The sequence below is a fragment of the Phragmites australis genome, chromosome 6 (assembly GCF_958298935.1).
Source record: "Phragmites australis chromosome 6, lpPhrAust1.1, whole genome shotgun sequence".
NCBI lineage: Eukaryota > Viridiplantae > Streptophyta > Magnoliopsida > Poales > Poaceae > Phragmites > Phragmites australis.
The window spans coordinates 42194833-42255780 of record NC_084926.1 but is presented as its reverse complement, the minus strand read 5'-3'; the positions used below and the strand labels follow the sequence as shown (position 1 = coordinate 42255780).

Here is a 60948-nt window from a genome sequence, read left to right as displayed (position 1 = left end):
TGAGATCCATGGTCGGATCCTCCGGATCCTGTCGTGGATCTGGTAAAAGGCAGAGTTGTTGATGGGGGAGAAGGAGGCCGGTGGGGAAGAAGGAGGCCAGTGGTAGGACTTAGAGAATCAGAGGGCATGCGACCGACTAAAGAGATGAGAGAGAGAGAGATCACTGAGCTGGATCTAAGGTCACGAGACAAAATCGGAATGCATGTAAATTTCGGGTTCCCATATTCACTACAAGTTCGAATTAACAACCGATATTAATACTTTCACTATCAGTTTTTAATACGAGCCGGCAATGATAAATTAGTATCATTGTCGGTTGTTTTCTAGAATCGACAATAATACATATTTTTTATGAACCGACAGTGGTAAGATTATCACTATTGATTTTTGATGATCCGAAAGTGGTGAGACGATAAATATGACTATTTCTATAATACTGGGTATTTGAATGATAGTTAGAAAGAGCAGGATCCGTTTCGGCAAACAAGTGGTTGACCATACTCAACATCACTCGAATTTATCTCTTGTCCTTTGTTGAGTGCAAATTAGCGTGAATATTTCGTTTAAAAAATATCATGAATATATTTGATTTACCTAGAACTCTGCGTCGTGTCCAAACTACATGCTTCAAAGGGGCACACACGCAGGTGCTGATTATAGATGAGCACACAAATTGAAGCATTTTTCTGTCCACATGCGCCATGCACATCGCCTTTGATTGGGCCGGAAGAAGAAAGAAAGACCGATGAAGGTGAAGGAGAAGACTGAGATGTGACTTTGGATTTCTGGTCGAAGCTTCGTCTTTCGTCTTTGCCTGTTTTCTTGCCTCGTCTCGTCTCGTCTCGCGTCAGTTCACATCCATGTTGTGTAAAGCGCAGACAAATGAGAACCAGGGATGCAAAAGTTCTTTGCGGCCACTCAAATGGCATTCGCTGCTTCCATTCCATGCATGCTCTTTCGAATCGTGCACAATCCATGGTTAGTACTTTTCTTTCTAAGAAACCTCAGTACTACAACACGCCAGTACATATATCAACTCTATCATCATACGTATATACTCATGCAATGTCTCTCGTGTAGTTAGTAGTACTTCAAATTATTAAAATGGAAACTCTAAATTAAGTTTACATTAGAACAAGAACTGTTGAATCCTCGGAATTTGTCCACGCGCACGTGCTTAATTGTCAGCTTGATCGGCGCGGTGGCGCGCACGGAAACGGTCGCGCGACACGCACAGACGTGGACGGCCACCGTGCGCGACGAGCCCGACAGGTAAGCACCGCGCCGGCCGCCGTGGCCGTGCCCCCGACACCGCCAGCAGCGACATGACCGCAGCCTGACTAGACGACGGCCGGTGCCACGTCGCCGCCCAAATTAACCAGACCAAAACGCTCTCGTTTTCTTTTTTTCTTTTTTTTTCTGTGAGAAAAGAACCGCGACAAGTCAACGGCGCCATCGCCTCAGCTCACCGGTGAGGGGTCCACGCCGGACCGACGGTGGGCCCCGCCGCAACCCCCGCCCCCCCCCCCCCCCCACACCCGGCGACGCTTCGCGGAACCTCCCGCGCCAGCCACCTTCCAGAAGACGTCGCGCGCATCACCACTGTCCGTGGCCCATCGGACGGTTGACGGGCTCCCGGGGCACCCTGTTTGACACTTTGACTCAGTCGCCGGGCTGCTATAAGTAGCCGCCTTCTCCGTTCGGCCCAAGAACTCTACTACCACCACCACCACCACCATCACTACCACGGGTAGCTCGCTGCTCGCCATGGGTGACACGGGCACGAACATGGCCCACTGGACCGGGCTCTACGGTGGCGGCGGCAGCAACGGTGTGCCGGCTTCGGAGGCGACGGCCGCTGCTGCGGCGGGGACGGTGTCGAGCCCGACGTCCGTGGGGTCGGGAGGGAGCCCGACGCGCCCGGCCGGCGCGCAGCCAGGCGTCGAGGGCGGGCGGGTCGGGAAACCCGCGCGGCGTCGGTCCCGGGCGTCTCGCCGGGCGCCCGTGACGATGCTCAACACGGACACCTCCAACTTCCGCGCCATGGTGCAGCAGTTCACCGGCACCCCGTCCGGCCCATACGGCCCCGGCGGAGACGGCGCGGGCGGGCCCGTGATCAGCTTCGGCGCCGGTGGTGACTATGGCGCCAGGGGCGCCGTGCCCGTGAGGCCATCGCCGACGTCGGCCGTGATGTCGTTCGACCACCTGGCGGCCTCGCTGCAGGCCCAGCTCTTCAGGCCGCAGCACCAGCAGCAGCAGTACGGCGGCGACGTCGGCTACGGAGGCAGCATGCACGGCGGCGGCGACATGTCGTCGTTCTTGCACGGGTTCGAATCCTCGGCAGAGGACAGGCTGCTGCTGCAGAGCATCCAGGCGGTGCCGCAGATGCTGCCCAGGCCAGCTTCGACTAACAACACCAATGGCTACAACTTTGGCTGATTAATCACCCGCTTAATAAAGGTAGGCGAAGGTCACTTAATCAGAGAGAGAAAAAGGCATCAGTTAAATTTGTTTACACCAGACAAACAAGCACGCATGCTTGCTTGCTTTGCTTCCCCTCGATCTGTGATCACGACGGCTATGCTTTTTCTGGTTCTTAAGCATAATTTTGTTTTCTTTTTGTTGTCCTTGCAGAGAGATCGATCAGAAGGCTAATTAAGGTTTAGCATACAGTAATTATTATGCTTTAGATGGAGTTAAGCCAGGTAGATGTGAAAAGAAATGCATGTAAATATGGTTAGTTTGGGCGTCTGTTTGGCACTCGCGATGTGTAGTGCAGCTCTTACTCCGAAGGAAAATTTTCACATATACATGCTCATATATAGTTTATCAAGACTATCTATTTATATTAAGATTCAAGACTGTATATTATTAAAGAAATAGATTAAAAATTATAAAATAAATAAGGAGAATCAATATATGAGTATTAAATGGAAGTAATAGATGGCCGACATAAGCCACTTGTGTACAAAGGAAAACGCGATTTTGCATTTTCCCTCTTGCTCCACTGATAGCGAGGAAAATCTTTCTAGATTGACTGCCTTGTCTCGGAAGCAAAGTCGGCCCTCTGCTTGTACTAATTAATCGCGCTTCCTAATTAATCACATGTCAGTTCCTCGGATAAAAGTGCTTTCGTCCTTCCTCTTTCGTTCCTCGGAAGATGCACGCATATATGCCTTTCTTTTCTTTTCGCTAGGAATCAGATAGACTCTTAATTTGATGGAAAAAAATTAGATAAATATTATTATAAAGATATTTATATTGAAAAATAACATTGATTAGGAGAATAACATGTGAGACTGAGACCCTATGTTATAGAGACATATATAATATCGTTTTAACTTAGATGATCTTTATGATAATATTTTTTAAATTCGCCCTATTTTATTGATTGTTCCAAGCTCAAAACCTTTCTAGCCATCAAAAAATTTGATAATATACATGTGATGATGCGTACCGTGCTATCATTTGCACCGAAAATTAATATCTTGCACATAAGACTTGTCAGCTCTGATTCCGAAAAATTGAGTTGCATGCCTCAACTAACAAGTTAATTAGTCGTACGGTTCCGCTGTCTAAGAAAGATGATGATACGGCTATTGATTTGACTGGCTGGCGCCCTCAGAAGAAGGCATGGGCCCCACGTGAGCACGAAGCTGAGCATGACAGAAGCAGCTGCAGGGTTTGGACTGATATCACTCCGCTCATATGTGAAGCGAGTGATTTCAGTGGATCTGAGCTATTAAATTAAAGGTGAACAGATTAAATTTGGTGTTACAGTATTTAATAAACAGTGAATTCATACTACAATATTGATGGACAGTACCCGTGCTACAGAAACCGACTGCAAAATACTGTTTTTTTTGTCTCTACTTCACACCGCTAAAGTTTCGATCCGTAGGGTTTGGCTATGCCACGCTGTCCTCTATCCTTATTTCTTATTTCTTTTTTTTTTCGAAGGAGGAGGGCTTTATTGATTATAGCATAATGTCTTTACATATAACAGAATAAAATCTAGAAAATTACCCAAAGCTACTACACTCTCCCTGTTCCATTCTACACGCACATGTTTTTTCTTTTCTTTTCTTTTCTTTTTTGCCATGTCGTGCAGCAGATCACGGTGCTAACTGATCGAGGTCAAAGATTTCACACGGGAATATAATATATATATATATGTATATATATATGTATATGTATATGTATATATATGTATATATATATATATATATATGGTGTCGATTATGAGGATAATTAGTTGGCGTACAACGTATCTGTCCAAGTAATATATTAACTGCACCTGGAGGGAGCAGTTGCAGTTTGCTTGTGGAGGGAGGAACCTGGCGTGTCAACACGTACGTGTGCTTGTTTGCTCCCGTAGACTCAAACTCCGATCGATGAAAGCGAGATGCTTGCACTGTGCACAGATGCAGTTGCTTCCAGCATGCTTTGTCGTGGAACCACTTGTCTCTGCCCGATTAGCCAGCCATACCTAGTTTTACACTGCGGACATCTCTAAGTAACGAGGTACTCCCTCGATCCATTTAAGAAGGTAAGATTTATTTTATTTTTGGGACGGAGTAAGTACATGTGTACATGGATCCATGTTTGGACAAGGCAACAGCACGGAGTCTAATCAATTAGCTTCTGAAACTTTTCTGCTAGATCCATGCAGTACTTGAAGCTGCATGCATGGTCAAAACTCAAAACACAAGCTTCTCTCACTAATATTCCAGCTCCTTTGAAGCTACATCGATCCCGGCCTGCTCATTCGAAGCTGGGAGTTGCTGAAGATCGATCGAGCTGCTCATGGGACTTGCTAGCTAGCTTCTCTAACCTCTGGCTGCAGTACATTCTGCATGCATACTTCTCTGAAGCTGTAATAGACCGACCGATCTGCAGACGGCTAATCCCGCCGGCGTCGGCCTGCAATTGCGAGAGGCCAAGGTGGGGTGAACCAGCTCAATCAGCCTGGCGCGCTAAAAAGTTGAATGGGCCAAGACCCCTACTGTTTCTCTCCATAAAAAGAAAAAGGGTTACGATTGTAGGACGAGTATCGCATGGTCATCCTCTTTCTTCTTTATGATCAGGTCATCTTCTTGGTTGAGTTCTTCTCCACTGTGATGTGCTCCCCTGTCACATATGTCTTCTCCATCTCCAACGGTGTCCCAGTTGCTAAATCTGCACCTGTCAGCCCATCATGCTAACCTGGCTTAGTCGGACCACATCCTTTCCTCTCCGCCCTAGCACTGGCCCATCCGGTGGCCCTCCATCGCCCGCAAGCGCTATCCTACATTTGCGAGTGGCCAAGGTGGGGTGAGCCAATTCAATCAGCCTTGCGCTCTAAAAAGTTGAATGGGCCAAGACCCCTACTGTTCCTCTCCATAAAAGATAAAAAGGGTGATACGATGCATAAAAAGGGTGATGCGATGCTCATCCTCTTTCTTCTTTATCAAGTCAACTTCTTTGTTGAGTTCTTCTCCACCGCGATGTGTTCCCTCGCCACATCCGCCTCCTCCGTCTCCGACAGTGTCCTAGCCGCCAGATCTGCACTTGTCGACTTGCCGCGCTAACCTGGCTTCATCGGACCACATCCTTGCCTCCCCGCCCGGCATTGTCCCATCCGGTGGCCCTCCGTTGCCCACCAGCGCCAGCATGCATTTGCGATCGGCAAAGGTGGGGTGAGCCAGTTCAATCAATCTAGCGTGCTAAAAAGTTGAATGGGCCAAGTAGCCCAGCTCAAAGAGCACCAATGGGCCAAGACCTCTACTATTTTTATACTAGGGAAAGAGGGTCGTAGCCCTCTCGGCTAAGGTCTAAAACTGAAGTTTTTTATTTTTATATTTTCTAAGATAAATAATTAAATAAATATATCTTAGATGAAAAGATTTATAGAATTGGAAAAAATGTACCACAGTGACAGGTCCAGCCCTTACCGCACTCTGATGAGGCGGATAGGCTCGGATAAACAGAAGCCACCCTTTTTTTCAATTTTTTCTACTTTCCTCTTTCTCTATTTGGGCAGTGGGGTTGCCTTGCTCCAAAATTCACAAACCTTTTTCTGTAGAGCCTATAATTCATGATGAATCTATTTTAAAAGGATTCACCTCAATACACCACGAAGGCTTCAAAATAAAAAAAAACTCCAGATAGGACTACTTTTAGAACTTCAAATAATTTTTAAGGCCTCAAAGAAGTTCCCAAAAAATTAGAAAAATTCACTAATATTCCTCTCATGTGTCTTAAATTATATCTAAAATTATTTCCAACCCTAAGTTACTTGGTGAAAAATTGAGTTCATTTGCACGTCTCCATTTATATGCATTTTTATCATTTCATGTGATATTCCCTTGTTAATTCAAATTGAATTAAACAAATTCAAACATGCAAAATTCATCCAAACTCTTTTGGAATACATAAAAATATGAATGTGCACAATTTAGAGTGTGACATCAAATAAAAAAAGAAATGTCGGCAACCGAACAAGTACCTACACAAAATCATCCAAACTCTTATATAATTTTGTGCACATTCATGAGGCTGTGAGGTGGTCGGACACCAAAATATTCTTCGGCCAAGAATATTGCCCTGATAACTTCGTACGGCCAAGCCGTTTCTTGATAGATGTCAAGCCTACGATAAATAACTGCAGGATTATCCGAGTTGACTCATGTACTTTGTATATGTACTCCATAAGAGTTTGGATGAATTTATGCATGTTTCAGAGTTTGTTTGAATTCAAATTAAATTAAAAAGAGAATATCACATGAAATGATAAAAATGCATATAAATGGAGCATTGCAACGTAACTCACTACTTTTTCACCAGGTAACCTAGGGTTGAAAATAATTTTAGATATTATTCAGACACGTGAGAGGAATATTAGTTAATTTTCCTAGATTTTTGGGAATTTTTTTAGGCATTCAAAATTACTAAAAGTTCTAAAAGTAGTCCTCTTTTGGAGTCTTTTAATTTGAAACCTACACAGGGTGTTGAGGTGAATCATTTTAAAATAGGTTCATCATGCATTATAGGCCCTACAGAAAAAGTTTCATAAATTTTAGAGCACGGCAACCCTACTGCCAAAATAGAGAAAGAGGAAAGAAGAAAAATTTAAAAAAGGGTGGGTACTATTCATCCTACCATCTCTGATCAGAGGGCGATAAGGGCTGGACCTGCCATGGTGCACCTTACCGTAGTCTAAGAGGAAGGTAGGCACCTTACTGAGGATGGTAGACGCATATTTCTACATATATTTTCATCCGGAATATATTTATTTAATTATTTATGTTAGAAAATAAAAAAATAAAAAAATTATTGTCCATGGAGTTTAGGCCAGTAGTAAAATGGGACTTTTTTTAAAAAAAAACACATATTCACACCCTCTCTATGTGACATCATTGTCCTTTCAATCCCCGACAGCTAGCCTTGCAAATAGAGGAGATCGTTACAGGACATTGATGTCATTGTGAGACCTAGGTAACCCAAAATATGCATGCTAAATCCATAAATCATGGGATGTAACAACTTCAAGAATGATGATTGGATCATGGCAAAGCCTAGTGAATTGCCCGTGCCATGACGTAGGGCAATTCTTCCACCACCAATGGACACAATCGATGCATCCAAGCATCCCTGGGAACCCTATTGATGCACCAATTGTCATAAGCCTTGCAGTGTCCTCTGCAGTCGGTGCTTGCAATTACTCCTCTCCGAAGATCTCAATCATTTGCAATGCGCAAGAATAGCCCCCTGGACATTCTGAACCGTCACCTGATGGTAGCCTCGCCATACATAGAGACATCTGCAAAGTAATCCTCCACAAGCCTAGCATAGTCTAGCTGCCTATTCCGATGAACCACCACGTGCCCCTGGCACAAGACCAACATGTTTGGGCCGCTTGTTGCTCTCAATGTCAGCAAGCAAAACTGATGCCATCTCGAAGTCATCATCATCGTCTGACCATGATTCGTCAAAAAACATCTCCATAAGTGAGCTCATCTACACAAAATCCATAAACAGTTCCATTGAACTTCACCACACATCACAATTTTGATCATACCAAAAATGAAAAAAAAATCTTCCAGGATTTTGGTGGAACACTGTTGGTGAATCAGGAACCGGGGGTCCCCGAATCCCAAGGCCAGGCCAGCAATCCGCCACGTGGCGCCATCCCGCGGAGTCTCCTCCGCGATGTAAAAAAGATTAAGTCCCGGGAGAGGGCGCTTGGGACCACAGTTAGTGGTCCCCGAGTACCCAAGTTACTCGATGATCTGTGAAGTCTAAGTGCTGGGAAGAAAGTGCTCGGGGAGGTATACGGTGACCCCCGAGCACTCGAGTCCCCCGACGATCAGGAAAGCTAAGTACCGGGAGAAGTGTGCCCGAGGCCGCGAGCGGTGGCCCCCTGGGCACCCAAGTATCCCGAGGACCCATTGAAGGAAGTTCCGGGAGAGAGTGCTCGGGGCTGCGTGCAGCGGCCCCCGCGCACTAGGTCCCCCGAAGGTCCGTACAAGTGTGCCCGGGAGAGAGTGATCGGGGAGGTGAACAGTACCCCCGAGCACTCGGTTCCCCAAGGATCAAGAAAGGGCATTCTCAGGAGAGAGTGCTCGGGGAGGTGAACAGTGACCCCCGAGCACTCAGTTCCCCGACGACTCAGAGAGCCCCCTGATAGTGGCCCCCGCAGGGGCCCACTGATGAGGTGTCAGCCAGTCAAAGGCCCAAGGTCGTATTTAAAGAGCGCACGTGGCCTGTCACCCCTAACTGCTCCCGTCACGCTCGGTGTCAGTTCCTGCCATATTCTGGTAGAAGGGCGTGGGGTCATTAAATGCACAGGTCCCATCCCGTTCCATCCGACCCGTCTTGGGATAACGTCGTAAGGGCCGAGGCGTTCTGTCTGCCGCGCTACTGTGGCAGGAGAACAAGACAGGGCGGGCACGCCGGGCTGCTCTGCGGCTGCCCGGTGGGCCCTCTCCACGGCGCCTGTTGCCAGTTCATTTATGGTGACGGATGACCGGGCGTGGGGTGCATTTTCCACCCCCGGTCACTTCGCACAAAGGCTATGATGACGAACTTTCCATTTATGATATCTTGGAACTCGTGCCCCCCCTCCCGTTCGGGGCACGCTATAGCCGGCGGGTATTTAAAGCAGCCGACAGCACGGACAAAAAAAGTTTTTAGAGGCTCCGAAGTGAATCAATCGCTCACAAGTGGAGAAAGAAGTTTTTTTGAAGCTTTGAAATCTCTGAGCAAGCTAAGTAGAGAAGAGAAGAGAAGATCGAGAGCACCCAGAGCCAACAGACACACGCAGACCGAAGAACAAGGAGCCTTCAGGCTCTAAGATAGATACACATTCTTGTAACCAGCAACATTCTTGAGGGATATTCTTAAGGTATTTATAGTATCCATACAGGAGTAGGGTGTTACGCCTCCGTGCGGCCCGAACCTGTCTAAACACCAGCGCATTTACTTCGTTCCGCACTAGATCATTCCACCCCACCGGCCATCGCATTCATACCCATTTATTTCTCCGGCGAACATATTCAGGATCATCCCCCCGGCCGAATCTCTAAAAATGGGTCCCTCAGGATCCCTGCGACAAGAGTTAACCTTCCGACAAACACCTTTCGGGTGTCAACTACACCGTCGGTCGGAGCAGCGTGAGGCGATCGTGGAGCGTGACGACGGGGTGGTGGAGGGGCAGTGGGATGCACGGGACCTCATGTCAGCCGCACCGAACCTCGAGCCGTCTGTGCTAGAGCTAGCGGCGGTCGAGCTCAGGTCACGCAGCTACAACACAACGCGGGGACAGGGCGGGGTCGTGAATGACCTCCAAAAGGCGACAGAGGGACCGTGGAGGAAGAGAGGGGGCTCAGGCTACGACGGAGGGGTTGCAGATGACCGGAGCCATTGCAGCGGTGACAACGCCATGAGCATGAGTGGTGGGAGCTCGCGAGGGCTGGAGAAATCTTCGCGGGGGGGGGGGGGGAGATGGGGGCGGTAGATGGCCGGTGGAGACAGACAGCATGGATGCGGCGGCGATGGGAGGGGTGGGAGGTCGACAGGTACGGGCTGAAATATTCTCTCGCCAAAATGTTTACGATATTAGATGAGGGGCTTTCTTTCTTTTGGAGGAGGGGACTGGCTTTTTTGTTGCCATCATTGAAGGGATATTGTTAGTTTGTTGAAGCACTAAAAAACTTAATATTAACAAAATTTTGATATTGAAAGGCTATTGATAGTCTCGATGCTCTCAGCATGAGAGCTTCGGGAGAAGTAGATAAATGCAGGTTGTGTTGCGAATCATCTATCAGGCTATCTCCAATAAATACTTTAAAAATTTATCTCTTATAACACTATTACAGTATCATCTAATACTATTACAATATTACCTAATTCTTTTACCTCCAGCAACTACCTTATTTTTTATCTATTACTCTTCTATTTTCTCGGATCCATATATCAGTCTATGTAAACTATGTTAGGAGAGAATGTAGCTACAAATTTAGAGCGGCAAAAATCCAAAATTAGACAACATATGCGACCGTATTTGCCGAAATAGACAACATGTCAGCGTATTTATAATTTTAGCATCCGTATTCGGCACACCGTGTGCCGAATATGGGCTATAGCGTTGTACGTGGGTCCGCGCTAGGGACGATGGCATGGACGCTGGACGTGTCCGCGTCATCGTCCCTGGCGCGAATAGACTTCCTCCCGGCTCCATTTCTTTTACTTTTTTCATATCGTGCTTTGCTTTTGTCGCGTCGCTGTCGTTTCGGTGTCTTCCTGTCTGTGATTATGGCCGGCGGTGCGTCATTTTGTTGCGATGCTTTCAGCGCGTCACTTGCCGCCTGCTACAAAATGAGAAGCGAGCAGCAGAGCGCAAGGCAACGAGATCATACAATATGCAAATATTACACATACTCTATTTTAGCAACTTAATATCTACATGCTATAATGTAATTACACTGACTAATTATATTCATATAATCAAACTATTCAAATAATCTAAGTACTCTAATTTATCAACTTAAAATAATTTATCAAATGTAATTGAACACATTAAACAATATATTTACTCTAATTACTATTACTAAACTAAGTATTAATTATATACATAATCTAAATACTCTAATTTATCAACTTAATCTAATTTATCAAATCTAATTGAATAGATTAAATAATCTACTTACTCTAATTATTAAAACTAATATAAGTACTAATTACCTACATAATCTAATTACTTACTATAACTCACGCTGCTGAGCCTCCTCTCCTCGCGCTGCTGAGCCTTCTCGCCTCGCGCATCTGCTCCTCGCCTCGCACAGCTGCTCCTTCTCGCCTTGCGCAGCTGCTACTTGCCTCGCACAGCTGCTCGTCACCTCACGGTGCGTCTGCTGCTCTTCGCCTAAGCTCCGCTGCTCGTCACCTCGCGGTGCGTCTGCTGCTCTTCGCCTGATCTCCGCAAGTCACCTCGCAATGCATCTGCTGCTCCTCCTCACCTCGCAATACGTCTGCTCCTCCTCCTCACCATGCTCCATATAGCAGCCATCAGACGATGCACTCATCACAAAAGACAGGAGGCAACCCACTCACTAAAAAAAACGACGCACACGATCACCGAAAGCACATACATGAGGAGACCCCGACGAGACGTGATGCGACACCGCTGCAGCTGTGCCGTGTCCGCGCCAGTCATGATGGCGCGGACACGTCCAACATCCGCGCCATCGTCCCTGGTGCGGACCCATGTACGACGCTACAACCCATATTCGGCACACCGTGTGCCGAATACGGTGACTACAGTGCCGTATTCAGTACACGGTATGTCGAATATGGGCTACAGTGCCATATTCGACATACGATGTGCCAAATACGAATGCTAAAATTATAAATACACTGACATATTATCTATTTCGATAAATACGATCATATATATTATCTAATTTTAGATTTTTACCATTTAGAGCTCGTACGGCCACATCCGTACAGCAGATGATGCTTCCCCTTTTAGAGCCGATTGCTATAGATCAAATTACTGTAGCAGCACTGGCGGAGCTGCCCTCAAGTGTCACTTCTACCTCGTTTTTTTCGAAGACCACCCCGCGGGGTCTTGGTCGCCGTCACGCATCCGGCCCCACCTGTCAGATATCAGATCGAACCCGAAACGCACATGTGTTCCCCCTTCCCACTTCGACGCGCCCTTCCCCCCTTTCCCCTTCCGAGGCTTCACCGCTTCCTCACATGGCCGACGCGAAGGCCGAGGCGGCGCGGCCGCAGTCCTCGCAGGAGGAGGAGGAGGACTGGAAGGAGGCCGAGGGGGACATCGAGGTCGAACGGTTCGCCACCAATGGCGCAGCCGGCGGGGACGTGCCGACGGACAGGCCGATCCGGGTCTACGCCGACGGCATCTACGACCTCTTCCACTTCGGCCACGCGCGGTCGCTCGAGCAGGCCAAGAGGCTGTGAGAACACCCCCGTCCTTCTGCCTGGCCCCCTCCTCCTCCTCTTGTTGGGGTCCGTCCCCGATTGAATTTGCTTTGATCTGGCCCTCGCTCTAGTGGTGTTGGCGTCGGGGGCCGTTGGGTGCGTAGCGCGCAAAGGTTGCTGCTTTGGCGGCGCTTGCGATGGGGATCGCACTTGATTAGGTGGTTCAGTGCAAGATTGGGCGAGAGAAGTTGCACCCCCCCCCCCACCCCCGAGGAGGCGGTTCTGTGAATTGTCCCACGCGATTAGCAGTTCAGGAATGGCCTTCTATGAGTACATTATATCATGTGCTATGCCCATATTTGTTCAAATATTGCAGTGAAAAGTTGAAATCCGCGTTTGTGTTGCAGATTAGTGGGTTGCTTTATGCACAATATTGTTGTAGGCGCTCTTTTTTTTGGTAATTGGATGGCTTGTTTGGAGAAATTGTGGCTCCTTTCTTGGTATGTTGCATTTGTACCTGATGTGATACGACTCTGGATGGCTTTTCTTCTTGTTGCATTTAATGGATGATTTAACGGTAAAGCACATATGCCATGCTTCTGCCTTAACGCAGACCGATCCAGAATTATTTGGGCATTTTGCTTTAGCGAGGACATTAACTTTGCTCTGTTGCCATAGACTGCTTGGGTAATTGAGTTTTTGGCTAGAGACTTTGGACTACGATATTCTTGCTCTCAGATACAAGTTGCTGCTTTTTCTTGTGTGGTGCTGAGCATCTTCTGTCATATAATCTATATTGTGGGTCTGCCCGTCCAAATCGATCTGTCATTTCTGATGTGTTCTGTGTTCCCTACACCTATCATTGTAGTCACAATTGCACTGGAGTAAGAGTAACTAATTAGTAGTTTGTGCTAATGACTTCTGTTTCTGCTGAAAGACCGTGGTCTGAAAAAATTTGTTACCACATTTTTGTTTGCTTCTGGGGACATTCATTCTTCTCCTCAAATTCGTGTATGCAACAGAAACTTGGATACTTTTGTCTTGCAGGGAGGGAAAGGAATACATTTTTTGATACTTTAATGTTGGGAACCCTGCATACATCGTCGATTTCTTAATTATAGATATTTGTTTAGATCTTTAAAAGTCATCTTGCAATGATTTAAGCAAACATTATTTTCTTAATCTTATCATATACCTGAGAGCCATTTCTTTCTTGTGTATTCCATAGATTAAGTGCATTTCGCTTCCAACTGGTATCTACCTTCATGACATTTGTCGTTAAACACTATACAGAAAGTACTTTACCGACGCTATTGTAATACGAGCATACTGAATTGATTGCCTTCAAAATTGTAGGTTTCCAAACACATATCTTCTCGTTGGATGCTGCAATAATGAGTTAACACATAAATACAAAGGCAAAACTGTTATGACTGAGGATGAACGATATGAATCACTTCGTCATTGCAAGTAAATCCTGTCTCCTGCTTTATTCTATTTAATAAGCGCTAGTATTGTATCTTTATTTGTGCTGTTTTTTAATAAAAAATATGGTAATATATTAAATATTCTTCTATATTCCTAGGTGGGTTGACGAAGTTATTCCTGATGCTCCATGGGTGGTGACAGAAGAGTTCTTGGATAAGCATAACATAGATTTTGTTGCACATGATTCTCTGCCGTAAGCACTCAGTCTGAAATGACTTTATGGTTTCATAATGCAGTGAATATTTCCTGGGAACTGCCTGTGAATACATTTTTTTCCTTGTTTCAAATATAGATGGTATTCATTTGAATTCACATAATGATGAGCGTGAGATTTTAATATATTTTTTAATACCCTATCATTCCTATTTTAACTTACGCAGGTATGCTGATGCTAGTGGGGCTGGTAAAGATGTCTATGAACATGTGAGTCTTTAAGTTCTCAATTGAGCAATCCATGTATAATTTCGATTAAAATTCTCTTGACAGTACCAGTTAATTCATATTATTGGTCTGTGGTTTTCTGACAGTAACTAATGTCAATCTTGTTTTATCAGGTTAAAAAACTTGGTAAGTTTAAGGAGACTCAGCGCACTGATGGAATATCAACGTCCGATATTATAATGCGGATTGTTAAAGATTATAATGAGTATGTTATGCGGAATCTGGCCAGGGGCTACACTAGAAAGGATCTTGGTGTCAGTTATGTGAAGGCATGTGACACAAATCCTATGCTTTAGCAAAAATTCCAACTTACAGAAAATATAAATTGTTGGATAGTAGTGCGGTAGTATTATTTAATGGGCTTGCCAACTGACCTTATATGTCTTATCAGGAAAAACGACTGCGAGTTAACATGGGACTGAAAAACCTGCGTGACAAAGTGAAGCAGCACCAAGAAAAAGTAGGGGAGAAGGTACTTCCATTCATCATCATTGTAATTTGCACCATCACAGGATTTTAACAGTGAATATATTGACTCCCATAATTTGTTAGTCTCTCTGTACTCTTTGTATACTTCTGTACGTGGAGCAATGAACCACACTTCCTTCTTATAGCTCAACCTACTCTTTTGTTGGTTATTTGACCAACAACCTTAGCCTTCTGAATGCACCTGTTCATTTCCAGTGGAGTACAGTTGCAAAACTCCAGGAAGAGTGGGTCGAAAATGCCGATCGCTGGGTTGCTGGTTTTCTAGAGAAATTTGAGGAAGGTTGCCATTCAATGGTTAGTTTCCTTTTGCCCCCTCGTATTAGTCTATGCTATTAATAGGTACTAACTTCTCATCCACACTTGTTTTCAAAACTTCCCTCAGGGAACAGCCATCAAGGAGAGGATCCAGGTGAGGCTCAAGGCACAATCCAGGGAATTCAGCCTTCTACAGTATGACAGCGACGATGCCGAGGAAGAAGATGATGGCGACGAAGAGTTTGAAGATGTGAAGGAATAGCCCCCCTGTAGATATGCGTCAAGTTATTAATACTTACCTGCACTATCTTTTGCAAATTGTCAGTCCTTCACCATGTCATGTGCCTCTCTTGGTTCGTGAACTTTTTATACTGTCAATGATAGGTCTGCTTGCCATCTCTGCTCTTGATGTTTGTTTAGACAACGTACAGTTGCAAAAGTTGCAGAGCTCTGTCCATGCTTGTCGCAAGGATACGGATTACATTTTACTTTAGAACATGACTGTAAATTTTAAGTCGAGCCTGTTAAAGTGCTCCAGTTTCGTCTGTTTTCCTTCCTGTCATGTGTTGCCTTGTACATTTCAATGGAATATCTAGATGTATGCGATCCACTGATCGCTGTGAAGTTGCCGCTTTTGAGAAATGCCACCGCGAAACATGTCGCCAAGAACCTGAAACACCGACCCAGTCACTCAAAGATTGTCAACTACGCGACCACCATGTCCCAAGTAGGTATTAAAATTTTGCTGAAATTTTGGTAAAATTTTACGAATTTTGGAACGAAATATCAAATTTTGAAAATTTCTTTCACTGACATGTAAAATCTACGAAGCAGAGAACGAAAAATAAAATTATAAAACAAAATTAAAATCTCTGGTCCAAGCTCACTGAAGAACGGTGGGGAGCGAGATTGGCCACAAACATCAACAAGATCAACGACGCGACCTAGGCGGAACCATTGTTTGCACATGGGAAGAAGAACGTTTAGGAGGAGAGCAATCGACGTATCTCCTAGCATGAGCACCTCTTTTCTACTTGACCAAGGCAGTGCTCCTTCCCCGTTTCGTCGAAAAGAAATGCAACTACTATGGAGTACAAGAAGCGAGATCCAGCATGGACTTGTTTGAACCGTTCGACCAAGCTTGTACGGACTAGATTGAGGCAGCTGGGGCAGCTCGAGAGATTATTGTCAATGGTAGCCTCGAGGCCTCGATACATGCTACTCTCCATCGAGCAATGGCCAGCCACGGCGGCGGTGTCAATGGTACCCTATCCTTCGTTTCTTTTTCCTGTTGAAATGACACTATGTATGTCCTGATACTCGATGGTGTTGGTCGTTTTAGTTTCTGACCATGTAATAGGATAATAGCTGATTGCAAATTACTCTTACATTGACTCAGTTCTGCATTGTTCAACTGTTCATGCTTGCTATTTGCCTCTTGACTTTCTATTATCCTATAATTACATTAATTGCCTATATGTGTGGCATGTGTTGAAAAATCTAGTTCATATCACCTGCACACAAGATTGCATCTTTATTACCCAGCAAAACATACATGGTAGTTCTTAAAAAGAAATGTTCTTAAAAAAACATACATGGTATACTCTTTGGCTGCCTATATTAATTGAATTTATTATGTCATGTTGACTTGGTTTATGGGAGTTCTGAAATTCTTCAAATATGTATACGACTAATACTATGCCGCTTCTTCATACGAAGGCAATTAAAACCCTGTTCTTTATCATCTGACGTTTTGACTTCTGGATGAATAAACAGATTTAATTTTGGCAGAAGCAGTATTGTGACCATCACTGCACCAGCCATGTCGCTCCTATCGAAGCTGCGCTTGATCACCGTGGACGTGACGAGTACCCTGTTATTACTAGCTTACAAAGGACAGCTTGGTGACTACCACTGTATGGCAGCCAAGTCTGCAGGGATGCCATGCCCTGACTACAAGCGCATCCAACATGCCCAACATCTATTGGTGGAGATGTGTGTCAAGGACTCGTTCATCAGGGTAAGATTGTCGATTTGTGAACATGGAATCATTTTGAGCTGCATTTGTGTAGTTTTCTGGACCCAGAACTGATGATCTTGCAGTCCTGTTTGCTCTTTGGCATGCTGTAGGCTTGCTATGACTATGACGATTATACGTTTGAGAAGATATTCAGGCGAATTTATGCCGTGTTCGGTTCCTCCGCGCCATACTCGGTGTTCCCTGATGCGCAGAACTTCTTGAGATGGCTGCGGAATAAGGGATTCATCGTCGGAATTGTCAGCAATGCAGAACACCGTTACAAAGACCTTGTCTTGCCTGTGTTGGGCTTGAATCAGGCCAGCTATCCATCCTCACCTTCATCTCACTCACCGTGCTGCTAGAACACCTTTTATTTTTTGCGGAAGTGGGACTAACTCTGCCTAATTAAATTAAGGAGAAAAAACCGACTTATAAGAGTCCAAGTTTACGGGGAGTGATCAGTCATGTCACATACAGGAATGAAAAACACAGCATGGCAGGCGAACCATATGCTAAAAACGCGGGCTACTCACTCGTCTAGAAACAACACTGGTCTCATTTGCTTGATATCGTCAATGGTGAATGCCGCTATCTTACCTGGCTATTTAGCTGAGTTTTGGAAAATACGTCGGTGGTGTTCCTTCCATACACTCCATCTGGTGTAGATGAGGGACCCATTGAGGTCATCTCACTCACCGTGCTGCTAGAACACATTTTTTAGACAAACAAACTAGTTCCAACTTTTTGCATCTTCCGATGCATACAACATACATTTATTATTACATCATCGATTAATCATATCAAAAACATGGTTTAAATAAAAAAATATCAAACATATAGTCTATGATTATACGACCACCTATTCTTAACGAAAATTTGCATCACCACTACCTCTAAACAATAACATGCCTTTAGAATATCTTCTCCTTGTATTTGCTGCTAGAACACATGAAGAGCCAGCACTGTTGAGCGTCTGAACCATGCTTCTGAGTTTTGAGCCTCTGACAATCGAGTGTTTTGTGACCAAAGGGGTCGGAATGGGACTTCGGGGCGTTCTCGGGCATCGCCGGCGTCGAGAAACCGGACCCGGGGATCTACGAGACGGCGCTGCAGATGGCGGGGAGCGTGGCGCTGAGGAGGCGCTCCGCATCGGCGACAGCATGCACTGCTGCTGCTGGACAGGTTCAGGACTGAAGACGCCGAGAGCTGTAGGCGGTCCGGCGCGCCGGTGCTCCCGGACCTCGTCGCCGTGCAGGAGTGGCTCACCGGGGACCACAAGGAGGAGCCTGTCGCAGCCAGCCAGGCTCATCTGGAGTGCTCTTGTCCGAAATTGGCATTACTGATGGTTCATGGCTGCTGTAAGGCCTTTTGGTAGAGTTTATGTGGTCTAAATTATCTGAAAAGTGATTCTTTGAGAAAAATATTTTTATAGTTGAAAGTGATTATCAATATTAAATTTTATGAGTAAGTTATTTTTTTATTAAAGTAAATTAGAGGAAGCTGATTTTTTCAGCTTGCAACATTAGTTCATTTTAAAAAATTACTTTTAAAATTAAAAACTGTGAACTGCTATTTGATAGAGTTTTCAATGATTTTACTCTAAAAATTGGTGTGAAAACTCTGACAAATAGATCCTAATTAGCTTTCATATATTGGCTTGTGATCTCTTATGCAAATGCCCAATGTTGTGGCGTGATCAAGAACGAGCAAGCAATTTCGTCCGGAGTGAACCTGCAATGACCAGTGCGGAGAGTTATTTGGGTTCCGTTGTGCTTTCAGCTCGCAACCTTTGGCCCGGTTTGGAACGGTGGATTCATGTAGGAAATACACTAATTTTGGGCAATTTTTGTGTGGAATTCCTGTGAAATTCGTATATGCAAAGAGGGGGTGAGAATTTCTTCGGAAACGTATGATTTCTCAAAATTTCTGCCGAAGTTTTCTGTTCCAAATAAACTATAAATATTTGACATAAGTACTACCTAACTTCATCATCTTGGATATGTACAACTTTATGACGATACGTATAACTGACACAATGGGCCCATATGTCTGTCTCATAGGCAAGTAGCAATCTTGTTTGCTCCGCACGGGACGCAATTCATTAAGCGATACACTAACATGGTGACATAGGTTATCAAAGACCTACAATTTTACGGCGAGACCTATAATTGACACCATGGGCCCACATGTCTATCTCATAGGCAAGTAACAATCTTGTTTACTCTGTGCAATGCTATTCATTCGAGCTGGACGCTAACGCGGTGACATAGGTTAGAAAAAACTACAACTTTCGGACGAGACCCGTGATTAACACCATGGGCCCACATGTCTGTCTCAGAAGTAAGTAACAGCCATGCTTGCTCTGTGCGACGCAATTCATTCAAGCGGGATGCTAATTAGCAATTGCCCACATGCCTGCTCGCACCGGGGAAGCTCAAATGGACTGTGTGGCGCACAGCGAACTGACGATTACTTGCCTATGAGACCGACATGTGCGCCTAAGGCCATCTTCAAGAGAGACTGTATCTGTTAGCCGTATTTTTGTTGGTGTTGATTTTGCCGATCCGTCCATCCGTTTTAACCGGTTTCAGTGCTATAGTGTTGTAGGCGTAATACTGTAGCAGCTGGGAATGGCAAATTTGCTACCGATTTAGAGGACCCGTATCACTGTGTACAGAGTATGCGTGTGAGTCTGAGAGGAGAAGGAGAGCAATAGAAGGTAGAAAATAGGGTAGTTGTTGTAGATAAAAAAATAAAAGATATTGTAATAGTGTTAAGTGATGCTGTAATAGTATTATAAAGATGAATTTTTAAAGTATCTGTTAAAGATAGTCTAAAGTTATAGTTATTTGGTGCCTTATATTAAAATATTTATAGGTCTTTATTATATACAAAGAAGTTATAGTTTTACGTTATGTCAAAATACTTTAATTTTGTGAAAATTACGCATTCAATTTTGGCGTGCAACCAAGGCAGGGCCCACACGGCAGTGACAGCAACACGTGTGTCTGCAAGATGAGATATCCATCCACCGCGGCCTCTGAACAGGTGAGGGGCGAAGCGAGCACCAAACCACGCGATGCTGCGCCTGCGTGCTTGCGGCGGCGCCGCGCCGGCGTTGATGCCCGCGCTAGTCAGGGCGCGCCTCGTCAGGCCCGCCTCCTCCACAGCATGTGCCGCCGACCCCAGCGCGGCTTTCCCCTCCTCCGCCCTGGAAGAACTCGCCGCCGAGCGCAAAGGTCGACCCTTTGTTTTCCATCACCTCTGCGGCATTCCGTCGAATGGTTGTAGCCTTGTAGGCTGGCGTGTTGCTCTCCCCCCGCGTCCCGTGTTATTAGTTGCGCTGCGCCTCCGGTTCGTTCCCTCTATCTCATTCTTCTGCGCGGGCCTGCGCTGGGGTTAAGCCGCTCGGCTTGGAGCCGGCGTGCCAAGCAGATGGCGTGGCAATGACTTCTTGTTTGCTGAAATGCCTTTATGCCTTAGTGAAGCGTGCATTGTTTGCCGTGTTAACGCAGGAGCCAAGTATCATGATAGGTGCTAGGTTTATGTGTACAGAGGTGCCCGATTGTCCTTCACAATAGAAGCCTTTGTTAGTAAAAAAGTTGGCTCCTGTGAGAACTGCCATTGCCAATTCTGCTTCTCAATTATCATCAGATAGGTGTTCTTGAAAGCCATCTTTCTTTTTTTAGACACTTAGCTCTACTCAGTAGTTCTTCTCAGGTGTGTTGCCCATCTTTTTATTGTTCGTCTCATAAGAGATGATGATATTGACAGTCGCCTAAAACTTGACCATAATTTATTTTAAGTTCTGTAATAAGGTGACGATTTACCACAAAGTGAAATCAAATTTAAGGTGATGATTTACCGCAAAGTGAAATCCAATTTTACGAAGGTTGTCCTTGTTCCAACATTGGCTCGATTATCCAGGATATGACCCACTGTGAAATTGTGCGTCCTTTATTCTTTTTTATTGCGTTAAGTAACAGTTTACATTTCGATTAAGTTATGGGTAGTAGACTTGAACCCTTTTTTTACTTGAGTTGAATTAAAGACTAACTTTTAAACATGTTTGTTCCTTTTAGGTTTGGCAAGAGTAGTACTAAAGAAGGGCAAGACCCAAATATTCCGAGATGGGAGCCCAATGGTGTATAGTGGTGCCATTGATAGAATAATCGGTCGACCTCCTCCGAAATCTGGTGATGTTGTTCTGGTAGCCGATGGTACAGAGAAACCTATAGGATGGGGTCTCTACAACTCTGTGTCCATGTTTTGCGTTCGGCTGATGCAGCTAGAAGAAGAGGCAAGAAGGTGACACAATCATTGGTACCAATTTTACAATCAATGACATTTTAGCAGGTCAAGCTAATGTTTTACTTACCTTTGTTCTTTTCAGAGATCCCACTTGTGCACTAAATATGGAAAGACTGCTTGAAGCAAGAATTTCATCTGCTGTAGATCTGCGGCGCAGTTTAGGTTTCCCTTCAGCTAACACAAATGTGTATCGCCTCATCAACAGCGAAGGGGACAGGTATGTATTATCCTGCAGGCCACTGTAGTTTAGTTACCAAAGGAAGTAGGAACCATGTCCAAATCATTGAAAGAAGTATAATTTGTTTGGCACATTTTTTTATTTTTAGAGTATAGGTGTACCTTCTTATAATGCAATAAGTATTGTAAGCTAAAATCTTTAGATGAAGAATAATTGTTATCCGTGTTCCTTGAATTCTCCTGCTATAGCACTGAATGCTGATCAATAGCAAAGAATGAGTTTTAGTATATTTTCTTAGGAATTCCCAGGGCTTTATCTCATTCTTGATTCGCAATTTTCTTTGAAGTGCTTCTAAAATTTACATACGGTAATTTTAAACTGCAGATTGTCTGGTCTGATAGTGGATATTTTTGCTGATGCTGCTGTGATTGCTTCATCTGCTGCTTGGGTTGAGAAATATAGGCAAGAAATCCAGTTTCTTGTTAGCAAAGTTAATGGCGTCAACCATATAAAGTGGAGGTCATCAGCGGATATTTTGAAAGAAGAAGGATATGATATATCAGAACTAAAGGAGTCTGCTTCTTCTTCATGCTCAACTGTGAAGGTGAATCTGTTAATTTAGACAGTTTAGACAAGTTTATGATTCAGTCTTCATTGGTTTTGATAGTTCATGTTAGATTTTACTTAATTTTAGCTCCATCGTTTGTAGTTCTGACAGCAGTCCTTACCATACTCATTGAGCAAGTATGTAAAGAGGCTTATGACATGTGTGCTCTGTTTGGTATTGCAATTACTTTGAATTTTTAGATTGTACAATAATATTTCTTGATGTCGTATCACCCATGGTTCCAACTGCCAAGACTCGCTGTTCTTTTTTTTTTTACTTTCAGTGCATGGAGAATGGCATCGTCTACTTAGTCTCATTGGAGGGTCAGAAGACAGGGTTTTATGCAGATCAACGGGAGAATCGTCATTTCATATCATTACTCTCAAAGGACCAAAGGGTCCTTGATCTTTGCTGCTACAGTGGAGGTTTTGCTCTAAATGCAGCAAAGGGTGGCGCCGATAATGTCATTGGTAAAATACTATGAGCTAGCGACCTTTTATACTTTTCGTCATCAGTTCATCCAGTTACTTAGAAATTACAACTGAATTTTGACTTGATGATGATATTCAGCCAAAATTCAATCGTAATTTTTTTGGATGAATATCATCAAGTTGTTTCGGTTGAGTACTTGTATTTGGACCGAGACCTTTCTTCTTAGTACAATGATACGCAGCTCTCTAGTATGTTCGAGAAAAGAAATCATCAAGATCGAAACTTCACACTATAATGTCATCTGTAGTATCTGCTTATAGTATTCTACCAATTTCATAGTACAAAATATTTTAAACAGTGTAACCATTTGCCAGGCGTTGATTCATCGGGATCAGCACTAGACCTTGCCACTGAGAATATGAAGCTCAATGGCCTAAATCCTGAAAGAATCTCCTTCATAAAAGGAGATGCAACTACATTCATGAAAGGAGCTATCTCAAAATATGAGCTGTGGGACTTGGTAATCCTTGACCCTCCAAAGCTGGCACCTCGAAAGAAGGTACACATAAAACGCATCCTCTGAACCTGGAGGATTTACTTGTATATCTAATTTGACTTGAAATGAGATCTATTTTCATCTGTGGATGTGAAATGATGAAGTTTGTTATATTTGTAACTGCTATGAGTTATTAGTTCTACTTGTCATGAACATCAGCCATATCTACTCACAGTAATATTATCTAATCAGGTGTTTTGTGGAATAAGTAGGTTGTCAGACAAAAGATATATGGACTAGACCCATCCTACTTTTTCAACTAACAGTATTCCCGCTTAGCATCCCCTTTCATTGACTTGTTGATGACCACCTCTTGTACTTGTAGGTGCTGCAAAGTGCATCCGGTATGTACAGAAGCTTGAACGCTCTTGCAATGCAAGTGGTGAAGCCAGGGGGATTACTCATGACATGCTCTTGTTCTGGAGCTATGACCCAAAGTGGCCTGTTTCTCAAAACTATTCAGGTAAATGACTTGCCCATCTTGCATAAGCATAACTACTCAACATACATCTTATCACCTATAGCTGTAATGCCAATTGAATCTAGCTTCTGTCAAATTTAATGGTTTCCAGCATGTCAAACTAAACAGCATTCAGGAACAAAGTGATTTTGCAATGAAATGAATAAATAATATTTATCGTTTTCCTCAAGTTCTCGCCATATTGGCTTGAGGTGTCGGATGATCGAAAACGATCCGGCTTCTAACTCTTCTTTACTTTAGCATTTTCTGTTAATTAATCCGCATTAATGATTGTGCATAACTTCCTCGTCCCACTTGCTTCTATATTAGGGTGCTGCATCAATGGCCGGCCGAAAGGTTACAGTCTTACGTCAAGCTGGGGCAGCTTGTGATCATCCCATCGACCCTGCTTACCCTGAGGGCCAATATCTCAGCAATTACTTGCTACGAGTGACATGAAAAAAAAAATCAAAAGCAGAGGCAAGTTTATAGCAGCCCGACAATCCTTCTACTGGTCACTTTGAAGAACTGAAGTTCTGATTGATCTCATAGTTTAGTCATGCATGTTAGATCTAAAATTAAATTTATCAATCTTGTAACCTTTCAAAATATCCTTAGGAAATATGTACTGTAGATCATTGGTATCCTTGTGGAGATTCACAAGTGGTGATTAAAATGGAAGATGCAAATTTTGTAAATGGAATTTCACAACAGTTTTGAAACTGACATTATTGAATAATGATGAATCATCCATAAATTCATTAACTTCTGAGTATGCGATTTTGGACAACAGAAAAGGTATCTTTGTTTCAGTGTAATGTACAATATGTGGGCAGGTGGATCCAAAGCTGTCACTCGTACACACAGGCCTACTTCGTATATATACCACATCAACGCTCACAAATAAAATTGCTATGTAGTGCAAGATACATCTGAACCATAAACCAACTCGTTTGATGCTGACTATGCAACATAACTTTCAAAGAACATCAGCGGCCAGCCGGTCTGTTCCATGACAAGTAGTTGTTATCTCCCAGTTTCCTGCAGGTGACCAGAAGAAAATCAGAGACGCTTTTCATCTCAGCGAAAAGTGATGTATAACCAGATTACGACTCCCAAAGGACATCTTGTTCTAAGCTCCAGCAATAATATTTCAATGAGCACAAAAGTAAATAGAAATCATCAATCGCCATTGCACGCCTAAGTACAGTTCATTATACATATATATTAACATGAATGTCATAGCAACGGTGAACCAACTACTCCTAGTGTTATGGGTAATGTGAGTAATGTCTTGTACCATGTGCACCTTGATACAATTGCAATCTACGAGAACCAAAAAGTTACTAACCTTGGTTTTATCAAGTACAGCAAGGTGAATGCAAATGCCAAGAAGAAGCAGAGTCCACCAACAGTGAGATATGCAAGGCCAAGAAAATCATTCTTTCCACCAAGCCAGGTTGAGGTAGAAAGCACCAACTTCTTCTTGCCACCAAAGCTATAGGTATTGTAGTTGTTCTCCAATTGAACTGTAATTGTGTCGTTTACCTTGAGATCAGCATGTATCCTACCATACAGCTTTCTGAATGTAGGAAGTGCTGCAGTTCGCATCCAAACAATAAGGTCCTCTTGCTCACTCAACTGCTCACAAGAAAAGTAAGTCAGTGACTTCAGGGGCAAAAATGGTATTCTAAATTATCAAAAGAACTTATCTCGATCAATCTAAGTGAAAAATCCTTGGAAGTCAGTTAAATCTTTAAATTCGATGACCATGATATAGTTATAGCAAAAACTGCCTGGCCAGGTATGTGATAATTTGATGACACAATCATATTACAAAGTAAGATGAACAAACATACCGGTATACTTTGATTAAGTTTTTTTCCACCAATAAGAGGTCCTTTCTGGAAGTTCTTTGGAAAGACATCACTCCCAAATTTGTGATCCCTGTCACTCTTCCAAGAGATGTCTTTCTTGTCCACTGTCAAGTTCCCACTGTTGAGGACGAAGGTATATGTATCATTGAACAAGCTCCATGCAATCAGACCACAAGGGACAATTGGCTTTCCATCTGCTGTGGCCTCAGGATCACATTGGCTAGTGTCATCTGCCTTACTAGCATCTCTTAACTGTAAGTCATTACGGCTCTTGACATACCTGCATGTGATGAATGCGACAGTTAATCAGGGAAAATACATCATAAAGGGCAAGAAGACTTCTCACTAACAAAGTGCAGCGCGCCTCGCGCGCGCGCGCACACACAGAGAGAGAGAGAGAGAGAGAGAGAGAGAGAGAGAGAGAGAGAGAGAGAGAGAGCATTGGCTAAACATTGCATACCTCCTATGATTCTGGTAAAAGTTATCCAGCTGATAATACACAAAAATTGGCTGTTTCATATCCTTTGTAACCTGAAGACAAACATGAAATGATGCAATCAAATATTTCAGCCAAGGATTCAATCTATTTTTAAGCCAAGATGCATATTTGTAAAGTAACTGACATGCCACACACTCTATCACTGGTCAATGTTCTTGTGGTTACTGTTTCCATTTCCAATAGTTCAGGTTATAGAAGAATACATGCAGATAGTCCCATTACCGTCAGGGTCCTTGTGCAGGTTTTTGGTATAGTTTTGTTCTGGATGTAAGCAAGCTTGTCAGTCACATTAGCAGGGACACATGCTTCGTCATACCGATCAACAATCTCGACAACCTGCAGCAAAGAAAACATCCAGCATAAACAAAATGGCTGAACTCATCTTCGAACCAAGCATATAGGATATTGGACATACTTTTCGTGAAGCTAACAGCGAAGCAACACCAATCGGGGTAAAAATCACGCCGACCATAACAAATACCGAAATAACCTGTAAAACATACGAAGTTAAGCACAAGCCATTTGTTAGGTACGATGTACAAAAGCTAGCAACACAAGGGAAAAATTGTAGCATTAAGCTTACCCATTTTGGAGTAAGAATTGGTTTGCAAGCTGGGAGCTCCTGCTGCGTGAACTTGGAATCTGTTTGCATAGAAAGGACAAGTTTAGGAATTCCAGCAAGCTAAATACTAGCATAGGGAAAGCAGACACGCCATTCAAATATATTGCAGGATTTTGTTGATGACTTAAAACTCCCGATTTAGTTATAAGTTATAACACTACTCAACTCTTAGTATTAAAAAAAGTCGAAAACATGGACCCAAAAGTTCTTCATATTATCCCGAGAAAAAAAGTACAAACAGAACATCAGATTTCAGTTAAGCGAAATTAAACCTCACAAATTTAAATCTTGACAACTACCAACTCATATTCAGGCACAATAATACCATAAGCAGCCCAAAAATACCCAAAAGAAAAGGTTCTAAACCCCAGACAAAAAGAAAAGAAAAGGTAGAGATAACATGTTTTCGTTGAAGCCTAAAAGCAGAGATAATATCAACAAGATCATATATTGATGCGAGATCTCACACTTGGGCTTCCTGGAGTTCCTCCTGGGCGCGCCGCCGTCTCCGGATCCGCCGGAGCTCGACCCGGCTGCGTGGCTGTCCATCCCACCAACCTCCAAGAAACGCCCCTATCTGCTAGACAAAAAAACTCCGCCAAAATCGCCGGCTGCCGGCAGGCACCAAGAACCCAAGAAAGCACCTTCCCGGACACCGAAAAGCACGCCTTTTTTCTCGAGATTGGAGGTGGGTCGAAGGCAAGGTTGGAGAAGAAGTAGAGCACGGAAAGCTGGAACCTTGCTGTTCCTCTTGCGAAGTTTACAAGGAAGGAAGGGTTGGGTTGGGCGGTTTGACTTGGGAAGAAGAGAGGAGAGGAACAGGTGGTGGTCGTGGTGGTCGTCGTGGCCTCCGCGTTGAGCGAGCCGGCGGAGATGACCAGGGATAGTCGAATTATATTCAAGAGAATTGTCCTAGTTTTTCAGTGTATTTTTATTAAAAAAATCAGAAATGAATTAGAAGTTGGAACGGTTGGGTTGGATGGAAGAGTAGTTGGGGTGATTTGGCAGTTTTCTGGAATGGCTCATTAGCTGTCCGTCCATTTTTGGTTTATGCTTCAATAGTGTAGTCATCAGAATGAGTAAAGTATAATAATCTTTTCTGTATGTATTCTTGCAATTTTGGCAATTGGCGACTCATAGGTGCGATGACGAGTAAAGACAAATCAATGCGATCGATGGCATTGTGGATGATGAACAACCGGCAAACATGATGAATTCAGAGGTGATGAGAAAGCGGTGGTCTCAGCGTACGCGTTTAATCTAGTCTTGACGATAAATGCAGATACTAGAAGCGGAGAGTACAGGTTCAATGGAAGTGATGGAAGAAAACACTAAGTAAGATATGAGAAAATAGTGCAAGCGGTTCAATCTTGTGGTGGCGATAAATTCAGATACGAGAAGTGGAGAGTGCGGGTTTAATGGAAGTGATGGAAGAAAACACTAATTGGTCACAGCATAAGTTTTTGAGTGGTGCAAGTGGTTCAATCTAGTCGTGGCGACAAATGCAGATACGAGAAGTGGAGAGTACGGGTTCAATGGAAGTGATGGAAGAAAACACTAAGTGAGAACAACACTGATATACTCGTCGCATTGTAGAATGGCACACACTAGATTTTGAGGAGAAACCATGTTTTTTTTTTAAAAGTTCAACTTTCAACCCCAACTAGAGCCTCGATTCCTTTTTCAACCCTCTAAGAGCATCTCCAAGGACATTGTTATATGGCTCCCTATAGCTAAAAAAATAGCGAAACTGAGAAAAAAAAGGTCTCCAGTGACTTCCCTAATGGGCTCGCTATCCTCGCGCACTCCCTAACCGCTCCTCCTCCCTCGCCACATCTGGGAAGCCACTGTCGCCCGCTAGGTTGTAACTGCCCCGCCGCTCAGAGGTCTCCTTCCCACCATCGGCACTAGGTATGCTCTTCTCCACTGCCCCTTTCACTTTTGTTGCCGGATTCGTTGTGCCAAGACAGGGACGGGAGAGAGGGAGCATAGGGAAGGGAGGACGGGAGAGGGAAAACCGCGCCACACCGCCGACCGCATCAGTAGCCATGCCGGTCGTCGCCCTCCGCAGCCACCATGCCGCCCACAGCAAGCACCGCCGCAGCGCCGACCGCAAGCACCGTCACGCCTCTCACCGCCCTCCACAGCCTCGCAGTGGCCTTCGTCCTTAACTTGTCGTCGTCCCCCATGTCTATCGCCCTTCCCCTTCCCCTCCACCTCGCGTCGCATGTTGCCGCTGCCGCTCAATGCCGTCGTCTCCGATTGCCTGCCCTCTCGTTAACTAGTGCCTCCGTTTGTCTGTGTGGTTTGAATATTTGTGCGCTCCATGTATTCGATGCTTTGCCTACAAGGAGCACTGATGAGGAATGTCGACTTGTTCTTGGTACAAATACTTGGCCTTTGCCCTAAACAAGTGCATGCATTCTAGTACTTGTGCTGTGATAACTGATGGTACAAATACTTGTGCTTATTTATGTTATCTCAGACAAAATATGGTTGGTTACTAATTCCTTTCAGCACCGAAACTTTTCATGTGTTTTCTACAAGAGAAACATCGAGCTAGTGAAGTCTGTCAATACTCCATTGACTAAAAGTAACTTTACAATTCACAATGGGCAAGTACATCCATGCATGCTGCAACTTTAACATTTGTATATACATAGAAAAAGGGTATGATGCCTCAAGATATCGTTCACAGTTTCTCAACTTTATTTTCCACAATGATCCTAAACGAAAAATCATCTTTCATTCTCAATAGCATGTAAGTAGTGCACAACATAATCTGTTGAATTGATGTATTTGTGATGACCGATGGCACTTGATTTTTCCAATCTAACTGTGCAAATCCAAGCACGCGTTACTAATACTATTTCATTACCAAACATGGAACTTATTTTTGTTTGTTCACTGTTGCAGTATCCAAGCATTTTGTTTGGTTAAGCTAGGAATTGATGCAATGATACAATTTTGTTTGGTTAAGCTAGGAATTGATGCTATGATATAATTTTGTAATGTAGAGAATAGTCATTTTTATTGGTCATAATACGTGTTCTTTTTTGCAATGTAGGTTGTTCCAATGGGTAGTTTTCTAGACTTAATTGGTGAGCACAACCTAGGAGGCCACGAAAGATATTGGGAGGAAAGTCAATTTGAAAGCCCACCTGATGAGCAAGAACCATCACTTGTAGAAGTTACTGCCTCCATGGCAGCAAACAAGAAGAGTAGAACCAAAAATTTCAGTCAAAACAAAGATAATTTGTTGGTGTCAGTATGGCTACAAATTAGTATGGATCTAGTACAAGGGAATGAACAATCTCGTGCTACTTATTGGCTGAAAATTCATGATTACTACCATGAGCACAAGGACTTCGAATCTGACCGTAGTTCGAATTCTCTCATGCACCATTGGTCTACCATACTAAAGAGTGTGTGGATGTTATACTCAAATTCAAAATAGGAGGCAAAGCAGGCTGATAGAGCGAGATAAGGTATACGTCTTCCTTTTTTAATTTGGTTGTGGCTCCACATGTTGTATGCAAGTTTAATAAGAAATATTTAATTGTTTAGATAATTCAAGCATGTGAATTGTACAAGTCAAAAGACAAGAACAAGAAATCTTTCAGTATATTGCATTGCTGGAATGTATTACAACATGAGCAAAAGTGGATGGATAGGTGCTTCAGAAAAGACAGAAGACATCTAGCAATTCAAGTCCAGGTTTGTCTACTCTTGGAAGCAACGAAAGTTACCGTGATGATTAGAGGGTCCTATTTTTCAGAGCCCGAGGAAAGTCCACGAGGTAAGAAGCATGAGAAAGAACGACAACGTCGAGGTAAAAGTGCTATGTCATTAGGAGATAATCTTTATATGGAAGTGTTGGATAATTTGTGGGCTAAAAAGTAAGATCTAGAAGCCTTGAAAGAGCTTAAAAAAAGGAGCGCAATGATGAGAGAATTGCAGTAGAAAAAGAGAGGCTTGCAAATGAGAAGAAAAAAACTTGAACTAAAGGAAAGAGATATAGAGTTAAGGACAAGGTTGGAAGATGATTGAGTTATGAATATGGACATTAGTGCTATGAGTGCGCGACAACAACAGTACTATTTGAGCTAGCATGATGAGATTATCGCTCGATGACTTGGCACAGGCTCCGGTTGAGCTGCTTCATGTGTGTGGATTATGTTGTCATATGAACTATGTTGTCGTATGAACTATGATGTCGTGTGAACTATGTTGTCATATGAACTATGTTGTCGTGTGAACTGCATACATAATTATAGATGCTCGAGCACATTACAACTACATACATAATTACAGGTGCTTGACTACATTACAATTGCATACATAATTATAGGTGCTCGACTACATTACAACTGCATACATAATTCCGAGTACATTAGTATAACAATACCAACTACATATCTAAGATAATACAGACTACATTATTAATACTACTCCTCATGATGTTGCCAGAAGTGCTCCACTAGATCATCTTGAAGTTGAGAGTGAGTTTTCTGGTTTGTAATATTATGGTGAGTTTGAGTAAACTCATAAAGTTCACACGTAGGATCATGGGAAGATCTCACAGTTTCTCCCACCCCATCAAAATTTAAGTCAAGTTCTTCATCTCGCTCATCTTCAATGATCATGTTATGCATTATGACACAAGATATCATGATTTGTCTGAGTGTTTCTTGATCCCAAAATCGAGTAGGTCCACGAACAATGGCGAAACGAGATTGTAGAGCTCCAAAGGCTCATTCCACATCCTTCCTAGTTGCTTTTTGTGTTTTGGCAAAATATTTTCTCTTATTTCCCTGTATAGATGATGAACTTCACCAATGTGGCCCATTGAGGATATATGTCATCTGCAAGGTAATACCCCATTGTATAATTATTACTATTGATGGCATAATTCACTTGTGGAGCTTGTCTTTCAGCTAGCTTTGCAAATAGATGGGAACGGGGAAGAACATTAATATCATTGTGAGACCCTGGTAACCAAAGAAGGCATGTCTAATCCAAAGATCTTGTGAAGCAATGACTTCTAGAATGATTGTGAGCTCGTGCACATGGCCGGTATACATACCTTGCTATACCGAAGGATAATTTTTCCACATCCAATACATACAATCTATGCTCCCAAGAATTCTGGAAAAACCTCTTTGCTCTCCAATTACAAGTAATCTAGCCGTGTCATTCTCATTTGGAGATCTCAGGTACTCATCTCCAAAGACTTCAATAATAGCTTCGACGTACCTTTTACGACTCTCTATAATAACACTTTCACCAATACGAACATATTGATCCGTAGCATCCGCTAGTACTCCATAAGTTAGCATCATAAATGCTGCCGTAATCTTCTACAATGGAGTAACCCAAGACGTCCAAAAATCTATCTCTTTTTTGCACAAAATAGTCATCATGGTCTACTACAGATTGCACTATGCGAAGAAATAGAGGACAACCCATTTTAAACCTACGCGAAACAAAAACAATGAGAAACACACAAGAGCATAAAAAAAAAGAACAAACACAAAGAACTCATTACAAACCTGTGCCAAAAGAAAGTTGACCCATATGTAAGAGTATCTGAAAAGTAGTCCTGGTATAGCCTCAAATGTCCGGCTTCTCTATTACGATTAATATATTGACGTACATGTACAAAACCGCCATGTCGTGGAGCATTCATACGCTCATATTGAATGTGGCATAGGTGTAAAGTAGAAAGAATATGTTCATCATCATCATCGTCCGACAATGACGATGAATCTAAGAAAGATGGATGACTCATTTCGGGTAGAGGAGAAACTACAAGGCAAATAACTTGACTCAACAACTAGGGGAATGGCCTTCTATATATAGACCCAAAAAATGTAGCCGTTGAAAAATATAGCTGTTGAAAATATAGCCGTTAAAAATATAGTTGTTAGAAAATATAGCTGTCGGAAAGATTGCCGTTCAAAAAGACATCGTTAAAAACAATAGCCGTTGCAAATGACATCGTTAAAAAATATAACGGTTCAACTTGCTAGTTACATGATAGTAGTAAAATATATGAGAATTGAATATGGAGAGCTAAAAATAGAGAAGTCACTAGAGTGCAAAGAAGTAGGGAGCGAATTCGGATAGAGAGGCTCCTTGTTTAGGAATATATGGAGCCAAAAATAGAGAAGTCACTGGAGATAATCTTACTCTAAAAGCATCTAAAACAAGACCTTAAAGTATCAAAACAGCTCACTCAGCACCCTAAGCCGTTCCAAGACAGTTTTGGCCTGAGTTAGCATCCAAGTAGACTCATCTTTGACCATGTGTAGTCGTAGGCAACTAATAAATAAAAAAGGTACCAGGCCCCATATGTCATTCCCTACTTTCTTTCTCTCCTCTCCTGCCTCTTCTTCCTCAGATCCTCCTCTTCTCCATGGCTCTGCTATTTCCTCCAGTGAGTTGTGCGGTGAGAAGGGATCACCGAATTTGAAAATAGTGTTAGTGATGCCCGCGATACCATCAGTGTTGTCATTGCCGAAGAGGAGGCATCGTCCAATGAGATCAGGATAAGTTCATATCTCATCCTCGCCTCATGGAGTGGAGAAGAATCCACAACCCAACGATGACAGAGTCAGCCTCACAGATTCACACGCTGTGTCCTGAGCCTAGACTCGCAAATATGGATTGGATTTGTTGAGTATCACGCTGCATCCAAATCGAGAGAAAAAGCATTAGATTTGATTGAGAGAAAGGCAATCTACCCAAGCAAGCTAGGATTGACACCCATTTAATAAGGAAAGAAAAAATCAATCCATTTCTGGATGTACTCCACTCGATCCTACCAAGGTAGGAGTGGCCTTGCTATAGCTTGTAGTTGTAGCCTTATATAGGAGCCGCACCAACGATAAGCTTGCGTTTTGCTTAGCTGTGTTAGAGAAGAGAGGAACACCAATGTGCCCACCATTGGATTAGGTTAGAGCTAAGTGATATTAGCTAGGGTTAACTAGAGACTAATAGTTGTTAGACTGGTGGGCTAACCGTTAAAATCTTATTAAATAATTTTTCAAATTTGTTTCATGATAGGTAGGCTCCGCAACCCAAAATCGGCATTGTGAACTCAATCAACATATACCAAGGTCGTGTCATAGGACTTGTGTCAAAACCATTCCATATCAGCGCCACATCACAAAAACCACCTCGGTTTAGGTTGAGAGGTGCCGATTGAAGAGTTTAAGGTTGTAAATTAGACTGTTTTGAAGTTTAAGTTTGAAAAACAAACTCATACCAAAGTTGAAGGTTGAAAGGTGGACTTTGTTGATTACTCATGGGAACGAGTACAATCCTTTTCAAGTTGTTCCAGAACACAAACCGGAGCTTGCTCTCTCCACACAGCATAACACACCGTAGGTTTAGCTAATTGAGCAAGCTCATGAGCTACCATGTTTTCTCTTAAAGATATAACTTGAGGAAGGTTGAGCTTTGGCCGAAAGAGAGCCGGGAATAGAACATTCATAAAATAGGACCGCTTCAACATGTAATCGGGTTTTCCTTTTTTTTTTCCCGTAATATCGCGGTCATGCACTTTTGTTTTCAAGAGGTCATTGCATGGACTGGGAGGTAGCATTTTTCTAGAACGTGGTTGTACTTTTCCCTATTATTATGGTTTCTTCTGTTCTTTTTTCTAAACGTGTTGTATCTCGGAAATCACATGGGACTTGTATACTTTGCAGACGTCCTGCTCTCTCTCTCTCTCTATACAGCTGCACCGCCTTGAATGTTCTTGCCAACCTTGAGTTTGCTGAAGTTTAGGTACTGGCTTAGTGATTTGTACAGGAGCTAAGCAAACACGTGTGTTTTAAGAGTTATTTGACAAAGCTCCAGTTTTAAGATCCATATATGATTTAGAATTTGTTAGATAAAAATATATGGTTTAAACATCTATTTTTAATTCAAAATAAAAACAATATGGTTTAACCAAATACCATCAATCTTCCTACAACTCCAGTTATAAAAATTTCAAGCTAGAAATAAGATGTTTTAAGAATTTTCAAAGTTAGAGCTCTGTCAAACAGATACTTAATATGTCGTCCAAAATACTAGTTAAATCGTGCGAGGCATTTTTCGTGATATCCTTCCGAAGATAAAAGAATACCAGTATACGCAAGAACCGTGAGCACACTGCACTAGATAAAATGTAATGGAACATGGAAATAAATGAAATCTTTTTGGGAAAAAAGAAGAAGAAAAGATAAACTCTCATTGCATACTCGTAGGGCATGTTTGGAACACAAAAATTTCCCATCAATTTCATGTGAAATAACTCTATTCTAGGAACCAGAACAATTGTTGCCATGTTCCAAATGGAGAGCTTAGCGGAGGGCACCTTTTTTTTTTCACAAAGGGAAGCTATGAAAAACAGTAAAAATCAAAACAATTAAGGAAAAATTCCATTTCAACCCCTGAACTCTTACTCCGAATTCCCCTCTTGCACTTTGTCGAGGGTTAGTCACTGATAATGATTTTATAGTATGCTAGACATCGGGTGCGTAAACGGTGTTTCAAGAATCGATGTGTGCGTGTACGATGGACTCAGGGACACATAGAGTTATACAGATTCAGGTCTTCCGGAGGATAATAGCTCTACATCCTATGTGTTATATTATGATCTCAATTCGTTGCAGAGGTAGTTCTAGCTGGTTGCCAGACTTTATGTCCCTTTCTCTTACAAACTGGATCCTCATCCTTTTATACAAGAGGAGGGGAACTTACGTGTGGGTCCAAATAGAAGACCCTACTCATGCTAATATCTAAGCCAAGTCATCATTACGGAGGACCATCCCCGACTACTTGCTTGATCAGCCTGCTGACAATGTTCCATCCGTCGTGCAGCGCCGCGTCGACCTGCAAAAGTCTCACTTCATAGCATTTAATGCTACGAGATGGGACAAGGTCCATCTGTGTCGTCCATGACTTTATCCACTAGAGTTGGGGCCTAGAGAAGGAAAACACTGAGTGTATGTCAATAAATACGATTGGACAAGTTGTGTCAGATTCGGTCCTGCGACCTGTAAGGCCGGTCGTGGGTTTATATGATGGTGCAGGGAGACTGGTCGCGTATGCCTTATACTGGTCGTGGGAACCATACCCTGGTCGCGCAATCGACTAGTTTTAGGAAATATATGCATCTAGCCGTCATATCCCTCACGTGGTCCATTTGCCAGGGTATCCCTTTACTCAATACACCGATAGACTCGAAAACCAAATATCCAGCACCTGAACTTTTAAAACCAGACAAGTTACCCCTAGAGCTTCTAAAGGTGGTTTTGCTCCAAATTGATGCTAACATGGCATTAGTGCCCACCCATGAGAGTCTACCTCACCACTTCTTCCTCCTTTATCTCTTTCTCCGTCTTTTCTCTCTCCCCCACCATATCTCAATGGGCCAGAGGTGGTGCCAGTATGTGGAAAGCACAACGGTGCGGGCCTTATCCTTTGCGGGGAGGTGGGAGACGCTGCCATAGAGGAGGTCGCTAGAGAGGCCACTGATAAGGTTGTTGCGGAGAGCGCGATGACACGGAGGCAACTAACAATGGAGTGAGTGTGAAACCAAGTTGAAATGTGAATTGGTTTACTTGTGATGAGTGATTGACATTGATATTTATTTGGTTTGATGATCTTCGGTTTTGCATGAGCTTTGATGTGATTTGAATTGATTTGGAATTTTATTTGAATATATTTATTATAGACTAATTGGAATTGGAGTTGGAGATATGTGTTTGCTTATCTCATGATATGTAGGTGATGGATGCAATTTGGCAATCGATGGCCGGATGATCGGGGCCAAACAAAGTGCTTGGTGCCGGATGATCAAGTAGGTCGGGCGGATTCAGGAGTGATCCTAGATAAACACGTGGAGGTAAAGTAAAGCATGGAAGGCGAATGGTGACGGTGTGTTGATAAAGTCAAGCGAAAGGGATGCTGTTGCAAGTGATAAGACGGCCCGAGGGATCGAGAGCGGGAGAGACTTGCCAGCGGTTAGGATTGCAAGACGGAGCACACGCGTTGACATCGAAGCGCTTGCTTAAAGTGTAAACAAGTGGGGATTTACGCTTTGAGAAGCGTAATAGGGTTTCACGGTTTGGCTTTAAAACCATGGGAGGACTGGACGAATACGTGGCACCATCGCGAAGCTAAGTCATGGCTGTCCGATGAATCGAGAAGAAAATGAACCAAAATACCTGAGGTGGTATGTAGGAGTGTACTATAAGAGATGAGTATTTTGGTCCACGTGTAAGAGGCTTTGAGTTCAAGCGTTTTGGTGGACCACATTTTTCTCGTCGTGGTTCTCACCTCCAGTGTGCTAATGTTGATTTGCATTCACCTTCTTTCACTACTTCAGGATGAATGACCCTGTATTGGATTCCCAAGGGATTTCTATCTAACTATAGTACCGAGTCATCCACCTATTATTCTTCTCATATGTAGGTGACATGTCAAAACCTGGAGAACAAGTGGCACATCGACTCTTGACTCTGGTTGTTCACACCATATGACCGGAGATGCATCATGGTTCTGCAGCCTTACCCCGATAAAGCGGAACGTGCACATCACTTTCGGGGATGATAGGAAAATAAGAGTGAATGCCAAAGGTATGATAAGAGTGAATGAGAGTTTCACTCTCAGAGATGTGGCTTTGGTGGAGCATCTAGGATACAATCTTCTCTCTGTATTTTAGTTGCTAGATGAGGACTTAGAAGTGCATTTCAAATGCGATACTTCTCGAGTTCTTGATTTTTTTGGCACTTTAATTTGCCAAATTTTCAGAGTTGGGAGAGTTTTGAGAGCTGATTTTTCTGAGTCTTTTGGTTCTTCTCGTTGTTTGATTGCACAACCTTCTTCTGAGCTTTGGATGTTGTATATGAGACTAAGACACATGAGCTTTGATTTGCTTACTCGTTTGAGTGCCTTAGGTTTGATCTGAAGATTGTCCAAGCTCAAGTTTGAGAAAAATCTTGTTTGTGCTCCTTGTCGGCATGGCAAAATGGTTGCCGCTCCTCACCCACTAGTTAATCTGGTGATGACTAAACGACTAGGAGAACTTCTCCATATGGACACTGTCGGTCCTTCTTGGGTTCGTTCGACGGGCGGAAAGTGGTATGTTATTGTCATTGTTGATGACTTCTCTTGTTACTCTTGGATCTTATTTCTTGTGAGTAAGGATGAAGTGTTTTTACACTTTTGGAGCTTCGTTTTGAGATTGTTCAAAGAACTCCCTAGTGCATCAATTTTTTGCCCCACATGTTCCTCAGTAGAATGACATAGTTGAGAGGGAGAATTGCACTTTGGTGGAGATGGCTAGGACGATGCTCGATGAGCATACGAATCCTAGGAAATTTTGGGCTGAGACCATTAGCATGACCTGCTACATATTCAATCAAATTTTCTTATGCTCAATCTTGAATTTGACTTCTTCTGAGTTGAGGTTTGGGAGAAAGCCAAAGGTTTTGCATTTGAGAGTTTTTGGGTGTCGGTGCTTCATCCTAAAATATGATAATCTTGACAAGTTCGAGTCACGTTCTTCCGATGATATTTTCTTAGAATATTCTCTTCATGATCATTCTTACAAGGTCTTTAATCTTGATACTAACACCATCATGGAGTCATGTGATGTGACCTTTGATGAATCAACCCCTTGTGCTAGCTTTGTCTTTGAGTGTGCAGGTGACCAAGAGATGAGCGAAAGCATCTTTGTAGGTGGTGACATTCTAGCTTTCAGGGATGACGAGGATGATCCACTACTTCCTACTACCACACTTGCTCCGCATTGGTTCCTGCCTCTTCTATACCGACAGAGGGTCCCGCATCATCTACTTCCACTTCAGCTGTTTTTGAGCCTGCACTAGTAGTGTTTGAGGGGGAGATCATCTCGCAGCGCAAAGCTCCTCAACATATTCAAAAGTGACACCCTCTACAGATGATGATTGATGACATCAATGAAAGCGTAGCGAGGTCCAAATCTGCTTATTATGCTCATTTCATTAATTCTGCATTTGTTACTTCCTTTGAGCCCCACGATGTTGTACACGCTTTATTTGATTAGAGTTGGGTCAATGCCATGCATGAAGAACTAGAAAACTTTGAGAGGAACCAAGTTTAGGTCATTGTAGAGCCACCCCAAATGTTCACACCATAGGCACAAAATGGGTTTTAAAAAACAAACAGGGAGATGATGAGTCTGTAGTAAGAAACAAGGCTATACTGGTAGCTCAGAGTTTCACTCAAGTTGAGGGGATAGACTTTGGAGAGATATTTGCATCACTAGCTAGGCTGGAAGCCATTAGGATCCTCCTTGCATTTGTGGTATCTCGATGTTTCAAATTGTATCAAATAGATGTTAAGAGTTCTTTCCTAAATGGTTTCATAGAGTAAGAGATCTATGTCAAGCAACCCTTAGACTTTGAGCATTAGAAATATCCTCATAGAGTATACAAGTTTCAGAAAATTTTATATGGGCTTAAGCAGGCATCTAGGGCTTGGTATGAGAGACTTAGGTCTTTTTTACTAGGGTATGTGTATGTGATGGGGTTAGCTAATAATACTTTGTTTATTTTTAGGCATGACAATGATTTCTTACTTGTTCAGATTTATGTAGATGATATCATTTTTAGTGGCTCTTCTCATGCACTTGTTACCAAGTTTGTAGAAACTATGAGTAGGGAGTTCGAGACGTCAATGATGGGGCAGCTCAACTTTTTCCTTAGACTTGAAATCAAGCAGTGCAAGCAAGGCACCTTCGTCCATCAGGCAAAGTACACCAATGATTTGTTGAAGAAATTCAACATGAGCGATGCAAAGCCATTGGCGACACTGATGGCTACCTCAACCGTGCTTGATCCGGATGAAGATAGCGAGGAGGTGGACCAGCGAGAGTACAAGAGTATGATTGGCTCCCTCCTATACCTGACGGCGACAAGACCCGACATCTACTTCATTGTATGCTTGTGTGCTCGCTTCCAGACTTCACCGAGGACATCTCACCGCCAAGCGGTGAAACACATTCTGAGGTATCTCAAGCACACTCTTGAGTATGGCTTTTGGTTTTCTGCATTCTCTTTGCTTTCTTTTTGTGGCTTTTTGGATGCAGATTTTGCTGCTTATAGAATTGATAGGAAGAGTACTTTTGGTACTTGTCATTTCTTAGGTACTTCTCTTGTATGTTGGTCTTCTCGCAAGCAGTCTAGCTTGCGGAGTCTATTACTGAAGATGAATATGTAGCTGCTGCTAGCTGTTGTTCATAAATTTTATGGATGGTTGCTACTTTGAGGGATTTTGGGTTAGATTTCAGAAGTGTGCCGCTTTTGTGTGACAACACCAGTGCCATAAGCTTAGCCAATAACCCAGTTTAACACTTCAAAATCAAACACATAGATGTGAGATTCTACTTCCTGAGAGACCGCAATGAGAAGGGAGACATTGAGTTGATCTACATAAATACCTAACACCAGCTAGATAACATCTTTACCACACCTCTAGATGCAACAAGGTTTGCCTTTCTGAGGGGAGTGGTTGGTGTGTGCCATTTCTATGGCATTGTGTGAGGATGAATTATCTTTGTATATATATTCTATCTTACTTTTATTATATTTTCATTGTATAACATTTTGTAAGATAATCATATTAGCAAGTTTCATTTATATGTTTCTTGTACTTTCTTGTACTTGTTATGAATTTGTGCTAAGTGTAGTGGATATATAACAATTTGTGCAAGCTTAGGCTCTTATTGAAACATGGTATAAAATCTGTTGAGGAATCTTATCTTTTCTAAGAATGAACTTAAAATGTGAATATAATCTCTTGTCACCCTTGAATCTTTACTTTAGCTTGATCAATGTTTAAATTAGAGCTAGTTTTATGAAAAATTTGTGCTATGTCATTTTGTTCAGTTCAGCGGATTGAGGGTGTCGGAGGGTTAACTCCTGTCGCTGGGATCCTGAGGGACTCCTTTTTAGAGATTCGGTCGGGGGGATGATCCTGAATATGTTCACCGGAGAAATAAATGGGTATGAACGTGATGGCCGGTGGGGTGGAATGATCTAATGCGGAACGTAGTAAATGCGCTGGTATTTAGATAGGTTCGGGCCTCACGGAGGCGTAACACCCTACTCCTGTATGGATACTATAAATGCCTTGAGAATGTCTCTCAAGGATGCTGCTGGTTATAAGAATGTCTATCTATCTTAGAGCCTGTGGCTCCTTGTTCTTCGGTCTGCGTGTATCTGCTGGCTTTGGGTGCTCTCGATCTTCTCTTCGCTATCTCGAAAACTTCTTCAGAAAAGAACACTTCTCCTTTTGTCTGTGCTGCCGGTGACTTTAAATACCCGCCGACCGTAGCGTGCCCCCAACGGGAGGGGGGCACGAGTTCCAAGATACCATAAATGGAAAGGGCGTCATCATAGTCTCTGTGCGAAGTGACCAGGGGTGGAAAATGCGTCTCACGCCCGGTCATCCATTACCATAAATGCACTAGCAACGGGCGTCGTGGAGAGGGCCCACCGGGCAGCCGCGGAGCGGCCCGGCGTGCCCGCCCTGTCTTGTTCTCCTGCCACAGCAGCGCGGCAGACGAAACGCCTTGGCCCTTACGACGTTATCCCGAGACGGGCTGGATGGCACGGGATGGGACCTGTGCATTCAATGACCCCACGCCCTTCTGCCAGAATGTGGCAGGAACTGACACCGAGCGTGACGGGAGCAGTTGGTGATGACAGGCCACGCGCGCTCTTTAAATGCGGCCTTGGGCCTTTAACTGACTGACACCTCATCAGTGGGCCCTTCTGGGGCCACTGTCGGGGGGCTCTCTGAGTCGTCAGGGAACCGAGTGCTCGGGGGTCACTACTCACCTCCCTGAGCACTCTCTCCCGAGAATGCCCTTTCTTGATCCTCAGGAAACCGAGTGCTCGGGGGTACTGTTCACCTCCCCGAGCACTCTCTCCCGGGCACGCTTGTACGGATCCTCGGGGGATCGAGCGCTCGGGGGCCGCTGCACGCAGCCCCGAGCACTCTCTCCTGGAGCTTCCTTCTATGGGTCTTCGGGGTACTTGGGTGCCCAGGGGGGCCACCGCTCACGGTCCCGGGCACATTTCTCCCGGTACTTAGCTTTCCTGAACGTCGGGGGACTCGGGTGTTCGGGGGCCACCGTATACCTTCCCGAACACTTTCTTCCCGGCACTTAGACTTCGTAGATCATCGGGGAACTCAGGTACTCAGGGACCACTGACTGTGGCCCCGAGCGCCCTCTCCCGGGACTTAATCTTTTTTACCTAGCGGAGTAGACTTCGCGGGATGGCGCCATGTGGCGGATTGCTGGCCTGGCCTCAGGATTCGGATATATGGGTGTTTGCATAGCCCGTTGGGTTGAACTTGGTTGATAGTTTGAACTTGATATCGCACTAGTTTCTCTAATCTTTACACCGACCATTAAATTATGGATATTTTTGTGGTGATATCTTTTGGATAATTGAATAACATGATCAAAACTTGCTTCACTCCTGGTGCTTGTGACATGATCTCGCTTCGAGACTTTGTGCGTTTTTGAGTTATATTGTTTACTTCTCATAGTGCTTTGATATCTTTAGTCATTGTAAGTGTTTTGTGATCTATATGTGAAGCTTTGTAGGCTTACATTTTATTTGCACATATTTGGTATTATCTTATATTCTTGATGTTTGTATTGCCAAAGGGGAGAAAATATGCTCAAAGATATTATGCACAAATTTTCAATAAAGGGGGCAAAAATTGCATTTATCTATAAATAAAATGAGAAAAAAAATAAAAAATGTGCAAAATCATCGAGGAGGAGCATACGCTTTTAAGTTTTTCTTGCTCTTTTGAGGTTTTTATATCGTCTTTGCCTCTCTTAGCAGTTTTGCATCCTTTATTATGGCAAGTGGTATATTTTTGCTCTTTCTCGAGTTTTTGTCACTTGAATGAGCTTATCTTGTTTTTAATTTCTTCAAACCAAAATATTTGTCCTTTGAAGGTTATCAATACACTCATCAAGAGAAATATTGAGAAACTAAGTTGAAATGTACCTTGGTTTACTTATGATGAGTACACATAAGACGGAGTACATGCATCGATATCAGAGTGTTTGCTTAAGGTGTAAGCAAGTGGGGAGTCACGTTTTGAGAAGCGTACTAAGGTTTCGCGGTTTGTTCTCAAAACCGTAGGAGAACTGAAGGAGTATGTGGCACTATCGCGAAGCTTGTATTGAGGCAAAGCTAAATCGTGAAGACGTCACGATCGTCCAATAAATTAAAAAGAAAATAAACCAAAATACTCTCGATAGTAGGTACAAGTGTACTACAAAAGAAGGGTATTTTGGGAAAAATAAGGAAACTTAGGGGTCAAGTTTTCTAGACTTATAAATAGAGGGGTAGTGCTATGGGAGGAGATGAACATGCCATTTTGAGCTTCTTGTGCTATCATATGAGAGTCTTGTGTTAGGGTTTTAGAGGAGAGTAAGATGAGTACTTAGCCTATGTATTAGGTGAGAGTTTTGTAAGAAAAAAATCTTTGTAATATACCTAAAATAGGACTGAAATTTGTTGCATTGAAGTTTATTTTTCTTCATGTTATTGTGCTCGCCTCCTTCTAGTTTCTCTCTATTGGTTCCCTTGCAAGTTTGCAATTTTTTTGGTTTTCGGATTTAATTTTTGTTTTGATTTTTGGGTTGAAATTTCAGCACCTTTTGAGGTCATTCTTCTTGTTGCTAGAGGCATAAAATTCTATACACACACTTATGTGATAGGGTCTTGAATTTCATTGCCTCTAGACAATTAACTTGGAGAGTTTCGTTGCTCGGTGTTTATCTTTTCTTGTTTCTTTGCAAGTTGTGTTATTTCGAGTGCTAAGATATATGGATTGATCTTAAATACAACCTATGGTTCATATACCATCCTCGAAGTCATATTGTCTCAATTTTCTCTTGTTAAAACTTCTCTCTATTTTTACTTCCGTTTGAATTTTGAGGTGCGTTAGGTGATCCAAATAGGAGACGGCTATCAATTTCGCAAGAAATTTGGTGAGACTCCTATGCACCCCCTCTAGTTGCTGTTGTCGGTCCTACAGTGAGCCAAGGAGGAGTCAAAGGGCGGAGATCGGCATGTCAAGGACGAGAACTCGGGGGTTTGCAGAGTGAGGGCGATGTTAATGGACACGTGTCACCGCTTGCTGTTCCCCACCGAGAAGCTCGCCATCTTTCTAGGTGGAGGTGGGTCGGGCAGAGGTGACCATGTTGTATTCATGAGGTTGCAATGGTTGTATCGATCGTTGCAAGCTCCAAGAGCTCAACCATGGCATCTGGCAAGAGAAAGATGATGGCCCCTTTTATTCTCTCTTGTCTGCCATCGAATGGGTCTTGACCGAATAGACATTAGGCCTTCATTACTCCCTTTCATGTTCTATAGGTCCCACATGAATTGCGAATTGAACATAGCTCGATTGCTAAGGGTCCTTACGATGGAACCTGCACACTCAGGTTTCAGACTCAACATAGGTGCTCACATATATCCTATTGGTATAGAGGTTACATATTGTGCTTCCTTCATCTAAAAAAACATGAATTCAAAATTCTTTTACAACCAAGTCCAAATTGATTTTCTCCCCAAGCTATAGTAGCAAAAAGCGACATTGAGGTAATTTGTTGATCTCGACATCGATCCGGCCGATTCCCCTCCTCCGACGGGCTTTTCACCATCGGAGCGAGTGAGGGAACAGGCGGGTTGACGTCCAACGGGGCTAGATAGACATATAGAAGTTTATATGGATGTCGATTTGGCGTCAATGGTGGCAAACCCTCACCAGCGTCGGCACCCCTGCCTTGTCGGTGGAGGAGTGAGTACCAACGATTTTGGTGGTCCCCATTGGTGGGAGAGCATGCGGCGCCGCACATGAGCTGCAGTGGTGCGAGGAGGTGGCAGGTGGAACGATGGCTGATTGCATCGTTGTGTGCTACTATTTCCTGTGCGCCTCATCATGATGTCGTCGTCGTGCTTCTTGTGTTGCCATCGTCGTCTTCGCCATGGTGTGCATGCCCACCGCATTCTATCGCTGTGCCATCGCCGTTTGTCTCTGTCATAGGTATGTGTATGCATATGTGTATGGTTTACTAGATCATCGGTGTTTTATTGGTGGTGCTGGGTTGAGTAAGTTTCATTGCAGAGGGGGGGGGGGGGAGTGGGATTTTATGCATCTTGAATTGTCATATTTTGATCTGGCGGTGGTAGAATGGGGTTCTGGGCCTCCATCTTCGACGTTGTTGGGGATGGTGGTGCGAGCTCTGGTTTACCTCTGCTGATTTGAGCGATGGAGCCACCGGTGATTGTTCATAGTGGAAGATGCGCCATGGAGGTGACTCGTTGGTGCTGGACCTTGCGGCTTTTCAAACTTTGGGCTCCTTCGTTTACATCAGCAAGAGGGATGGTCTTTGCCTTCGTCATTCACGTCGGTCTATGTCAGCTCAGTGGCGGGATGTATGGTGAAAGGCGTTGGCTGGGTTGAAGATGGCGTTGAGGGCCTCAATGTGCTTCTTTTCAATTTCTATATTGTTTGGGGTCTTTTTTGTTAAAAGGGTTGTACTATTACTGAAAGTTTAATATAACTCCAACCCCTTCTCGCAAAAAAAGTCCAAATTGATGCGCACATGGGCTATGGTTTGGAGAGAAGAAGTGGTGAAGAAAGATGACTAGACCCAAATAGAGGTCACATCAGTACCACATCTTTTAAAAAAATAATAATTTATCAAAATCACCGCTACGTAAGCTCCACCTCAGAACAAAACTGCCTTTAGATGGGCCTAGAGGGTAATTTGTCCGATTTCTATAGTTTAGAGTGTTTTATATCCAGTTTTCGAGTTAAAGAAAAAAATCGGACTCGGGCAAGAATTCAAAGACAAAATTAGACTTTCCCCTACAATTAACCAGTAATATTTTCAGCCCAACTGATATCGTCAAATCGACATCCTCGAGGCCCAGTTTTGCACCCACCGAACTTATTCTTTTTCTGTGAGGCCCAAATAGAATTGGGCCTGGATTCGTTCCCTTTCCTTTCCTGAATTATTGTCCAGCCCAGTTCGATCCAAGTGACTGTATGCATCATTAAAAACTCCAAATCTGCGACAGCTCAAAAGCACGCTATAAACAAATCAAAAGAATGCCCATAATTCTAGCCAGTCTCTACTGTATTCTGGCGGCACCTCTTCTCAACTCTCCTTCCATTTAATAAATACTCTAAAATTAAAACAATTTATCCATTTTTACTATATATCTTTGTCCTACGGCTTTTTCACCTCATTAGTATGACTAATTTTATTAATAAAAATAAATAAATAAATTATGAAAAAAATTAGCAGATAATTTTTTTTCAGATTTTATTTTAAATTAAATTAAAACATTGCTCCTATCTTATTTATCGGCGACACTCATACGAGTATCTATCCATATCTTGTTCCTGTTGTTTTAGTTACAACGGACATCTGTATAAAAAATCGCGCTTGAGTCGGACACAGGTGGCCCCCCTTCCGCCATCGCCATTTCTCCTCGTCGTCTTCCTCGCGCACCCGTCCTTCCGACTTCCACATGGCCATGGCGATGCGACGCGCGGCGCCGCCGCCCGTCACATCCTCGCTGCCTCGCCCTCCTCGCGCCTCGTCCCCCGCTGCCACGTGCGCCCCCACCTGCACTCTCCTCTTCTTCCGCTTCATGCCCTTCCTCGCCCTCCCGTCGGTCGGCGGCGGGGGACGGGGTCACTGTGAGGTGCGGCGCTCACTCGCCGGTCGCGGGTTTTATTTCTATCTCTGTGCTGCAGATGGGCGTGGACGCGGGCGCGGCGATGGAGAGGATCCGGGCGGCGGGGCTGCTCGGGACGCGGGGGGCTTATCGGTGGCCAGTGGGTCGACGCCTACGACGGAAAGACCATCGAGGTACGCATGTCTCTCCCATATCCGTCCCGCTTCTCAGTCATCAGGCATGTGCTCCTCCCGTTGCGCTGGAAATCACTCGGAATGTCATGTGGTGGGTTGGTCGGTTCCCCTCATGTTCCTTTTCCCCTCATGTGCTGTGCTTCTTTTTGAATATGCCTTTACCATATGAAGATTTGCACATCAAGTATCTTACTATTCCTAGATTTCTTTGTTTTTTTCCCTTCAGCCTGTTGGGGTAGTTGGAGCCATCACACCATGGAATTTTCCTTTAGCAATGAAAACCAGAAAGGTCTCTAGCAATGACCTACACTTCTTCATTGGTTAAATTGTTCGAAAGGAGAAAAGAGCTAAGGCTACATTTTTTGTATACATGGTGTTTGGGCAGGTTGGACCAGCATTGGCCTGTGGCTGCACTGTTGTGGTCAAGGCATCAGAGTTCACACCTCTTACAGCATTAGCTGCAGCAGACCTTGCTCTTCAAGCTGGAATACCAGCGGTACAAATCTTATCTTCTACTCGCAACTGCAGAAGTTTTCTCCATTATTGATTATCTGAATAATTTTATTCATTCGGTGTTTCTCTGTCATCAACTTACCCTTTCCAGAACTCTCTTTCATTCAGAGCGCACTAAATGTTGTGATGGGTAATGCTCCTGAGATAGGTGATGCATTACTGAAGAGTGCACAGGTTTTATTTCCTCCCATTTTCTGTTGAGTCTGCAATATTAAATTCCTCTGTGCTCAATAGGTTAAGTAGGAACAATTGTGGTTGACATGATAATATATTTTCTTTCTTAGGTAAGAAAGGTCACATTCACTGGATCAACAGCTATTGGCAAAAAATTGATGGCAGGATCAGCAAACACAGTGAAGAAGGTATACTGAAAAGCTACTTAAAGAAAACCTTTGCTTTAGTGGGCATCTGAGGGTCCTGAGGTTCGGACAATATTAACTACTCTGAACTGCAAAGTTTCTTGGGCTGTGTTTACAGCTTCCTTCTCACGAACACATATGATTTCCAAACGTTGTTGTGCCACTTCCCTTTGATGATAGGATAATACTATGTCTATCCTTGCATTAGATGAACATGCAAGTAACTATGCAGAATGGTTCATACAACCAGTGATAATCATTCAGTCACCACCATTTTTCGGGTCAGACTGGCCTTCATGGTATGTACCCTGGAAGGCTGGAATGGTTATTTTACTGCTTGCTAGACATGTCCGAAGGGGTCAAATTCAGCATTCAGCACAAACTAGACAAAAACTGCAAACTTTCTGGAACCGCCCTGACGCCTTCTGGTTTTCAAATCGTGCCTTGCAGTTAACATACTAGATTCCCAAGAGTGTTTTATTCTTTTAGAGCTGCTGGACATATAGTTCTTGATTTGAAGAAGCCTAACTGCTGTTTTCTAGCTACTGATATTATTACATGTCAATAATGTAATTCTTTGATATTTCACCTCTACGTTTTGGTGGACTCTTGGTCATAATATACTCCTTCGGGCCTGTTTGGACAGGGAGGATTCTTCTAGGAAATTTCAGGATATAGTTGCCGAGTGCTCATGCGTTGCAGCGGAAAAACCTAGCTTCACACTCAAATGGTGACACCAGAGATTTTAACAGCCTAATACCTAAGGATTCGGATCCGAATCCCTGCACCCAAGTGGTCCCTTATTGTGACTAAGCAGGATCTTTTCACTCCGTAGCCAACTATTTCTTTTCTTTCGAAGCTTTGCATGCTCTATGATTTCAGTTTGCTACCTTCTGTTGTTGATGCTCATACAACAACAACAACAACAATAACGACGACAACAAAGCCTTTGTCCCAAGCAAGTTGGGGTGGGCTAGAAGTGAAATCCACAAGATCCAACTAGAAAAAGATGATGAGAAAATAATAATGATAATAAATGTACTAGTAATAATAAAAAAATAAAAGTAATAAATGTATTATTATTGATGCTCATAAGAAAAAATATTTTGTAGGTTTCTTTGGAACTTGGTGGGAATGCACCTTGCATTGTTTTTGATGATGCAGACATTGATGTTGCTGTTAAAGGCAGTAAGTAAAATTGATTTCTCCTTTTACAGCTATATTTTGTGTCTTTCATTGTTTTCCTATTAACATACAAACCAATAAAGTTATCTTTAGTTTCCTAGGTGGATAAACATGACAGTAGCAATAATGAATTTGTACATAATGCCTAAGATTTTAAATAAGGCACCAGATTGTTTCTGAGCCTATTAGTTTTCTTCCTGTGTAGTTTTGACGTGCGTGGTAGAAATTGCATTGCCATGTTCTCTAACACTGTCCTTTAGGTCAACTATTGCATTTTAAAAAACTTTTAGTCTTTGACTTCTATTATTCTCTGATATGGGGGTAGAAATTGCATTGCCATGTTTGCTTTCATGTTTTTCTGTATCTCAAATCCCAACATAGATTCTGCGAAAAATTCAGTGATGGCCTGATGAGTCTCTTTAAGGGTCAAGATCTTGGTGCTGCAGCTTCCTGCCTGGTATATTGGCTACTGTGTATGGTAGACCCTGCTTTGTTGCTATCAGACATCAGTTGCTATCAACAACATCTACCTTACCAAGTTTTTTTTTTCTCAACTTCCTTTGAGCGGCAGCTCATAACCAAATCCAGTTCATGCCAGAAGCATTTCCCATGTTACATGTAGTACTTATGTTCAGAGTAGACATAATTGGTCATCATTAATTGTCAACCTCATGGAGAAGCTAGTGATCTACGTTCCAATGTTCAACCGTGTCCTAGTTTTTCAGAGTTTATCAATAGAGCCTATCAATCTATACCTTATTGCTAGCCCTATCAAAACTAGGGCTGGCAATGGGTCGGGTCATGTTTGGATGGAGCAAAACCATGTCCGATCTAAAACCTGACAGCCTCCACCTGACGCGAACCCAAAATGATGAACGAGCGAAAACTAGCACCCGTCGGGTTTTGCTGCGGCCGGTAGAGCCTCTGGAATTGAGCGGCGGCTGGTGGAGTCGATGGGGGCGTAGAGGCGCCCGCCGTGCTCCAGCTCCAGATCTAGCAGCCCCGCATGGCTGCCGACCTCTGACGCTCGCGTGCATCGATACCGTGTACTCCCGTTGTCTATGGCACCGCGCACTCTCGCAGCCCACAGCTGTCCGCGGCACCACGCGCTCTCAGTGTCTACGGCACCGCGCGCTCCCACTGGTCGCGACACAGTCGATGGCTGCATGTCCCGCCGCCGCTCGCCTCCACCGTAGCACGCTCCGCCGCCGACCTCGAGCTGCCCTCGCAGCGTGCTCCGCTGTTGCTACCGCAACATGCTCAGCTGTCACTACGTAGTCGACCCTGAGCCGCTATCATCGCGTGGCGCAGCGCTTCTCCCCGACCGTCGACCAACATCTATCTGACGGAGTCCAAACCGGGGAGAGAAAGAGATAGATGGAGAGAGAGGAGTGTTGGGCTGGTAGATGGGCCAGATGGGTTGGGTGGAAAGTGGAAATTGAGTGACTTGTACAAGATTTCACAGGTACCCGACCCGCAGGTGAATTTAGAAACCCGAGTCTGACCCAACCCATTCAGGTACCCGACCCGCTAGACATGTGGGCGGAAATTTGGATCCAAACCTGGACCCATCGGGAGCAGAAAGCCCATGGGTCCAATTTCCAGCCCTAATCAAAACATCATTGCATGAAAAAAAAGGCTGGACTTTCTTTTTTCAAACAAAGCGGATACAACTCTTATGCTTCAACCGTTGAACCCAAAAGGATCATGACAAAGTTCAGATCCAACACAAAACATGGCAAGGCAAATAGCCTGCCTGAGAGAACATGAAAAGCTGCAACAATTAAAAGGAACACATGCATTCCAATTTTAGAGTATAAAATAACTACCCTTATAACAAGGAGCATCATCCTTTTTTTTGAGAAAGGCTGCCTGAAGTTCACTTCAGATGTTATACTCGAGTTTGACTTTGTATTATATTTGCCGACAGATTTGTTGATAACTTACATCGTTTGCATTATAATATGATACATATTCCAACACCACATCTGTGTTCAGCTTGCTGCCAAGTTCTGTAACAGTGGACAAACGTGTGTTTGTGCAAACATGATATTGGTGCAAGAAGGTATATTGATCAATTATGTGGATATGCGATGTAAATGTTAATTGCCTCTTTTATTCTGTTAAAAAGTTACAATTTGCATCTGTAGGTATCTACGAAAAATTTGCAAGTGCATTTGTCAAGGCTGTTCAGAGTTTGCAGGTCGGTACATCACAGGTACATATTTCTGTCATTGTCACCATCATGAATGACGAATTAGCATCATTTCCAGATATATATTTCTTGTGTTCATTGCTTAAACAATGTTTTATCATGCAATGTCTGCGAGCTGTTAAAGAACACCTGATGCTACAGTACTAGAGTAATCAATCATTCACCTTCTTTCTTTGTTGGCATGGACCAGTCTTTTTTTATATGCTCTGTTCACTGTTTTGTTTCCCTAATACGATATTTCTTTCAGCATCTATATACCTACAACTAAGGAATTCTCCTTTCATATGCAGGGTCTTCTGATTAATGACGCTGTTGTTCAAAAGGTGCATGCTTCACAGACTAGTTACCCATACTGCTCAGTTTCAGTTCTTCCTTCCCTCTTTCTAAAGCAAACAATTCCTCAAATGCTTTATTTGTTGGCCTGTTTTGCTCTAGGTAGAGAAGTTCATAACTGATGCGACTTCAAAGGTAATCTCAAATCATCATGAAGATGCGCAGTTGTGCATTTCCCTTTGAAATTAGATTGCAGGGCTCGAAAAAACAGAACTGGACTGATTCCTTCACCCCAGTCCCTGCTGGTTTGTCAGGACTGGCTGGTTTCTAGATTTCTGTTAGAACATGATAACTCGACTGAAATCAACCTGGATTGCATATTTTTCTAGAATACTCAGGAGATGTGCGTATCATTTCATTAAGAGAGGAGAAGGCCAAAATAGCCAAGATGACCTAGTTTATAAGGAAAACCGGGACCGAAAACCTCACAACCGTACGGTTCAAAGGAACCGGCAAACAACTCTGAGACGACAAACGACCTCGAAAAAAGAGCGATGCCCACACCTCATGGATTGCATATAACCTACCTGGCTACGTTAGAACTGATGCTGCTTGTTTGCTTCAATGAAGACTGGGAACTTGTTTGTTTGGTGTTGGCCAGTTCTGCTTGCAAATTCATGTGAAGCACCGCTCTGATCATTTTGTAGGGAGCAAACATCATGCTAGGTGGTAAAAGGCACAGCTTGGGGATGACATTTTATGAGCCAACTGCAGTAGGGAACGTCAGCGATGATATGCTTCTTTTCAGGTAGAGTTTAAAAGTTGTACCTTCCAACCTGAGGAATTGCAGTCTTACTTTGTTTTAGTACATCGATTGTACTTTCATGTGAACTGTGAAGAAAAGCTCAGTCATTGAGCAAGTGACGTTTCGGGTTTTGAACACTTTATTTGGATTCAGGGAAGAAGTCTTTGGTCTGGTTGCATCACTTGTACCTTTCAAAACAGAGGAAGACACAATCCATGTGGCCAATGATACAAATGCTGGTTCATGAAAGGCTCCAGTGCACTAGATTAGTGCACCATTCTCATTGTTAACATTTTTCTTTAAAGAAAAATTCAGTTCTCGAGTTATATGCCAAGCACTTCAAGAAAATTACATGTTAGCATAACGTGCAGGATGTACTTTAGTGAGAAAACGTTAGTGGAGTACGGTATAACATAGCAACATCGAGATAATTCAAGATGCTCAAAACTGCAATATGCAATGTAGGATTTTGTTTCCGTCATGTTAAGAAAACCCATGAAAATTGAATCTTAATTCAATGATATTCTTGTTTCTCTTAGGCCATTTGTTGGGAAACTGGGTGTACTGCTAGCCGATGGAAAATGTGGATAATTGTGGGAATTATCCTTGTAAAGTGACATAGTTGCCCTTCGAGAAAAACACATTGCAAAGTTAAAATTTCCATTTTATGTTTGATCTCTTAAGTATTGCATCGTTATACTTGATCTGCAGGCTTAGCTGCATACATATTTACAAAGAGCATTCCTCATTCATGGCGTGTTTCTGAGGCTCCTGAATATGGCTTAGTTGCTGTGAATGAGGCACTGATTTCAACAGAGGCAAGAAGTACCCAATAAGAGCCAGTACACAATTGCCCACTTTGTGGTCCAATCCATATAGCCCTATATATCAATACTGTTTTGCTGTAATTTTCAGGTAGCACCATTTGGCGGAGTTAAACAGTCTGGTCTTGGGAGAGAGGGTTCAAAATACGGCGTTGACGAATACCTGGAGGTTGGTACTCAATACTCTCCATTGTTACTTCTGCTCTTATCCTTGACACGTTGGTGCTCTACTGAAACTGCAGCTCAAGTATATCTGCATGGGCAACTTGAACTGAGTCTTGAGGTTGGCCTGGTTAGAAATACCTAGCTGACGATGAACGGAGTAGAGGAGGCACACATCTCTGTAAGATCGAACAAGAAGCAGCAACTGGCTGTAGTACAGGTTACAATAAAAGCAAATAAGACAAGGAACACTAATAAAAAGGCCCTAATGAGTTGTAAATGATGTGAACCATAAAGCACCGCGTCGTCTCCGAACTTTGGTGTAGATGATCATCACAGCAGTCATCGAGTGTCAGAAAATGGTCATGCTGCAGAATCAAAGGTTTCTTGGCTGGATGAGTTATGTCGGATGTGCTGCATCTTTGGTATATATACATTATCCCTGATTACTGAACAACAGAAGGATCTTGTGCTGGATTTTTAAACTGACATAGTGGTCTGGTAGCCGTGCTTAACTCTGATTCAACCTTGGTATTTTGAATCTTACCATAGTTACTAGATTCATTATATCACACATGCTTGTAATGGATTCATGAGTTCCTTGGCGATTCGCATACAAGGTGCATGATCATTATGCAATTTCAGATGATATATATACATGTTCGAGGTAACTATATTCTTGCTGCTTAACATTGCTAGTATAGTTTCGTCCAGGAAAATGACAAAAAAAAAACATCACTACAGTAGTGTTACAATCATCATCAGCTATGATTTACTAACACCTTCCATTTGAAAGATTTTAGCCATCCTTTTTCTCTTGTGCCTTCGCCGCTTCGTTCCTCTCTTCAGCCTTTATGAGTACACCATTGTACAAATGGTGCTCTTTCTTTCTCCATTTCAAAAACATCCAAGACAGGGACATCTCATATCGTTCCGTTTCTTCACTTCTTTTTTATATATAAAAAGTTCCTTCTCTGGTATCTTGTACTCAGTATTAGTGTATAGTAATTGGTAATCCATGAAATGCCACTCATGTGTCTGGCATGTGGGTCCAGGGCCTACACATCACAGAGAGAGCGAGTGCCACTTGCATTTCATGAACTATTCCGTTATAGAAAGGGACAGACACTGCTAGTCTAGAAAGCAAACAAGAGACGTTTTACTCCAGATCTCATGTTCTATCTTTCGCGGTTCCCGAGGAGAGAGCCCCTGGGCAGGCAGGCAGGTAGTACGTATCTGGGTCACCCAGCAAGCTACTGCTAACCGTATGCTGCAGGCTGCAGGAAAGAATAAACGAAGCTTCGTCTCTCATCGACGGCCCCTTTTCTATCCCTGGCTCCAAAGGCTGCATGTCCCGGACCCACCGGCAGGGCAGATTCCAATAAGGCAAAAATGCAGGCAATCATGGTTGCTTTGATGCGCCCCAAGATGATTTGCCTCGGAAGCAGTGCAGATTCCAATAAGGCAAAGATGCAGGCAATCACGTACTGCTACTGGCTGCACCGGTCTGGTCTGGGTATGAGACACGCAGCTTTTAGTGCTCACTCGGTCCTGTATGGTTCAAGAAGAAGCTTCCTTGAAATCTCTGCATGCATCTGCTGTCTGTCCGCCTCTGCATTTCTCATGCACCGATAAAGACTTCTGGGCTGGTGTATTGTACTCTGTTCGTCCTTTGGTTCTTACTGTACGTCTGTACCAAGGACCGTAGAGGAGGAAAAGAGGAAAAAGACAGTCAATTCAGAGTGAAATCTCTAGGGTTCTTAGCTAGGGACCAAGCCTGGCTAAGGTACTGTGCGTCTCCAGCGTCGAGGTTCGGACTACTCTTTCGCTGGGATTTGGATGGATTTCTTCTTCTTAACTAAAAACGTACCAAGTTCAAACGCTAGCTACGTATTCTCTGTGTGTGTATATATATGGTCGTATATTTCAATTTTAAGAACAGCGGGGGGGGGGGGGGGGGTATCACAGACCGAGTATCGGACATACAGTTGCTGCTGGCATGACTATTGCATGAAATGGACATGGAACAATGTGTTGTACTGGGAAAAGAGGAGTAAAAGACGAGGGATATGATACTATCTGTCTGCCTCATTCAACGAGAAATACCGGTGTCTGTGCCTGGTGCTTCCCCTGTGGTGTTCTTTGAGCCTATTTTTATTTGTGGCTCTCATGCATCCGCCTATCGATTTTGGCCGTGTTGTTTTCGTCTTCTTTTTTTTTGTTTGGTGCGGATATGTTATTGTTACTATGTTATCCAGAAAAGGAATATGAAAAGGTTCATTGTACTACCTTGAACAATTAACTTTGTTCAAGATTTTGACTCAATTTACCCTGAACTATTCAAACTTGGTCAATTTACCTCATAATGAAGTTTGTCTTTTTTGTTTCCCCTCGTACGGCTTGTGTTTTAAGTTAAAAATTTGTGGGATGAGAGAACACATTAAACACTATGTTACAAAAAATAGAATTTTTCGTGATTATTTTCAAAGGTTCAGAGTATTTGATACTGCTTCAAACAGCGAGGTACAAAAATGCATGAATAGGAAAACATTTCTTTTACATAGTTTTCTAACATAGGATATAATGTTTCCTAACATATCCCACAAAATTTGAAAATAAAATACAACTTATATGAGGAGAAACAAAAAAAGAAATCTTATTAGGGGATAAATTGACCACATTTGAATACATTACCACAGAAATGGTCATCAGTGTCAGTTCAAGAACGCGATCAGTGATGGTTTTTGAACCAGCATTAATTACTCAGCATTGATAATGAGTATCAGTACCGGCTAAAAAAAAACCCGACATTGATATGGAGACTACCAATGGTAGTTCATAACAAGGAACCGGCACTGATACTCAACTATCAGTGTTGGTTTTTGGTACAAGCCGGCATTGATAGTCTCCGTATCAGTACCGGTTTTTTTGTCATGAGCCAACACTGATGGCCCCTCCCCTTTGTACATAATCTAGCCATTGCCGACAATAACACAAATAGACATACATCACATACAACAAGATAAACATGCATTCAAGTTTCACATACACATATAATTATCTCATCACATATAATATCACACACATACACAATTCATTTACATCTCATCTCATTTATGGTTACGTAACCATGTTATTTCACATGTCATTGACTAGAGACTATAGCTAATACAAGTTTGCAACAAAAGTTCATAATTAACAGAAGAACACAACAAAAGGGTAAGAAGCATGCCATTCAATTGTTCTTGTTGACCGAAGACCCTGAACTATGCCCTTTGCTTTTTGAAGAATCAGGTAACAAACTCTATGGGCTAGGTGAAGGGACAACGTCAAAATAGTACCATTTGATAACATGGTACCACCCGAACTCTAGAATGACTTGGTCATTGATGAACCCGTAGAGTTGTTCCTGAATTGCATTGATTCTCTGCGGCATGAGGATACCTGTTTCCAGCTCGAGGTCCTACAATCACCAAAAATTAAGAAATCAATCAATTTGAACACGAGTAGGAACTGAAAATTAATCATCAATATCTGTACCACTTACCTCAGCTTTGGTAACGGTACTATAATTGTTTTTGGTACATCCATGCATGAAGTCATATACATAGTAGTCAGATAAATTGTTGCCCTGGGTCTGAATCCTACAAGGAAAGCTTGTTATGATTTTCCATTCCTTCCGAAACGGAAAGTGACGTCCTTTCCTCTTGACATAGCGCACATACATCCTGTATGTATGTGATTATTGACCGAAACTAGGTTTAGATTCAATCAATTTGAAGTTTACTAAAGTGTTAATGAAATGGTTAGCTTACCATTGTAGCGAGTCTATGACAGGTTAGTATTTGACTACTGGATTTCTTTTCCCGTCGAGGACAACGATACTGCTATAGTTAGTTTGGATGATAAAGAAAGCCTAGTAAAATCTGCACATATGTTACTGTAGGTAATTAGTCCTAAGTCCTAAAGTCGTGATGCTAAAAAAGAGTAGTACAAACAAGGAGGGAAACACGTACCCAAAGTTGTAAGGTAAAAGTATGTATCTTTTTAATTGGTACGTTTGAATAAATTCAAGTGCATAATCCTTGGTTGCCTATGGCTAGGTGGCGACCATCGTCTGGTTTATTTTTATTGGGTCGAGGAACCCTACTTCAGTGATGCCCTTTTTACCACATATATGTATCTCTATTCTACATACACAAGAAGTTCAGGTATTCAATCTAATGGTACAAGAATATATACTGTAAATTATACATGTAAGACACTTACGGAGTCCAGAAACTTATGAGTTGAACGCCGAGGGCGTCTTGGTGGTACAGTGTTGATACATTTCATTGAAATGAATTCAGACTTCGCTGTCCCCGTGGAGGAAATCACAATGTCTATATTGGAACGTGAACATTTGTCTATTGGCCTTTTACTGTTCCAAGTACCAGGCATGGGATCTCCGCATTTGGGTGGTTAGCTCCGTAGAGACTCGACGAATGGTTCACCAAGCTTAAATTGCCATTTATATTTTGCCTTTTCAATCTTGAACTTGTCATAAAGTGCTTCTTTTGTCATTCCGGCCTCAATTAGAAAGTTTTTTTTTCTAATTCTTCCTGTTGTTCTAGCGCTCTTTATTTTTTTACCTTCTCGATCGATGCCTTCCTCAACTATTTTTTACCCATGATGCACGTGTAGTTAGATTTTAGTCGTGGATCCATAGGTCTTGCCAAAGTCTGAAGAAACTTGGTGACCGTTGCTGGATCGATAGCACTCTTCTCTGGCTCAGTATGTTTGAAGTGTGCAGTGACATCGGCGTTCACTTTCCTTTTGATTTCCTCATCAATTTTATCATAAGGGAGAGAAGATGCCGACTTCTTAGATGCTGCTTGTAGCTTCTCAGCTGCCACTCGCTTCTATGATGAAGTGGATTTCTGAGATGACATCGACTTTTGAGCTTGTGCATGTGCTACCGGCTTCTGAAGCAAGATAGGCAGGGGCGGCAAAGGGGTTGGAGATCTTCTTGGTGGCTGTGGAGGCGGCGAAGGAGGTAGAGATCTTCTAGGTGGCTGTGGAGGTGACGACAAAGGAGGTGGAGATCTTCTGGGTGGCTGTGAAGGCTATAGAAGAGGAGGCAGAGATCTTCTGGGTGGGTTCGGCAACTCCAAATTAGACCCAGACTCGTCTGTGTCTTCGCCAAATAATATGTCGCGATTATGCCACATGACATAATTGCCTACATTTTTTTTGAGAGCCTCATTTCCCCCGTATCTCTAGGGTAATCTAGCTTACTTTTATGGTACGCATGTATTACACTATCCCCGTATACCCTGGCGTATCGTGGTATCGGATGACCGGTGAAGAGAGTCCCTTCGATCCATTGCTTAGCTAGACCCTTAGCCACTGTGGTGGGAACACCCAAGGTGGGCACGACAAGCTTGCATGGTGTGCTTTCTGTGATGTCATCAACGGGGTGACGGATTAAGGTTTCTCCTGGAAGCCCTATGGACGCGCAACTGCTTTGGGGATCACCAGGGCTCGTGAACAAATCATTATCTACACCGACTAACTGCTCCTTCCTAGCTTGCTGCATAGTTACCGCTATTTTTGCGTCTATCATCCGTCTCTCCTCTTTTAGTTCTTCTTTTAGAATGGCCATCATTTCATCAATATTTTCATTTCTTCATTTCTTGTAAGTGTTAGTGTTTTGTTCCAATCCGACCTTCTAAGGCCTCAAACCTTGCCTCGTGTGTGACCAGTGTGCTCCTTGTTTTCTAGTGGCAAGGTTAGCTCGTCGTTCTTCCTATCTGCCTGGAAAGAGCCCTAGGAACACTAGACATGGGCATCTCTAATCTTCTGCGTGACTTTCAGTTCTCGTTCACTTTTGAAGCATAAGCTTTCATCAATCGCAAGAGTAACCCCTCTCCCATACAAGTAGTTCTTCACTCGTGGAATTCACTCAGTCATCACAGATGTGACACCACTTTTAGTTATGTCTTCTTCCATCTTCTACCACTCATCAAGTTTCCTAACGTACCCACATGAGCCTGTTTTGTGGGGGTATAAGTTCTTGGAGTTGGTCTTGTTTGCTTCACTTATCTTTTGTGCTTCCTCCGAATCCCTATACTTCACGAAATCATTCCAAAAATCTTTTACCGTTGGATAATCATCCCAGTCCAGCGTTTGACCCTTCAAGTGATAATCTCTGTACAATTTACCCTTACAATTCTTAAAAATTATGTCCATTATGACTATAGCTTGACGCTTCGCTATGGCCATGTTGCATCCTTCAGGGTACTCAAACTTTTTCGATAACTTACCCCATATAAAATCCTTAATGCTACCGGGAACCGCCCACTTGTCACCTCATTTGTCTCTCCAAGTTCTATAAGTGATTACGACGTGGTCCCTTACGAGACACCCGCATAGTTTCTTGAATGGCCTAAGTACATCTAAAGGTTTTAGGGGCTCCCTGGCTGAATCGACTTCTATGATGACAAAATGTCCCTTAGACATCTTGTTGGGACCTTGACCATGCCTCGATTCTTCAGATGACTGACCCACCGGCACAGCATCAGTGGTCGGAGACGAGAGCGCATCATCATTGGTCGGACCCTCCAGAGCATCAGCGTCAAGTTGATTCAAATTGAGGTATGAACACAGGTTTTTCTCTCGAGCATCATCCGAGACTGAATCCTGGTCAGAGGAGGGGCCTTGTATTGGTGTGGCACATCCATGGGCGGTGAATTGATTTTGTACGTGCCATTCCTACATAAAAATTCCATCTATTCAAATTTCTTGCAACATCGATATTAGCATATATGACAGCTAGTGGATACATCAAGAAATAGCAACTAGCAGATTATGCTTAAATGCATCAAATAGACTAGCAAGTTGGCCTAGGTCAAACACATCTAGTTCAATGGTTGGTGCACCTTAATCAAACACTAGCTAGCATACCAGCTGAAATATCCAAATTAAGTGTAATCTAAGAAACTAGATATAAAATACTAACTCTATATACCAATACTAGGTTCCATCAGATTAACACGATTTAAGCTTTTATATACGTTCAAGCTTTCCTACAAAATAATTTTGCAGCATGTTTTGGTGTAACTTCATATCTATTTTATGGTGTAACTATGTTCAACATGACAGCATACTGGATAACTTCATGGTGATGGTGTTAGTACACTCATGTTGCAGCGAAGGCCAGCTACTCATACATCAGATAGCCATACCGGGGAAGAAACCACTGAGTACTACAACCTTAAGAAGAAAGCCACGATGAACATAGAATTTGTAAAATGAAATTAATATGCCCATTTATTGCCATGTCACAGATCAAATAAATTTACATCTATGTCTTATTTCGATATGTTGAAGATATTCTAATTTAGTTTGTTATAATGCAAGCCCCTCATATGAAATGTAAGTTGGTGTTCGTTTGGAGATTGAATGGATAAATGTTAGAGCCATTGCAGTTGTATAAAATTACAATTGTAATATCCGAGATAGTGTTCTAAAGAAAATCATATCTATTTTTCAAACATAAATACACATCCACGGGAAATTTGACAATAAATTATAGTCCAATCAGTGATTACTGGCGTAGATGGGAATATGGAACTGTTATGCACATGATAGAAGACCGATTCAATTGGGAAGTAGCTTGCAAAGAATATAACATTGTAATGTGTTAAAGTTGCAGATGATGACTCAGGTTGCAAAGTATGGTCAACTGGCACAGCGGAAAAACATAGATCAACTAGCACAACGGTCAGAAAGAGGAGGCCTAGACGATCAAAACACAACAGCAGTATGCATGCCGGCAATGCACACTGGAGCATTGAAGCAGTCCAATGGCGACAGAGATGCACAGGTGCCGAAACACATTATCTGCACCCCGACAATGGTGATAGCTGTGATAGTGACAAGGGCAAGCATGACTAGAGGCAATTAAAGCATGCACATGCACTGCTTTCTTGCCTCAAATTGATGAT

The 60948-nt window shown here is 43.0% G+C and overlaps 5 protein-coding genes and 1 pseudogene across 7 annotated transcripts; 5 read left to right on the top strand and 1 right to left on the bottom strand.

Moving 5' to 3' along the window:
• The first annotated feature begins 1712 nt into the window (after positions 1-1712).
• Positions 1713-2852, top strand: LOC133922589 (uncharacterized). Its single transcript, XM_062367971.1, has 2 exons — positions 1713-2460; positions 2635-2852. Exon 1 carries the CDS (start codon positions 1768-1770, stop codon positions 2437-2439), a length of 672 nt encoding a protein of 223 aa, XP_062223955.1. The 5' UTR covers positions 1713-1767; the 3' UTR covers positions 2440-2460; positions 2635-2852.
• A 9321-nt stretch (positions 2853-12173) lies between these two features.
• On the top strand, positions 12174-15656 carry LOC133922588 (choline-phosphate cytidylyltransferase 1-like). The gene is made up of 8 exons (XM_062367970.1): positions 12174-12461; positions 13783-13896; positions 14012-14107; positions 14295-14337; positions 14469-14624; positions 14747-14827; positions 15040-15138; positions 15227-15656. Exons 1-8 carry the CDS (start codon positions 12241-12243, stop codon positions 15359-15361), a joined length of 945 nt encoding a protein of 314 aa, XP_062223954.1. The 5' UTR covers positions 12174-12240; the 3' UTR covers positions 15362-15656.
• Positions 15657-16921: 1265 nt separating this feature from the next.
• On the top strand, positions 16922-18494 carry LOC133923245 (uncharacterized; annotated as a pseudogene).
• Positions 18495-20146: 1652 nt separating this feature from the next.
• On the top strand, positions 20147-24428 carry LOC133922585 (uncharacterized). The gene is made up of 8 exons (XM_062367968.1): positions 20147-20358; positions 21202-21427; positions 21513-21647; positions 21993-22212; positions 22499-22685; positions 23022-23206; positions 23529-23666; positions 23994-24428. The coding sequence occupies exons 1-8, from the start codon at positions 20199-20201 to the stop codon at positions 24120-24122; spliced, it is 1380 nt and encodes a 459-aa protein (XP_062223952.1). The 5' UTR covers positions 20147-20198; the 3' UTR covers positions 24123-24428.
• Positions 24400-27531, bottom strand: LOC133922587 (ALA-interacting subunit 3-like). Its single transcript, XM_062367969.1, has 8 exons — positions 27129-27531; positions 26623-26681; positions 26455-26529; positions 26262-26375; positions 26001-26071; positions 25523-25820; positions 25015-25304; positions 24400-24704 (listed from the first exon to the last, which is right to left on the bottom strand). The coding sequence occupies exons 1-8, from the start codon at positions 27208-27210 to the stop codon at positions 24653-24655; spliced, it is 1041 nt and encodes a 346-aa protein (XP_062223953.1). The 5' UTR covers positions 27211-27531; the 3' UTR covers positions 24400-24652.
• An 18629-nt stretch (positions 27532-46160) lies between these two features.
• Positions 46161-53611, top strand: LOC133922584 (succinate-semialdehyde dehydrogenase, mitochondrial-like). Of its 3 annotated transcripts, XM_062367967.1 has the most exons (16): positions 46161-46366; positions 46510-46624; positions 46851-46913; positions 47010-47120; positions 47246-47311; positions 47422-47499; positions 48609-48686; positions 50680-50746; positions 50832-50899; positions 51187-51219; positions 51332-51364; positions 51877-51977; positions 52128-52213; positions 52686-52792; positions 52890-52967; positions 53041-53611. In XM_062367967.1, the coding sequence occupies exons 1-16, from the start codon at positions 46281-46283 to the stop codon at positions 53071-53073; spliced, it is 1203 nt and encodes a 400-aa protein (XP_062223951.1). In that variant the 5' UTR covers positions 46161-46280; the 3' UTR covers positions 53074-53611. The 3 variants fall into 3 exon arrangements, 1 of the variants encoding a protein (XP_062223951.1); XR_009910505.1 differs by having other exon boundaries at positions 52128-52816; XR_009910506.1 differs by having other exon boundaries at positions 50832-50884; positions 52128-52967.
• The last annotated feature ends 7337 nt before the right edge of the window (positions 53612-60948 follow it).

What these genes read in the sequence shown, in the direction of transcription:
- LOC133922589 (XM_062367971.1), top strand. Translation starts at nt 1,768, where the DNA reads ATGGGTGACACGGGCACGAACATGGCCCACTGGACCGGGCTCTACGGT.
- LOC133922588 (XM_062367970.1), top strand. Translation starts at nt 12,241, where the DNA reads ATGGCCGACGCGAAGGCCGAGGCGGCGCGGCCGCAGTCCTCGCAGGAG. An exon ending in CTCGAGCAGGCCAAGAGGCT is followed by an intron (nt 12,462 to 13,782) that starts GTGAGAACACCC and finishes TCAAAATTGTAG; the next exon opens with GTTTCCAAACACATATCTTC. An exon ending in GAATCACTTCGTCATTGCAA is followed by an intron (nt 13,897 to 14,011) that starts GTAAATCCTGTC and finishes CTATATTCCTAG; the next exon opens with GTGGGTTGACGAAGTTATTC.
- LOC133922585 (XM_062367968.1), top strand. Translation starts at nt 20,199, where the DNA reads ATGCTGCGCCTGCGTGCTTGCGGCGGCGCCGCGCCGGCGTTGATGCCC. An exon ending in TGGCGCCGATAATGTCATTG is followed by an intron (nt 22,686 to 23,021) that starts GTAAAATACTAT and finishes ACCATTTGCCAG; the next exon opens with GCGTTGATTCATCGGGATCA. An exon ending in TGTTTCTCAAAACTATTCAG is followed by an intron (nt 23,667 to 23,993) that starts GTAAATGACTTG and finishes CTTCTATATTAG; the next exon opens with GGTGCTGCATCAATGGCCGG.
- LOC133922587 (XM_062367969.1), bottom strand. Translation starts at nt 27,210, where the DNA reads ATGGACAGCCACGCAGCCGGGTCGAGCTCCGGCGGATCCGGAGACGGC. An exon ending in CGCTGTTAGCTTCACGAAAA is followed by an intron (nt 26,376 to 26,454) that starts GTATGTCCAATA and finishes TCTTTGCTGCAG; the next exon opens with GTTGTCGAGATTGTTGATCG. An exon ending in CTGTACTTGATAAAACCAAG is followed by an intron (nt 24,705 to 25,014) that starts GTTAGTAACTTT and finishes GGTCACCTGCAG; the next exon opens with GAAACTGGGAGATAACAACT.
- LOC133922584 (XM_062367967.1), top strand. Translation starts at nt 46,281, where the DNA reads ATGGCCATGGCGATGCGACGCGCGGCGCCGCCGCCCGTCACATCCTCG. An exon ending in ATGTTGCTGTTAAAGGCAGT is followed by an intron (nt 48,687 to 50,679) that starts AAGTAAAATTGA and finishes ATCTGTGTTCAG; the next exon opens with CTTGCTGCCAAGTTCTGTAA. An exon ending in GATGATATGCTTCTTTTCAG is followed by an intron (nt 51,978 to 52,127) that starts GTAGAGTTTAAA and finishes ATTTGGATTCAG; the next exon opens with GGAAGAAGTCTTTGGTCTGG.